This window comes from Amblyomma maculatum, chromosome 4 (assembly GCF_055883805.1).
Source record: "Amblyomma maculatum isolate TAMU_Amacu chromosome 4, ASM5588380v1, whole genome shotgun sequence".
In the NCBI taxonomy this organism is placed as follows: Eukaryota; Metazoa; Arthropoda; class Arachnida; order Ixodida; family Ixodidae; genus Amblyomma; species Amblyomma maculatum.
Genome location: NC_139347.1, coordinates 40,783,768 through 40,855,856, shown reverse-complemented (window position 1 = coordinate 40,855,856; position 72,089 = coordinate 40,783,768). Strand labels below are relative to the sequence as shown.

At 43.3% G+C, this 72,089-nt stretch overlaps 1 protein-coding gene across 1 annotated transcript; it reads right to left on the bottom strand.

Annotated features, from left to right (window-relative positions):
• Window positions 1-22,463: 22,463 nt before the first annotated feature.
• LOC146190813 (uncharacterized) lies at window positions 22,464-57,104 on the bottom strand. Its single transcript, XM_084600239.1, has 9 exons — window positions 57,030-57,104; window positions 32,462-32,525; window positions 31,964-32,049; window positions 31,342-31,434; window positions 30,011-30,070; window positions 26,562-26,645; window positions 25,781-25,928; window positions 24,132-24,313; window positions 22,464-22,667 (listed from the first exon to the last, which is right to left on the bottom strand). The coding sequence occupies exons 1-9, from the start codon at window positions 57,102-57,104 to the stop codon at window positions 22,464-22,466; spliced, it is 996 nt and encodes a 331-aa protein (XP_084456365.1).
• Window positions 57,105-72,089: the final 14,985 nt, after the last annotated feature.

The following is a 72,089-nucleotide window of genomic DNA, read 5'->3' as shown; positions in this document are numbered from 1 at the left end:
ACCTGCCATATTGCCCGCGTGGTTTGAAACTCGCCGACTTTGAAGAAGAACGCCTTCCGATGCACATCGCCGCGTTCAGTGACAGCGTTACTCGTTCAACTAGACGTCCTGAACTTACTGATCCCCAGTTCCAGTCAATGATAAGCGAATCGTTACCCCCGAAAGACCGCCGAATATTGATGGAAGTCCTTATGAAACATGTGGACGTGTTCGACTTTGCTCGAGATAAGCCACCATCGATCCCATCTTCTCGCACCCATCACATGATCGACACTGGGTCTGCACACCCTATTCGACAGACACCATACCGTATCTCACCTTCAGAACGTAAGATAATTGACGAACAGGCCCGCGATATGATGCAACGAGGAATTATTCAGGAATCATCTAGCCCGTGGGCCACCGCTGTAATTCTCGTGAAAATAAAAGATGGCACATGGCGATTTTGTGTCGACTATCGCCGCCTCAACACTGTCTCAAAGAACAATGGGTCTCGCAAGAAACCGCCCGAATTCTAAAAGCTGCAACTAAAATCGATCGTAAAATCACCCTAATTTGGGTCCCAGCACACACGTCCGTCCCCGGCAACGAGGCGGCCCATGATTTAGCCCGAGATCTCTACTTCCGGGTAAACGCGGAGCCGCCCGACTTCCAGGCGATGGACGAACGTTTGCAAACCTATAAAGAAATAATCGAAAATTATAGATTAGGAAGACTTCTGATGCCGCCACCGGATCCTAGCTTAAATAATAAAGAGGACGTAGCCTGGCGGCGATTACAAGCCGGAAATTTCCCGAACCCCGTCTGGTTGTTTCACACCCAGATAGATGAGAGAAATAATGATAAATGTAAAGCCTGCGAGGCGAGGGGGACCCTCGGCTATATACTTTGGGAATACCCTAAGTCTCCGGGCGCTAGGGACAACATTAAAAGTAGAGAAGCCTGGGTAACCCTGTTGCGAAGCGACGTCCCCGCTGACCAGCAGAAAGCCGTCCGTCTGGCGGCTGAGGCCGCGAATAACCAATGTATATTCACCAGTCCTTAGTCGCGGAGGTTCCAGCCCCCGTTCCTCAGGCCTGCGTGCCAGGAGCGGGGAGTAGGGGGACTCCTAAATCGGTGGAAATTAAAGTTTTAATCAATCAATCAAAGAAAAATGGAGGAAATGTCAGGCAGCGCCCAGGAGAGAAGAAGGAAGTGTGAAAACTAAGCTTACCAGAAGGAAGGGTGAGGAAGAAAAACACGCTCACCATCTGTTGGTTAGCGCACCAGGCTAAGGTGAAGAAGCGCTCTGTCAATAAGCCTTAACAATATATTAAATTTTCAAGGCGCCTAGCATGGATGTCATTGGCTCGGCGGGCATGCATTCGGAGCTTTTATAAACAAAAGCATTGGCTTTTCATATATCCCGCCATAATTTCTAGTCGGCTTAGAAAATTATTTCCCCGAATTTTATATTGAAGGCAATTGCAATTTTCTCTTACGGTATACACTGGTACACCAAATATGCCAGCTAGTGAAAATTTCTGTTATTTAGGAAAAGCTCAAAGGAGCACACTGGAGTGTGAAAGAGGCAAATCGCTGTCTCGTGTACTCTGCACTATTTATTCATGCTGCTGTCCAGCGCTTTGGGCATAACGGGAGTGGCGTTACATTAAAACACCGATATAACAAGCGAAGGCACTCGGAAATGGTGCATAAAAATAACTGAAAACAGGCATCATGTTCACATTATGATCGGCTACAATAGTCTCTCAACATTTCACAATGCATTCAATCGCGGGTTTTTTGGCATTATTTTGCGAACTTTAAGATGCCTTTCTGCCGCAGTCGCCGAATTTCGATTGAGGTGAAGAGCAAGGTTCTGGTGTACTGTGCGATATCAGTGCACGTTAAAGAACCCTGGGTGGTCAACTTTCACGAGCCCATCTCTACGGCGTCTCCCATAGCCTGAGTCGCCTTGGGACGTTAAACTCATAAACTAAACCATTAAGGTATATTTCAGTTTAGCTTCAAATTATAAAGTATATCAGCTGATTCTTATGTTTTATAAGAACATTTAATATCACAAATATCTGAGAATACACCTAACCTTACCATAACACGTCTCCTGTCGCTGTGAATATAACTAAAATTATTCATTATACTTAAAATAGGGCATGGAGATATATTATTTTTATTAATAAAATAAGTAATTCACAGGAAAGAAAAGGTGCAATATCTGTCACACTCGTTCCATGGACACCTGACCGCGCCCTAATGGCTGAGTGGAAGGTGGGAGTGAAAGCTGAAAGAGAGAAAAGTTGCGTAATGAGGGGCTCCGGAGTAATTTTGACCACCTGGGGATCTTTAACGTGCACTGGCATCGCACAGCACATGGACTCCTCTTAGTCGAATTTTACGACCACATTATTGATTTTTCAGGGCAAAATGGCATAGAAGGCTACGGTTTGCCCGAAAAGTAGTTGGGCCAAGGCACCTACATGACAAGCAATTCGGCTGAGAGGCGAAAAAAAAGACTTCGTCCGCTGTTATCAAAACACAGCGTAGGCTCAGCTAAAACCAAATAAACTCTCGTTACATCAGCATCAGAAACGAAGAAAGGCAAACCCGAGCCCTTTGAGCGAAGTGACCCTGAAAGGCTTGGCGGAGAAGGGCAGTACTAAGCAATGAAAGACGGATCTTTAAATAAAATACTTTGCACGCTGTAGAAGGTCTCATGATGCGCAAAAAAGGACCTTTCCAGTAAGCAATGATTGAATATATTACACAGAATCTAGTCTGTTATTTAGCAAAATGCCAGGAACAGAACATATCTGTAGACCTATAAAAACATTGACACCAAAATTATGCGGCATTGCAAGCTAGCCTGTTTTTCAACAAAATGCAAAAACCTAAAATCTCTGTTGAATCGCAGAAAAAAGCTTGACAGCAAAATCTGTGAAATCATAACAAGCCTGTTTTTTTTTTTTAACAAAAAACTAGGAAGCTTATAATTCTGTTGAATTACAGAAAACGTGCTAACAAAAGTTATTGACAAAATTACAGCGAAAATGAAAACAGAAAACAAATGAGAATAGAACAGCTATGTCATTAAATTTGCCATGGAATTTCAGTTTTTTTTTTTTTTCATACACTTTTTTTTTTACAGTGCTAGCCCTATGGCTATGTTTGGATAGTTGCTAATAAGTACGCGCTCTCTTTTTATGATAAATAGTACGTGACTGGTTAGTAATCTCAGCTTTAGTGTACGCGATAAGACGGCCTTCTGTCCCAGCAGCTTTCGTTTCTTTTTACCGGAGCTGCGAATAGCGCCGTTTCCTTTATTGAGACGGCAAAAGTGAAATGAGATGGGTGCCCTTACAGCTCAACTACGCCCTGTCCCGAGCAACGACAACGTTGATCACGAGCCAGAGTGCTCTATCTACACCTGTGTAGACTTCCAGCATTATAGACACGCCTATCGAACAGAATCCAAATTTACATTTTGTAATGTTAATTCTCTTTTTTTCTTCAAACGAGGCCACCGTCCTGAACTACAATGCAACTACATTTACAACTTAGCTAGATATTAAACAAATGCCAGGCAGAGACCGTCATCACTCCTGACTTTATTTAGAGTCCCAAAAATACTCTTGTAAGTTCCCGCAAGCATCAAGAAATTGTCTCTCTGTGTCCCGTGACTCAGCGCCACACTATGATTTCTCTGGTTACTCGTTTTAGGTCTATTTTTCAGGCCAAGATTCAATGTGGCTAACCTATAAGTGGTCCTGAGTCCCCATATGACTGCTGCAGGTATTTTATTCGTTGTATGGGCTCAGTGCTTTCAACCAGTGGATTGAGGGAAGAGGCCATCTTCATTGGCAAGTTAGTCGACTTAGATAGCCAATCCCTAGTCGACGGACGCACACCATCACGACTTGCATTGTCTGCCTAGAACATCCGTCCAGGCGTACGAGTACGCCGGCCGCACCTGAATCTTCTTAACAAGCGAGAGACTGTGTGGTGTGTCTCGAAGGCCTTGTTCTGAGAGCTAAGTATTTTCGTGCTTTTCCCCCGAGCCCTTTGTTTAGATAATGAAGGCGGCTACGAGAAAGTCTTAGTTATTCAGCTCGACCTACCGCATGGTATCGATCGCACACTTCACCTCGTCGTCCGCACAAAGCCTACCGCCTCACTGAGTTCGCCCATCTTTAAGTAAAGCCGCTTTATTAGAGCAAGGAGCAGGTATTTGCCGAACACCTCTGGCTTCTTTGCCGCAATATTTTCCTATTTTTTATAACATTTCTTAAGGCTTGATGCCCTTAATTGAGAAATGCAACGAAGCGGTACAGTTTTTTACTAGGTTTCGATAGAGCTTTAATTATATCTGCGCTCCAATTTCGCTAGTGCTGGCTTAAGTATTCCAGAAAAACTGGCTTCCGACTTTCGTGTGCTGAAAATTGCATTGATAATTTGCAGAATTTATTCGTGCCCCTGAACCACAGTTTTTCAAAAATCATTATGTTATTTTGTTATTTACCCTTCCAAAGTCCTTGTAGAAACATTCGGAAGAACTTCCAGTAACCGAACAGAAAATACATCCATTCTACACAATCATTATTACACAAACAGGCTTCAAACTCAGCTACATATTGCCACCTGGTGTTCCTGGTGTTCTCAGGTGGCGCCTGAAAGAAACGGGCGTTGAAGTGGGTTCGCGCGCTGTCGGCGGAACACTGCTTGCTCATAAAGCCTCGCCTGCCCTCATCGTGAAGTCTAGACCTCCTTTCCGTGACAATATAATCCCATTCAGTAAGCGGAGCAATGGCGGTCAACCCTGAAGATCTGGGATCAATAAACAAGACGCTCTATTTTCACTAAGCAGGAACGTTTACTAGAAAATATAAAGTTCCCAGCCATTTCTTATTCAAATAGAATGCATTCCAAAATTTTGGTCCATAAAACAGAATCTGGAGTTGCATATAGTTGTTTTGGACTCATCATCATCATCATAATCATAATCATCATCAGCCTGACTGTACCCACTGCAGGGCGAAGGCCTCTTCTATATTTCTCTCTCTGTTTTGGACTAGAAGATATTTAAATGTTTTATTGCTTGCATTTTTGTAATTATATTTAGTAATTTTTCCCTGTGACTTTTTCTACTGCAACTGCGACTTTCATTTCACATAACAAATTAAATGTCAAATTCCACAGAGGGGCGCTGGGAGTCATTCCTCTTTAGTATATTGTCGCATGCAGTGCACTCCTGCCAGGCAATAACTGGATCAATATGGGGCACGACCTGTATGTTGCACTATAAGTCACGGCTCGAAGCGGTATATGAAATAAAATTGAACAAAAGAAAAGGAAACATTTTATAATTTTCGAAAGGGCATTTCCAGCAAGCCCGTTATTCTCAATCAAGAAGTGTCAACCTGAGGCAAGTTTAGAACCCCGTCGCGGTAGCTCAGTGGGTAGGGCTTTCGTCTACCGATCTCTAGGACAGGAATGCATTCGATCCCGGCCGTGTCAGCCCCCTTTCGATGGTGGCGAAAGCAAGGTTCTCTTGCTCTGTGGGACGCTGCACGTTAACGAACAATTGGCCAAAGTTTTCGGAGGCATCCCTCATGGCGTCCCTCGTAGCCTGAGTTACTTTGGGACGTTAAACCTTGTAAACTAAATAAAAAATGAAGAACACAAATTACCTGCATGTTTGGAAAATTAAGGTTTATGTGTATTGTTACAAAGACGCAATTAATGAGGTTAAATTTATAATTAAGACGTAATCAAGTCAAATATTATGTACTGGCTTAAACAGGATGTACAGCCTTCGTCAAAAATGTAGGTCCCTGGGGTGTGCTTCTGGGCCATGTAGTGGCGCTGATTTACCATTAGTGGAAGCCCTTCCGATCGCGCAGGGTGGGATAAAAGCTCTTACCCTCAAGAGATTCGAAACACTGGAAATGCATTACAAGCCGCACAAAGTGGCTCAGAAGCAGACCGCAGCAGAAGCAGACCACACTTTTGACAAAGACTACATGTAATGGAGGGAAACTTGGGTTAGTCGGTATTGGTTCATGATGTAAAAATGAGCACAAAACCAAGACAACGGACAAGTGGAGAAACACGTACACACCACAAGCGCTAACTTCTGAAATTTGAGCACACAGCTTTATTTTCGCCAGAAGAGATAGAGACCGCTTTCGGGGTGGGAAACGTTTTTTTTTTTTTTTTTTTTTTTTTTTTTTTTTTTTTTTTTCCGTCGTGAACATGAGGAACACATGTAATGTCCCATAGCCGGGGGATTTGAGGTATGGTTGGTTTTGGTTGGTTTTGTGGGGTTTAACGTCCCAAAGCGACTCAAGCTATGAGAGACGCCGCAGTGGAGGGCTCCGGAAATTTCGACCACCTGGGGTGTTTTACCGTGCACCGACATAGATAAGGTAATTAGTAATCCACTGTACGCACAAGGAAGCTTGTGTGGTGTACGTATTTTAAATCTGAAACCAATGTTATATCATGCAAACTTCTTTCCGGAACGCTATAGACAAACGTTATGAGAAGATTAAGCCCCAACGGATATCTTTCAGCATTTGGCGTACATAATAATTACATTCATAATCATCTGCCTACCTGTGTTTACTGCATGATAGAGGATTTGTTCACTAATAAACTTCTCATCTATAGCACCACCTGCCACAACTCTGTTCCCAGAAATTTGCACTATGCAGCAACTCATAGTTTTAATAACTTATGTGCAATAAAACCCAACACATAATGAAGCAGCTGATTCAGTTAGTTGGGTAACATTGTTGATGGTAAAAGTAGTACTGCTGGCATGCAGAGGCAATCCCAACCATGCCGGTAAACAGTGCCATAGTGGGTAATAAGTATACGCGAACTTAGATCATTGCAGAGGCTACTTTTTATTACCTGAGGTCACTTTGGCACACGCTTTCTGCAGCAATTTAGTGCTATATTTCGAATCGTAAAGTATTTTACGAGCCTGCATGGGTCCTATATAAGTTTCAATTCATGTAAAAAAGACGTGCCATTTGTGTTTCGACTGTCGCGCCTGCAATTAAGCCGAGCGTACGATGACGTCTTCTTTCCCGTATTTTTTCTATATCGTTTACTTGCCTCCTTTGTCTTACTGCATTCGTCAAATGCCCTCACATTTTTTGCATGTCTTTATTCCGTCTTATTCACTGCGGCATGTGCCCATGTCTTTATTTTATAGGTTTTTCATCTGCAACTTTGTCAACATGCATTTAAATATTTTCTTGACCCTCGTATTTGGCGCACCATTTTCAGCCTGTAATAATCTCTAGCTTCCGCAAATTTTCTTTTGTTCCTGACCCAAGACGATGTTTTTCAAGTGAACAGAAAATGGGCTATTAACATTAAAACTTTAACCTATGCGACTGCGCACACAGAGTGACAAGACAAGATATGATCATAGCGAAATAAAGCGGGAAAAAAGGGTAGCGATTTTATAGCATTGTGAAAGCGGGAAGATACCCTAACGCGTAAGGGGAATGATGATTCGAACCCCGAAGTCCGCTACCTCAACTTCAGAGTCAGAAAGGTCCTATCACTCTTTTCTTCCATCGTCATACCCACGCATTTAGGTCGGGTCTCCGGCGTGGAACTGTCGCCAACAATAATACACTTACTGAGATTTACTTGTTTCGTGTAAAGAACGCTGGTGGCGCTTTTTAGTTTGTCGCAAACCTCTAATGCGACACCCTTTTTTTGCAATACGGTTTTAACATCCTGGCTTTCGTAGGTGTGCCTCGTGAATGCTGCTTTCGGTGAAGTTTCTGTCGCGAAAGGCTTCCTTTCAAATGTTTTGAATGGGGGAGCATGTTTCGGTAAGCGACAGATTTCGTAACTGTTAAATTTACGCTCGACCTTTCGCAGCTCTTATTTTGTCAGAGTTTTGTAAACGCACCCTTACGACAGAGTAAACGTTACCGCACAACTGTCATTTCCGTCGCCGTACTGGAAGCTTGTTTTAAATTTATACGGGCTGTGTGCAAGCCTGTTGACACTTTAGGCAGCTTCCCACGTAGGCAGGAAATATCGTTGTTAGAACATTTGCGAGTAGACATCGCTCCAAGCCCTATACGTAAAGCGACTGATTTCTACGTTGACGATAAAACCTCAAGCTTTTAAAAAGGGCATCCATAATTCATGAAACTTATTTAGCCATGCACGGACACAAAATACGGACACGAATAATTCTTAACCCACTAACCTTTGTTAGCTGGTTGAAAAGGAAGTGTAGTGTATTCTCATACCTATGATACCCATGTGCTAGTTAAGGTTTGAGCATATTTGCATGGCTTTAGGGAGAGCCGCTATACAGGTTATGTTTATGTTTATTTCACAGCTTAACATCACACCTTTAGTTCAAGTGCATTTTTATAAAATGCTTTCATTTCAGTGGTTTCATTTAGCTTCCTGCAGAAAAACCACCGTTTACTCCGATCTGCATCTCTTTTACAAAGTTTGCTGACGTGTTATCTTCTGGATTCACTTACGACTTGCTTGAAATGTCCGAGTGGGCGATGAAACGAGGGACCACGTAGTTGGATCGCTGTTCTTTCGACTTCTCGACTTCTCCAGTGCCATCACTAAAAATGCGAACACTACCTTTTCAGCCTCCCAATTTTTTTGTCTTCCATAACGCTTACAGGATGTTAGGCAAGCCACCAATATCCCATCGCTGAGTCTCCTATGCTCCTAAATATAAAGCAGATTCAAAGCACCCAACCTCAAGTTCAAATGGCATTTCGTTTATATCTCCTCACGCCAGCGACTTCTGCGGCAAATACTAAATTGCAGGATGCATTTCGATTTCTTCTAGGCTTTGGGTTTTGCTGGCTTGTTTTGTTTAATAGCGGTATATTATAAAACATTTTGCATGTGCTCCTTCATCCAAATATAGATAGTGCCGCAAACAAAATGAAAACAGTATAAGGGCCCTGTATAAACGGAGGAAATGGCACTGCTAAATTTGAATAAAACAGCCTCAAACAATTTTGAAGCAAAGGTTATCTACGTGTCTTAAAGGAAGCCAAAATACTCTAACTCTGAAGGTACATTCGATAAAGTTTCTTTTTCATTAAGATATATTTAATTGACGTGATCTTCGTCACTTTTCCTCTATGACGTGGCTACTTTATTCTTTTCGAATGGTTGCGTCATGCATTTCATCACTGACTTCCTTGCGCTGAGTCTCGGCCGGCAGCTGGGATGATTTGCGCGGCCTTGGGGTGCGTGGCCAAACTTTATAGCCTGCCCTTAAACTCCTTCAGGGACAGTGTGGTGCTGCCTGGATGAATCCGTCATTTCGTTTACGAGCCGTTTGGGGACGGAGCACTTAACGAAAGAGCGTGCCTCTCTTCGTTATCTTCCCTCTGTGTCATCTTTAGGCTTAGAGCAGAGGTGACGGGAAAGCTGTGCCCGTGGCTGAATCGATCAGGCTGCTTTCCCGACGTCGTTATTATTGGGACGCCCTAAAGTTCTCACGACGCTGAGGGGCCCTTATGCTGACGGCTGAAAGGACCTTAGATAGGTGCGTGCGTGCGTGCGTGCGTGTGTGTGTGTGTGTGTGTGTGTGTGTGTGTGTGTGTGTGTGTGTGTGTGTGTGTGTGTGTGTGTGTGTGTGTGTGTGTGTGTGTGTGTGTGTGTGTGTGTGTGTGTGTGTGTGTGTGTGTGTGTGTGTGTGTGTGTGTGTGTGTGTGTGTGTGTGTGTGTGTGTGTGTGTGTGTGTGTGTGTGTGTGTGTGTGTGTGTGTGTGTGTGTGTGTGTGTGTGTGTGTGTGTGTGTGTGTGTGTGTGCGCGTGCGTGCGTGCGTGCGTGCGTGCGTGCGTGCGTGCGTGCGTGCGTGCGTGCGTGCGCGCGCGTGCGCGCGCGCGCGCGCGCGGCGCGTTCGTGTGTGTATGTGACATGTGTATATATATGGCTTCGGTTCCCACCATCGGCACGTTATTTTTTTTTTCTACTTTGCGTTTAACTATCTTTCCCCTGAACTGATTACATTACTAATTTATGTGATTATCGAAGTAAAAATTACAAAAAAAAAGACAAAGTACAATCCCCAATGCTTTTCTTGGTCTCGCCGACTGTTGGCTTCTTTCCTTCATATATATATATATATATATATATATATATATATATATATATATATATATATATATATATATATATATATTGTCCTTTCGTTGTATATTTGATGTCCCTGTAAGTGGCCTGCACCAACGCTGTGCTTTATACTACCCGCAACTGCACATTCACTCGCTTCACCGTTGAAAGGGTGCTCAAACGAGAACACAGCATTTATTTTTTTTTTCCTTCGCATAAAGACTCCGATTCTCTAGAACTGGCGGCGAAAAGGAACAAAAAACCAGGGTCGCGAAAGCAGCGTCATATATTTGATGCAAAAGAATTGCGAGAGCGTAAAATAGCGAAAATCAATTTATCGGCGTTATTGACAGCAAAAGGAAGCTTGAAATGTCAGTGAAATGTCGCTAAGAACGCCACAAATTCAACAACTTATGAAGAAATTCGCTCACGAAAAAAACCTCCGCTCCTAAGACGAGGTATAGAAGCATCACTAACAAATGCACCGCCTTTCTTTCCATATTGAAATGCCTCGAGTTTGCCTCATCATATTTTGTTAAAGAGAGTCGTAACCTCAGTTACGCCAGTAAGCCGCAGAGCACACAGTAAGCCTGAAATGAGTTATATATCCTGCAGAGTTTAATTATGTTTATGGCAAGCAGTTATGTTTGGTCCACATAATTCAGCAAAGCTTCTTTGTGCCTTTTTAATGAAATCGTGAGCGTATACAATGCGTGTGTTAGGGGTGAGCCCCTTTTAGAATAATCGGCGAGACGATTACGATTCTCAACAAAGCACTCGCTTACTAGCGCAATTCACTTCACACTCGTCATTCCAGCTGCCGCTGTCGATCGTCTCAACGGCGACGGCGTGACGCTTGGCACCAGGACTATTCATAGTATGACATTATCAAGAACATAGAATAAGGATCAATTTAGTTTTCTCTCATGACACGTTTTACCGGTGTCAAATTTGTTTTGTAATTCTGTCAGCCATGAAGATGTTGCAATATTAATGCAGATAAATAAACACGTGTTCGCAAAATATGCTCGTGTCAGGCCACTGAAACTTGTAACAGCAGGGGATGGGCATAATAGAACAGCAAGATGCAACGTACAGTTTCTGGTTTTAGCCTTGCAGTGGTAGTGGGCTATTTTATTTCTTTAAAAGATGAACAGTGCTCTCAGATGATGCAGGATGGCCAATGACAAAAGCGAGGTCATAAATAAGTTAAATGCTTTCTGAATCGCAAGGGAGCAAAAAAAATTGCTGACGATTACGTTACTTCCTAATGTAAAATTTGAGCGCAGCTCATCAGCTGTTTCACCTTTTCGATTGATTGAGCGAAAGATTTCGAGCAAGACACGTATATCAATTACAGAAAACTTTTTTTTTAATTTTTCACGCGTATTCCTTCAAGGAGCACTCCACTAACAGTTCTTGGCTGTCATGAAAGAAGTTTGGGGTCGGAGAAATGAAGAGAGCAATTACGTTATAGGAAGGTTTCGGGACGCGTCTGCTAATGGTGCATCCAGTTGCATTGGTGACAGTGCGCTAGCACCCATAGTTTTGCTTCCTTTTCATTTTGTGAATATGTTTTTCTTTTTGTTGTCAAAAATATTTTTCTCGTCGCTTTTAACCGCACTTATTCGCATTTTAAGCCAGAATATTTTTGCTGTGAATTTTCATGAGGACTAATGCTTAGCAAACTAAAACTCTGAGAACACCACAAACACCTATGCATCCTTGCATGGCACCTTCTAAGGGTTTTGTAGTAAGAGAAGAATATACCAGCAGATTTATTGTTACTTCTGGTACAGTATGGGAGGACAACAAAGTATGACTAAAAAAAACTATTATAAAATATGAACTCGGGTTCCGCGCTGCGATAGCCTCCAGTGTTAAAGTAGACAAACAAGTCAAACTGAAGTATTCGGGAGCACACATTTTAGTTAAAGCGAAAATACTGCATCACGCATATGCAGGGATAACGCCTTTACCTTGAACTTACTAATTACCAGACAAACGGAAACAAAAATTACGCGACACGAGACACAAAGCGCAGAACGTGGACCAAGGAGTACTTGTTGCTGTAGCAAAATATCGCTCATTCCCTCTTCGCTAATTCCCGCCTGGGTGACGCAGTGGTAAGGACGCTCGACTACTATGCCCAAGGATACGGAATCGAAGGCCAGCCTCCGCGGCCGCGTTTCCATCGAGGTGAAAAGCAAGGCACAAGTGTGCTGTGCGATGTCAGTGCACGTTAAAAAACCCCAGGTGGTAGAAATTTCCCGAAGTCCTCCACTACGGCGTCTCTCGCAGCTTGAGTCGCTTTGGGACGTTAAACCCCACAAACCAAACAAACCAAACCTGCTCACTCGCTTTCGCTCTGGTGACACATGGTATTTCTCGCTCGAAGCTCCCAGCCGCGCTCCACGGCACGCAGCCGAGAGACGTGACAGGGCGCTCAGAATGCAGCTGTTGATTTTGACCTTGGGCAGCCAAAGACCGCAAGAAAATACAAGAAAAGGGAGTGGGGTGCTGTCAAGTGCGCAGTGACGTCACAAACGAGCTTTTCATTGAGCTCGCGAGACGAAATCAGTGGCATAATTTTCTTTTGTTGGAGCGAGAGCTGTTTTAAGCGCGGTTTCGCCAAGGTCATCGGTTGGGACAATTTAGCTCGAATCCAGGAATGTTCAGTTAGTTTAAAGTAGGCTGCTTCACACTGCGCTGACGAATCGCTACAACGACCTTGTCTTTTGACCGTGGCCTTATATTTCGAACTTGTCTTTTACTGTCGACCAATTACCTTAATGACCTTGACGTTTGACTTTTTCAAATTTGACAATTGTCTTTCACATAAAAACAACAAGCGTAACCAACCCAAACAGAGCTCTTGCTCTGTGTCTAGCTTTAAAAGAGGTATACATTCATAGTTTTTAATATTGTGATTTCACACTCATTTCACTCGTGGAATCTAGATCGTGACATCATAAAAGCGTTAATACGAAAAAAAAAAACTTAATTAAGCGGCAAATATCGGACTACTAAGTAGTCGCACAATACGTCCATAGCACTTAATTATCTTCAGTTTGTGTTGCATTCCTGTCAAATTGTGGTTTTAGCCCAACGCTTTTATAAGTCATATAAAGAACTGTTACACGGCAGTAACTTATGCCTTAGAAATGAAGCATGCGGTTGCATTTCATATCCGTATAATTATTGTTGCTGACATCTCAATGCACTAATGTTCTTACGGCTTGCTCCAGTAAAGTGGGCGAAAACATTTGCTCCAGGAAGGTGTCTGCTTACCCTAAAATATGAAAAAATATAGAATAAAATTTTCAAATGCCGGTCGCGCGAACCTTGAATTTTGTCTCAAGATGCATATAAAAAAAAAAATAAGGTTGGGGGCGGGAAGTAGCCTAAATACGTGGCGGACAAAAGCTTTATGTAGCTGCAGTATGTGTAAAGTATAACATGCTGAGCACGGAGAATTTTTAAAGCACCTTGTCCTCGTATGCTTGTTTAGCTAGGTCATTTAGCTACCGCTTGCCTCTAATAGGCAAACAATTATTCACTCTAATCCTTGCGAGCACAGCCACGTGGCTGCAGAAAAAATGTACATCTTTCATGCAGATTTCGCAGTAGAAAAAAATTCAACCTCACCCTGAAATTGAACCCCGAACCATTGCTTGTTCGGCGTAGTCGCTGTGTCAAATGAGGGCAAATCAGTTTTTTAATATATTTTTACTTGGCGTTGGTGTAGCAGAACATCTTACAAACTATGCCTATTATGGCTGATTTTGACGTCGAAAATATGCGTTGTGAAAAGAAAAATACTTTATATTTTATGTCATCTAAAATTCAGGACAGCTAGAAAATACAGCGTGAATGCGCAATGAACAAGTATGAAAGCTCGAAGTGTGAACGGTGTTACTACCGTTTTTTGTTTTTGATTTTTTTTTCATGTACAAAGTTGCAATGCGAGCTGTGCGGCTTTCCTCTGAAAGCGGCGTATATCAGCGCCTGAGGGACTGTCAATAATTCGTTTATTACGATTCTCCACGTCTTTGTGCTCGCTTAACCACTAATCTATCTTTACACACCTGTTTCACCTGCCTTGGTGGCTCAGTCACTTTGGCCTTCCGCCGCTATTTCTAAGGTTGCAGGTTTTATCGTGGCCGCGGGAGCCGCTTTTAGGTTATTGAGAATTCAAGGTGTTCAGTGCAACATAAAGGACCTCACGTATTTTATAAATCAATGTGGAGCTGCCACTTTTTATCATCTATAACTAATGTCTCTTTGGAGCACTAAACACTTTTGCCACAACTTCATTTCTCTTTTCTTTTCACTTACCTTCGTTGTCACTCACTCTACCTTAGCATGCATCCAGTTCGCAGTGGTTGTTTCCCCCGGGTAAGAATAGCACATATTTGTGCACGTTTGAGAGGCGTATTTTGTGGTTGCAGGGAACCAGCTTTGGGCTTCTGCTTTCTGTGCAGTGCACACTTAGAACCCTGTGGTTCACGTGCTGTTTCTGCGCTGACTGAATATGCTGATGAGGTCAGTGCCAAAGAGTTCCACCGTTTAGTTCCTTGCAGAAGATCGCATATGAAAAGAAGACAAAATACTTAGCACCACAATAATACATTTAGCTGGGAGAAAGATCATTCACTAGCCCAAGCTATGAACTAAACAATTTTGAGCTCTAAAGCTATAGGCTTCTAGCGATAGGCTGCCTTCATGCATTAATGCAAACTACGTGCCTCGAGCATGTTCGAGTGTTCTAACCAGTCGGTGTCTAGACGCTCCACTCTAAATGGTAGAGTAGTGACACTTTGAGAAAAGAAACTGCATTTTTCAAGGTGTCCAAAGAAATAGGCGCCTTTCTTAAAACACGTCTGACACGTTGTTCCATTTCTCTTAAAATAGAAGATTATTGAACTTAAAACACACGCCACCCAGACGACAACGTAAAACAAGTACAAATTTATTTGCTGCACGAGGCTGAAGCGTTCCTAGCTATAAAGCTAACTCACGATTAAAATGGCGGTGCAGTGATTTTAGCGAAGCGCCCACACTGCGTGTCTCACCTGAATAGAAATCCAGAACCGAGCTCATTTCAGTGACAATATACACCGCCAAGGTATTTTTTAAACGTTGCCATTGGCATGGTCACGTATTCCACAAAGAGCAGTCCAAGCACTAGAATGAGGTCAAAGATACGTTATCCTTTGGCAATGAATGAAATGCGTAGCTGCAGCATTTGAACGCCTTGTACTAAGTGTGCATCTGCAATTATCAACAGCAGCACCTCATGTGCTGTGTAGAGTTCCGGTCGAATCCAATCGGCACACATACTTCCTTTACATTCGCCTTGCATTCTGTACAGCTTACGAGATAACAGTTGGCCGAAACGCGCCCTACTGCATACAGATGACTGCATTGTGATGTCTCATAATTATTTTAGGATTCTGATCACTGCATTATATTTCAATTTGTTCCGTTCTGCAGTGATGTACATTTTATTGTATTGTATTGTATTGTATTGTATTGTATTGTATTGTATTGTATTGTATTGTATTGTATTGTATTATATTGTATTGTATTGCATTGTATTTTATGTATCGTATTGTATTTCATTACGCATTAGTTTAGCGCCCAAAAATGGCATGGGTTATGAGCGACACTGTAGCGGAAGGCTCTAAATTAGGTTCAACCAGCTGGGATTCTTAACATAATCGGAAAGCGCGCGGATGCTTTTGCGTTTAGTCTCCACCGAAACGCGGCGAGATGGTCTTATTTATTATATTTCGAAACACACTAAATTCTGTCGAGCAGTTTTGTATCCGCCATGCATGAATAGCACAGTTCTCTCGACGTTATTCATATATTTGCTGGCAGAACGCTTCATTTTTATCACAGAGTTATTTCCGAGCGGGAAGTAGCTGAAAAAGAGCATGACTGTCCTGTCGTGGTCACGTTGCGCACTGGTTAAGCAGTTAGTTTAACATCAACATTACATCGATGCGTACGTAAAGAAATAAATGTTACTATATTTTGAAACCAAACATAACTAAAACACTCTTTAAAGCCCTTTCTAGATAACAAAAATAATAAATCTCGCTCCCAAACAAACGCGCCTGGACAATGCAGTCGGGTCCGGGTAACATTAAAGGTTTAGGTACCAGTCTATTTTGGTTGGTTTTTGAATAGGCTTATATCTACGACCCTTTCTTTCCTTTTTTATTCTTTATTTTTTGTTTCGTTTTAGTGCTGCAAAGAATACACGACTCTATTTTGTTGCCACCCCAAGGGAAGTTGAAGCCAAGGGCATTGGGTTTGCGTTCTTCCAACGGAGGTCGGCAAATCGATTTTGTCGGCTCGGGAAATAGAAACGTTCAGATCTCTGAGTGCCTCCGTTTCGTTTTTATTTCTCGCGAAGTCTTGAGACTCGCACAAGAGGCTCTGCCCACAGAGGAGTCGGATATGCACTTCAAACAATGCATCGGAGGAGATGCGTTGCCAGATGCAGGCGCGTAACAGTGAGCTGCAGCAAGATGTTCCATTTATTCCGCAGCCTGTCCCTCTTGCTCTCCTTTTCCTCCATCTTCCCTTCTCTTTGCCAACCACTTTTCCCACCGTGGGAGACTTTCAGTTATAACGGGAGACGCAAATATTGATTTCAAAGCTAGACGGCCCGACAAACCTCCGCCCATGTTAATGGTACCACTGGACATATATCCTTATCTGCGCTTCTCTTGAGGACCATATTTTTCAAATACGATGCAGGCTTTAATATTTCTTGTACCCTAGTGTGGAAGATTAAGGCAGTGCTCAGATTAAAAATATTCCATCGATTCGTGAAAAGAGCGTTGGCAATGTGAAAGCTTTATGTGAGAATAGAAATCACATCCGTAATTTTCGCGATTTAATTCCTATTTCTATTTTGCTGCTGCACTTTGAATTTTCCTTACTAAAAAATTACAGGAGAGGTTGTTTCATTTGACAATAAAGCAAAAGAGCACCGAAAAAAACACATTGCCGGCAACTTATATTTGAAATCGCACGTTGCAAATATTCGAGCCTATCTCCGGGTGCATATTTTTTCGTCGAAAAACCTCAAGAGCTTTTAAGTCTCACATGTAATTTCCTAGGACGGTCATCTCACTAATTTAATTTGAACAGCGGCCCCTGTGCCACAGTGGACGACAGCCCGCAATACCAAGAATCAGTTGTTTAGTGAGGGAAACAATAAATCTGAAACGAACAAACGAGGAAACTGAGTAAATATTTGTTTTTCGCAGAATTCATGTCTTCACGATGCGCGTTCAGACCACAGGACAAGGGCAAGCCGTGTGGTATTAAACGTTGTTTTTCTAATACCGTACCATTTGTCACTTGTCTTGCGGTCGAAATGCACTAAATGATCGCATTTGATATTAGCGGAAAGTTCACACATACAGACCGTATTCACCAGCTGTACACCCTTCCGGTCGCGGCGGTAGAGTGGTACGGAATGCTGATGCCAGTGGCACTGTTCAGAAACATCGGCAAGCCCGGTCCACCCCTGCCCGTGTTCAGTATCATCGGCAGGGGTGGCCCAGGCTTGAATGCCTGGTCCGGGCTTGCGGCCCGCACTAATGGGCAATCGTCTCTCTCTCTCTCTCTCTCTCTCTCTCTCTCTCTCTCTCTCTCTCTCTCTCTCTCTCTCTCTCTCTCTCTGCAGGGGCGTGAGGTGTACTGTTGTTATGCTGCTAAACTCATATTAGCACCGTGCCTAAACTTTCAATAAAGAATGTCTTTAAGCTTAGTGTTTTAGAACAGTCTAATTCGGAGATCAACTAGAAAAGGCTAAGGATGTGTGTAAATTGGTTCGGTATGCATCACGCACCATCCCTCTTTTGTTCACAATGCATACAGGCAAGGTAAGTGCTAGAGGGCAATTAATTGTAAAGGGGTGTGGGTGTCGGAGTTAATGGTGTAGAGTGGAGCCGCGTTTATAGCTTTTATGACATGGTCGCTTAGGGCAACAAACTGGATTCCAAAGGAAGAAAAGCGTAGCAGGGAGCGGCAGAAAGTTAGGAGGACGGATGAGGTTAAAAAGTTCGCAGGGGTCAAGTGGATGCAGCTAGCACAGAACCAGGTTTATTGGAGAAATATGGGAGAGCCCTTCGCCCTGCAGTGGGTATAGTCAGGAAGCTTCTGCGATCGAGATCGCGGAGGTCACTAGGCTTTGCATTTTAGTCAGCTGGCTGTACACCTAGGTTGTACGATGTAAACGAGTAGGGTGTAGGAGTGGGGCGACATACAACGACACGGCATCCATCGATCTTTTGCTGTAAAACCTTTTTTATTGCTCCTCATATGAGGACCTCGAGCTCGGCTGAGCACCACAGGAAGCTATATCTGGGAACAAACATTAAATTTTGCTGTATTTCGTTTTTTGTAATAACTCTTCTTCGTTCCACGCAATGGAGTTAAAGCCGAAGGCAGACGATCACGAAAAGAAAAAAAATACACAGCATATATTTTCTTCGCATTCATCCCGCTCTTCCAACGTGGATCACTGTACACTTATCCAGACTTGTGGTGAGTTCTCCAGGGGCTAAAAGCTATGGCTGTAAAAGAAAGAATGAAAACAGGAAGTAACAACAAATGAGAGCATAGAACAAAGTATTTTAACAAAGTGATTCAGCTTCTGGGCCCGTTTGTGGAAAGGAAAGCAAGCGAGTGTTACTGAACAAGCTGAGGCATGCTTGAATAGCGTGTCGAGAAATATTTCGGATGCAGTTCCTACAATAAATTGCTCCGGCCTGCTATTCGACCTATTTGCGATGTCAGACCGCGAATCTCACCCACGTGTCCGTAAACTGCAACATGCATGCCTGGTTCTGCAAAGTGTGTCGCATTACGAAGTGCGAGAGCCTCAAGCATTACGGCCCTTTTCTGCTCTTCGACTGTTTTCCCCTTCTTATGGCCATGCAAGGACACTTATTGAAGAGTGCAGAGAGAAGGTGATGTATACTCTCCTCTGCTAAACTGCAGTGTCCCAGCTAAGTATAACCAGGTTCCTGGAATTGTTGAATTTCTCTAGCCCAGTGAAACCAGGAGATGGTTGTTAAGAATCGACTGCCTAGTGTGAATATCTTTTTTGTTCTCAAAAATTTTTATTGTACCAAATATTATTCAGCTAACTTTATATTAATGCCTTGATGAACAAGGCTTCGATACAGAAGTTATAAATTGTCTCGAAAAACAGCTGGCTGTCGAGCTTGCATTAGGCTACCATTTACTCAAATTTATTTACTGCACTCAAAAAGAAGCTGTGAATGGCTGGCGGGTATCTCTCGCCTAGTGAACATGCAAAGCACCATCGGGGAAACAAGTCTAGAAAAATGTTGGTCTTGTTCTATGGAGACGTACGTGTCTTGAGATGCTCAAGTAAACGTACTGTCACGAGCAAGCTTTTTTATTGTGCGGATTATCTTCAATATCTAGTAAAAAACAAAAACTCTAGATGTAAATGGAGGCTTGGCGAAAACATTTCAGCCAGCTATATTTTTGAGACGATCCATAACTTCTCACTTGACACATTAATACTCAAACCAATGATCACCAGGTTAGATAATGAGTCTTTGCTAGTAGTTACTTTTTTAGAACGAAAACAAACACTGCAGACTAGGCCACATTACCCCGAGGAGTCCTAGTTTGAGTTTCACTCGGTACTTCGTCATTTCTCGAACCTTGATTAAATTTAGCTGATGCACCCTATATACAAGTATTGCGCAAAGGGAGCACAAACTCTATTACTCCCTCCATGACTGCATTTTAGTCCCAAAATAGTTGCATCTTTAAGGAACTGTTCAGGACTTCTTCCACGACACGTTAACTCGTGTGATAGAAAAGCTCGGGCCCTTTCTGATTAAGTAAACTAACACTTTGGACAAGGAAGACGGTGTAGGAAAAATGATGCTGAAGTGTTCGTTATTTTTTGGATAATTTTATGTCATAGTAAAGAAAGTTGCATACTTGACTGCTGCATTATTTCAGGCTGCTCATGCAACATATGACTAGCTTCTTGTTAGGAATACCAAGAGTATTATAAGAAAACAGTGCGGGTTTAGTGATTTGTTATCAGAGCGACTGAACCGTGTGACAGCCTGCTTAAGCAACAAATAAAACTATACACGCCTTATTTGACCAACTAACACTCAAATAACAGAAAAGTAAAATTTAATTTGGTATTTTCGAAGTATTACCAATCACACAGTTCATTCATATCCTCCTGTAAAAAACTTTTCTACTGAAGGCAACGTTTAATCAATCTGTCTTCAAATGTCGGCTACAAGGTATACGTGCTTCTTTATATGACATATGTAAAGTCAAAACAATACGGTGAAATACAGAGGCCTCAGTTATTCGGGCGCTGTTCAAACAGCGACGCCAAATGTGTTGAAAAACAGTCATGCGTTGCTACATGGATGTTTTTATGAAACTTTTCTCCAACAGAGTGACACGCACTTTTATTTTGGTATCAGCATAAAACTGTGGAGTAAAAAAATAACTTCTAAGGCGACCTTTCCGGTTATTCTTTTTCTACCATTCCTGAACGATCTTAGCTTACTACAAAAATGAGAAAGGTGTTAAAATCATTCTTCGTACCATGGCAAAGTCCAGAGAAGTTCTTTTTGGATGCGAGGTGATCCCTGTGATGTAGCACGATTTCAGTCGCGGCTAATTTCAATGCGTTGTCTCCGCCCAAGGTAAGACACGGTGAAAACCAACTGGTGGGACAATATGAAATTCCTAGGAGGTACGAACGGCAGTATCCAGGGCAAGAAAAGAATGGGCTTCGCCCTTCTCAGCTTTTGTTTGGCCCCGATGGAGGAGAATGTGGTGTTCGTCTACACGTGGAGGTGACTGCAGAGACAAGGAAACATACGTAAACCACTCAATGGTTAATATATAAATGATGGCGCCACAAAACAAAGGATGGATTGACTGGGTAATTAATAATACATTGATTGATTGATTGACTGGGTAATTAATTGATTGATTGATTGATTGATTGATTGATTGATTGATTGATTGATTGATTGATTGATTGATTGATTGATTGATTGATTGATTGATTGATTGATTTGATAAAACAGAAAATGCTGTGTTATGTCCTAGGCAGCGGCTAGAATTGCATATTTTTTTCTTAAAGGTTCTTAAAACTCGATTTTTGAAGGCTGCCCTTTCTTTTTCCCTCTTTGTCTATCGCACTATTTAGGCTGACTTTAGTTTTGAACACCAGCAGCGTGCTGAAACGTTTTAGCCCCTCAACATATCTATTCCCTAGGTGATAAAGAGCTAGTGTAATATTTTCTATGCTCTCTTTAACAATGTGCCCACAAAGCTGCCCCTCTCATGGTGAAGGGATCCGGCAGAAGCCGAGAGGAATTCGGCATCCACAGATACCGGAGCTATGATAAACGACATGACGAGCTACATTTTACTCAGCATATAAAGGAGTCGGAAAGAACATCTCAACAGAGCCAATAAAGCGGTTTCATGTGTTCTCAAAACAAGTGTAGCTTAGGTAAGTTGACGACAGCGCGACTCCAGTCGGCTTCTAGCCGTTGGTAGGGAAAAAAAAACGTTTCTATAGAATCAGAGACCAGTGGAAAAAAATAACAACAAAAAGAGTGGCAGAAGAACAGTGCTTCCAAGAAAAAAACTGCCACAGTGTTACTGCCGCAATAACAGCCCCGGAAACCCGAGATACCAGCTCACCGCATTTATTCCTTTCACTCGGATGACTGGATAGGGACATTGACACCACCTTTATTTTGTGCTTATGCGTATAGCTTCCACGTCTACTCGGAGCTGATGCATTTGCAAACTGAAACGGAGACACGACCAGGACAGCTTTCCGATTGTCTCCTTGCAACCGCAGACGGCGCCGTCACACCGAAATCCTTCCTCCGATACCTCAAGTTTCCCAGCCGGTGCAACGTTCTAGCAGCGAGATACATTTGCTCACTCGTGAAAGGGCGCCTCGTTTTCTGTCTCGCTTTCTCTCTCTTCGTTTCTGCTCTTCGCTAGCTGCCTCATACGGTGTAGGGTAGCACTTCAAATGCTCTCTCAGGTCTGTGCCACTGCTGTGTACAGTTATGTATTTTCATGGGGTCTTTTCGCCAGTAGTATGGTCCACCCATATAACGCTCGCCTCCTCCACCAAAATGCGCAGGCAGACTTCAGCGAAGAGTTGAGATTAACAGCAGGGAACGAAAAAAAACAACGCCACTTCTCAGCAAAAATGTTGATATAAAGAATAACGAAACGGGGAACAGGGATGCTCACTTGTCTTGACCATCGTCACTAACTTCGGTGTTAGCCGAGCTGGCCACTTCCAGAAGTGGGCGCGTCTCAAGGACGGGGCTGACGAGGGCCGAGCTGTCGTGGTTCTGCTTTTGGCTTGTCTTGGCACCGCACACATTTCTAGCGTCCGAAAGGAACAACCTGTTGTTATCCACAGGATCCTCATCTTCCTTGCTTGAATCCTTGAGAAGAGAAGGCACCGTGAGGCCAGACTGTTCCAGACAACACTGTGCATGACTGATAGCAGAACGAAACGACTAGCCTGAGTGGACGAACGTAAACAACAGGATACAGCTGAGTGCTCACATTTTCGCTTCTTCTCTTTTTGCACTTTCGTCAGTCATAGATAATGTATTTCAACAAGCGTAGTCACGTATAAGCAGCTCCAGTAGAAAAAAGAAACTGAATATCCGCGTTCAACCAGGGATTACTTCACAACTGTGAGCATCATCCGTAATATAAATTAAGTGCTCACATTTTTGCTTCTTCTCTTTTTGCACTTTCGTCAGTCATAGATAATGTATTTGAACAAAACCAGTCACGTACAAATAGCTCCAGTATAAAAAAGAAACTCATTATCCGCGTTCAATTAGGTATTGCTTCACAACTGTGAGCATCACCCGTAATAAAATTAAGGATTCGGTGAAATACACAAATAACAAATCCAACAGTCACAGAAAACACAAGAACGTAAAGGAGTGTTTCTTTTTTATTTTTTTTTTAATTGTTTAGTTGCGGTGTTATTCAATAATAAATTATCAGCACAATCATTTTTGACCGAAAGGTAGCTGAATAAAGAGTATAGGTAAAAGCACCCACATGCCGCCGATAGGATCCGCAGACGCAACCTTAGAAATGCCTTTCTTATTTGACCTAAACCGTTTTGCTTTCGAATAGATTGCATTTTAACTCAAAAGCCGAAGTAACAATACAGTTCGCTTTTGTGTGCAAATCGAACATTCCCTTTCATATAAATAATGCCTGCATCATGTTCAGGCTGTCTTTCGTAAGACTACGTTGGGCGTGATAGATATCCTAAATATATTTAAAAGGGCCGCAAAAGGGTAGCAACTTCTTTATTCTTCCTCTCTCACCACATTTCTTGCTACACATAAGTCTGTTCTAAAATACCTTGGGGTATTTGCGTTCATGTGAGTATCTGTTAGATAAAAATGGATAAGATTTATAGGATCCTTGGGGTATATTTCTTGTCTGTATAACCCCCCCCCCCCCTCATTACTTGTCCTTGTGCTGCACGTGGCACTGTGGGTAATCAAATAAAAAAAAAACAAATAAGTAAAACGAGTCTTTCTCTCCTTCCTAGCAGTATTGTGCACTCCACAGCTCAGACATACCCGTCATCTGAAATTAGACAACTGAGAAAAAACGTACAAATAGGAAATACTTGTGTACAAGTAAACACAAAGCTACTTTTTTATTCCCTTGCAATCAAGGAAAAGAACATCCGCTACATTGAACTTTATGGCTGATTTTACGCTTTTTATTTTTTTGCCCTACTCTGAGGACTATTTCTTTTTCCTTTTTTTTTTCTTTTTGATAAGCACACACACTTTTGTTTAGAGTATAGCCTGGGCCATCACAAGTTCTTCACTATGGGCCTCGAAACGTAGAAAGTGTGACCTTACCAAAATGCAGGAGTTTCCTTGCAGATCAGTATCGTCGCCGGACGGCTGCAGGGATGTTTCGGCCGTGGAGATGTGCATTCCGCTCGAGAGCTCCTCAGGACCGCAGGCGAAAGCACTCGTCACTTCCGGGATTACCGGGATCACTTGCGGAGTCAGCCTGCTTGCTACTCCGGCTACCTTGTCTGAAAGACGAGAGTAGTCTCATTATTGAAATAATAGCTTCGAAAATCATGCTTGATTAACCCTATTTTATTAGTGAAATTTAATATTCTTATTTGACGGTTAGGCAGCGCAAAACACTACATGAAAATAATCTTCTGTACCTATAAAACATCACCGACTTTGAAAAACTTCATTATTTGCCATAGTTACTGACAGTTATCTGAAATCTATTGAGGGGAAACCGGAAGACACCATGTCAATAAGCAAACTCAAAGTGTGTTTGCGTAAATTAGTTTTCTCTTTATATCACAGGACATTCTAAAGAGACAAAGGTGTTTTCTTTTTCATGCTGGATAGGCCTAAATATATATCTTAAAACTACCTAGCTATAGGCGTCATACATTTGCTTAGTATTGTCATTGAGACTTTTCGGTGAAAGGTGCTTTTTCTACGAAACAAACCAACAACGCCGCATACTAGGGCTTACAATAAGAATGCTGACAAAAAGACCAGTAGTATTATAACGTATATGACGCTCGAAGAAAAAAAAGAGACACCGACGCAGCCATTTGTATTTGCTTTCTTATTAATGCGTAACCAATCTATGGCTATGGTGGGTTTCGCATGGGTGTGACCTTGTCGGAGCTGTAAAAAAGGAACTAGTAGTAATAATAATAATAATAATAATAATAATAATAATAATAATAATAATAATAATAATAATAATAATAATAATAATAATAATAATAATAATAATAATAATAATAATAATTGGTTCACAGGGAGGGTAAGGGGCAGCATCTGTCACACTTGTTTCTGTGCAAACCTGTACCGCGCAGTAAGGGGAGCGAGGAAGGTGGGAGTGAAGGTGGATAGACAGAAAGAGGTGCCGTAGTGGAGGGCTCCGAAAACCGCACTGCAAGCGTAGCAGATCCCCGGATTGTCGAAATTATTCTAGTTGGTATATCGGGAAACGAATGATACCATCGGATAGTATGTCAAGGAAGGTGTACAAGTGACAAAATGATTAATGGGGTTTAATTAGGCAATTAATTAGAGCCAATTAGGTCAGTCAGACGTCGAAATAGCCTAGAGGGGTGATGGCGACATCGAAATGGGGTCAAGTTGTTTCCGACTTCTAGTTACGTAGGCATAACTTCCGGTGGCGGAAAATTTGAAATATTTGAACTTTATCGAGCCTGAAAAGGGCGCGATTTACGTGCAGAAATGGGTGGGAATGGTTAGAAAGTGTGTAAAGAGAGGTAATCAACCAACTGCAGTCTGAAAAATTCCGGGAGCACTGCAGAATCTGCAGTGCCTCTTCTCCTCTTCTCGCCACCTTTTCCTTCTCGCCTTTTTGCAACGGACGAGGAAAGACGCTGCTCAACTAAGATTAAGTGCCAACAACTTCGTCGCGAAGCTGTGGGATTTAAAGTTGTGTATGTGTGCTTTTTGCAGCATGAGTTCCACTTCCTGCTTCAACTTACCCCCAGGAGCTGCTATGGGTGGAGGAGCTGAGTGGTTCGCAGCTTGGCCAGCCTGCTTAGACTGAGACTGCATGCGACTCGGCCACGTGGCTACGCTGCTCAGCTTGGAGCGCTCGCCGCGACTGCTGTAGCCCGAGAGCACAGGGAGCTGCAGAGACAACAGTGTAACTACTCCCGTATAGCGCCTACAAGCCGACATAGAACTGGTGATAAAAATGCGGTGCGCTCGTCGTATTAACGGATATTAGATCACTTCGGGATCCCCTAGCACTCTGCGTTTAAATTTACTGATGTTTTTAAAAAAGCATTGCCTCACACCCTTCTTTCTTTTTTCTTTTGTCAACCCCACCCTTTCCCTTATTCACCATCCCACCCAACCCCCATTTCAGGTAGAAAACTGGGAATGAAGAAAGTTCTTGAGTTACTTTCATTGTTCGGTATTTGCCGCACACATATGACTCGAATCACTTTCGGTACATACGAGAAACACTTCGATCAGATTTTGAGAAAACAGCACGTCTACAGAAGCAGCAAATGGTTGCTTTGTTAATTTTGGAGCAATTATTTTATTGTTCATTCCCCGATGAGCGATAAACAATAGTTGCAAGATCATCCCTTTGCTCACTCTGATGGGCATGTTTTCATGTGGGACAGTAAAAAGAAGGCGGCATGTAACCAACTCTTGCGTTGAATTTCGACTCCATGCAAGCCTACAGCGCTCCTTCGGCAGAGTGCGGAAGCATAAATTCTTGCATTTGAAACTTCACGCATGCGCACTTACCGCAGCGCGGCTTTTCTGCCCCATAGCCCGTCTTCCGACAGCGTATTCCTGATACTGAGAAAGAACGCATAGAATGGCGTATATCTGGGAAGGAGAAAAAGAGAAAGTATGGAAACGTAAGAGCTCGGGCTTTTAGCTTACGCGAGAGAAAATGCCTCACGAAAATGCTGTCTTGAGGTACCTCGTTTGGGTACCTCGTTCTGGATCGCAAAATGTATACGACTGAAGCCACACACTCCTTTACAGCTCACCGGCAAATCATGTCAAAGTATGTCTTTTGTGCATGTAACTTAAAATTCCAGAGAGCACGTCTTGCTAGAAAGACGAACTATGCTATGAAGTATTTTTTTTTTTTCGTAAAGCATTCCAAAGGAGCCAATTTCAGTCATGTGAGGAAATGAAAGAAAGTGGCCTCCCTCAGCGTGTGGGAAAAAAAGAGCATATAGAAGACTAATGTATGATCCCTTTCAGGAAAACCATCATCCCTTTTCGTCTACCTAACCAAAGGCTTCTAGAGTTTAGTTTCGTGTCGTTTGTTAGAAGCATGTGTGCCGCTCCAGTACTTTGTCTCGGCTTGCGTTAGCATGTTCGTCAACTGGCTTAGGCACAAGGTGTCCCGTGCCCATGTAGATCAGTCCAGCCTTCTTTTTTTTTTTTTTTTTTCAACTAGCCTTGAAACGAATATCCGTTCTGACTATCCCCTTCAAACGCCACAATTTAAGAGCTATATTCGCTTTGGTAACTTTGTTTTCCTTGGGGCTTAAACTGCGACTGCTTTCGTTACTCAAAACATCAGTTTGAAATTTCAAGTTCATCTTCTTTAAGCAGAAAAAAATTCTGAGAGCTCTTTGCGCGCCAAAACGTTGTAAGTCGCTTCACAGGTCTCTCTCTCTCTCTCTTGAGCGTGAAAAATATAGACAGAGGGAACTTCCCATACAGGACTGCAACTTTAAATCCCTTTAGGCACCAAATAAGTGGAAGTAATTTTAATAATTCGCGATTTGAAATGAGGTAAATACCTAAATCTACGTTCAGCCTCTATTGTATTTTTCCGTTCCATAGACTGCATCGTATTAAGTTAAAAAGTAAAACTGTGTGTAAAGTTTGAAAGCCTTCACGCCAAGTAACCTTTCTTTTTTGAGATATAGCGGGAGGCTTGTGAATACAGACCAACTCAGCCAGAAGGCGAAAACAGAAAATTCAGCTTAAAGTACTGTGTTATTGACGACGTCAACAGAATGTAATTTGTAGTGTTTTTCAGAAGAGCAGCAACCTCATTCGAAATAATCAAACGAGAAACACATGGCGCCTTAAAAACAGCATGAATAAAAAAAGAAAACAGTATAAAAAATATTCTTCATTGCAGGAAACGCTGCCCAACCAAAAACGCACTGCTGTTTCAAGCATTGAGAGTACCGGAAGTTAAGTGAAAGGGTGAGACTTTTTGAAAAGGCGCAATTGCTATTTACTTCGTCCGGAGGTGGCGTTTTTGTTACACAGTGCCAACAATTTAAACAGAATGGCAGACGACAAGCGTCGACATCATCTCTACAAGAAGTGCTAAAAGCTTTCTAGCCCATCAACTTCCAGGCAGAACTCTAAAGCTGGCTTTCCCTAACTTACTAAGGTTCTGGGGAGAAGTCAACGTCCCAAGGAAGTTCGAGAGACCTGGCGCTAGATGGCTTCGTTGGGAACGCGCTTATGAGCCACAAATATAAACGGGCTCTTACTAACTAAACAATATAAATCTCAAATTGATGGTTGAGGTGGGTGGCGCCGAATAAAAAAAAAGTACGGCCACGTAAATAGGGACAGAGTGCTTGTTCGACGGCTCAAACGCAGCCACGAGGGTAAGTAACCATATGCAAATGGTTGCGATTCCCGGAAATGTTATGGGTGAAATATCCCTACTCAAGAAGCGTGTTTCCATACAGGTGGTTCATTAATAACAAGTGTTCAATAGCTTGCGCACTTATGTAGCTGCGAATGACGTGTTTTTCTTGGCCACTTCGACGTCCAGCCTGATATCTGAAGGCGGGCTTCATTGCACTATGCAATAGTGCAACAGGGCACCTCAACTATGCGGCGATTATCTAGCTCTTGCTTCTTTTCTCTCGACCATTAGTATCGGAATATCCTCTCTTCATACGGCTTATTTATACAAGGTTTCCCTTACACTTTTGCTGCGTGTATCAAGCACGTCAAGATAACCAGATAAAGAAGGCGCTTAACGAGCGTGGGCAATAATTACTAACTGAATCTGTAAAATAACTCACTAACTATGCGCTATAATTTTTTCATAAAGGAGGGGAGGGGGTCACCGTCCCCAAAAAAACTCAGGCTGGCACAGCACAATGCACGAATGGCATGCGTTTCCCATCCATCTAAAAGCAGCCACTGCGGCTGGCATCAAACCCGGTCCCCACGAAGCAGTAGTTGAGCGCCCTAATAATGTAACCAACGTGGCGGATCCACTACAATCTTAGTGAAACCGATTATCCCAGCGTGTGCAATGTTAGAGCACATTGTAAAGATTACACTGCAGTTTTTATTTCTGCGTTTATGACACCATTTAACAGCACGCTGACTGCTTTTGTTTTGTTCATTCATTAAATACAGTTCTGCGAAAACTTTTACATTGCAGCAAATTATTTCTTCCAAAGTTGAGCGTGTCTTCGTATAATCTCGCTTACTGCGTCCACGATACCGTAAGTGCAAATGCACAGATCATTTTTTGAATACAGTCATGAAATTCAATGGAAATAAAACAGTTTTAAAGCTATTTTTGTTCTTTCTGAAATTTAAATGACATTCGGATGCAACATTTTTATAGCTGTTTTCCTTTTTTGTAAATTTCTTTTCCCACATAAACCTAGAAATGGGTCGTATATGTTCACTAGGTGCATTCCCTTCAGGCGAATTTGTTCTCTTAAATAATTTAATTAGTTATAAATGATTAGATACGCGGGTAAACTAGCGGCTGTTCTCATGAACAATTTATGATTGCCAATGCCAAAATAACTATAACGAAAGTAGTTGTACATCATGATACTCAAGAGAAATTATATTTTGCGTTCTTTCTAAACTTTTCCAATGCAGCGTTCGAATAAAAATAAAAAGACATATCTGATTGCGTTCTTGAAAGCGCTAAGCCAAAATAAGGCATACGGTAAACGCAGCGTAGCATCCAAGCATTGAAGTGCAGGATCTCAAACATTAGAAATGGCAGTATATCCTGGGTACGCGCTAAGCGTAAACGAATTTGATTTATTTGTCATCCTGCCTTCCTTTCATCTCTTTATTTTTCAGGCACTGACTCTTCGTGGAACGCAGTACCGATCAACGCAATACCTCTACGAAGCATTTCCGGCGCGAAGCACCGGAATAGAGTTGTGTGGTCAGACTTCAAACCTGGCGCAAGAAAAGAGAGAAGATGTAGAAAATCTTACGTTGACGGAGCACAGTGTGTAATCAACGACGTACATGGCAATTACAAAGGGGTTGATGCTCTGAAAGAGAAACAAAATAAAAATAACATGGTGTCAGTAATAACTAGCCTGAAATTATTATATTGAGTATCACATTGCTTCTTTCTTCAAGGTCACCAATCTTTGTCGGTTTATCTAAGTTCAGAGCTATAAAGATGACAGCTTTGTTTCGTCGAATTAGAAACTCAAGATCTGAATAGGTCTCCCACACAGAGCACGTATATTTGGAGAAGGAAATGGTGCACTGATTTTTCGAACTATCAGCAACCCTTTAGAATGGTAAACGGAAATTAAACACAGAATGCAAAATAAAAATACTCCAGGGTTCTAAAAAGCAGTCGCTGTGTTTTTGAAGCCGGAATCTTGGAAACTGCACAGGAGCGAAAGAAAAAATTATGAACCTTTAGGAAGTTATGTACGCTCGAAAAATGACGGATAGTATTCCGTCTATTAACCTGAAGAAATACATCCATATATTCCAAATAAAGTAAAAATTCAGTCTAATTTTAATTAAGTAAGCAATCGGGTTCAATAATATTTTTTTTTATTCAAAACGTTTACACACTCTTCACTTACCAGAAACATATGATGCTATGATAAATGCGGTAAATAACAGCCAGAATCATCTATACCATCAGGAATCAGTGTACAGTTTAACACCTAGTCTTCAGCACAGTTCCCTATACAAATTCGGTCTAAAACTTTACTCAGTTAGCACCATTATTGATGTCTATGTGGGGTATGCCAACCTTTACTTCAATAGTCGGCCGAGTGTTCGAACCAGTTTGAAAGATATAATGCGTTATCACTGAAAAACAATGACATTGCACAGTCTTGTTTTTCTTTTCGACTACACAAACACTGGTTTCGCGTGTGCACGTGCGCTCTTGAACATGTGCGTATGCTTGCATGTGCGTGTGTGTTGCTCATTTATTATTGTTCTATCACACATCACACCACAGTCTTATTAAGGTCATTTAATGTCCCATATCAGATGAATGTCATAATTTTCAGTTCCTTTCTCATCACAACTGTTTTATGAACGCCCATTTGATCGAGATTGTATAAATAAAAATAAAAATCGATACAAAGATACTCTAATATTCATATAAGCTTCGCTGGATCACAACACCTACAATTATTAGTATCAGTTCTGGACCAATGATGAATTTCAGAAAGCGCCATATGTTAAGCTACATGAACAATGTCATCGATAAATTCGTCTCGTCTACAGGAGTAATAGCCTCTCGCACAATGGAATCGCTAACAGGTAGCTCATCCGTGCGCCTTACCAGGTCTGTGACAAAGTACAAGGAAAGGGCGACATCCAAGAGCGTCGTCATTGACACGACGGTCAGCCACGGAATAAGCAGCAGCCGGTTGTCCTGCGAAAATGTTAAGCAAAGTCAAGTGCAACCAACAAAGCACTATGCTAATTGCGCTAAGGGTAGATCTTGAGCTGGGCATATTGACTGTCTCGTCAGTGGTAGCACCTATTCACACCGGATTAATATAAACTCTTCATAATGGGCATTTCGTGCCCTAAGGTGCCATCAGCTCTAAATGCATGCTGATCTCTGATCTTATAACCCTCATTAAAAATATATAGGCTTAGTAAATAAAAAATGCTACACTGTTAGAGGAGGGAGGGGTCCTCTTTCTTCGTTATAAACGTCTCCTCAAACGCGGTGGATCATTTAATGTATTAAACCAACTGACACAATGGTTTGAGTGTTGTGCATTTCAACAACTTATACCAATACTGTTTCCAGGTCTTCGTTTCACACAACACAGAGAAAAATTGCCAATTCTGCATTTCTTGGGGCCAATACGTACAGGTTTTTTCTTCACATTGCTTCTCACGTTTTGTTATTGTAGTTTACGACACGTACATACGCACGCTTTCAAACTCACCAGAAACAGTCCGAGAAGAAGGACCACAGAGAAGATGACGCACAGTCCAGAAAAGATCAGCAGAAGAAGAACCAACGTGAATCCCACTGAAAGAACACAAAATAGAAATACTCTTATAGCGCACCCAAATTCAGGCGACTGGGCTATTTATTATACGAGTTATATTAACATTTTTGGCCATACGTAAATACGTTTCTTACGCTTACGCGTATTTACAGAAAATTTCAGAAATGTTCACAGATAAGCCCGTAATGCTTTTAAGCTACAAATGGTAATCCTTCCGAGCTACTTACACGCAGTGTCATTTCTGTTAAGAATAACTTTACGACAGGCTTGAGCAAGTTTTGTAAGCATTCAACAAGCGGCCTTATTCCATGATCCATCATAGCCATAATGTGACATCGCGTCGCGATTCAGTGTATGATTACAAGTGCAGAGTGTTCACCATAATCGTGCAAATACATTTGTTTATTTTACAATACAATATATATTACTCACCAGGTGTGTGGAGCACGGAGTTTGCGTGAATAATTCCGGTGATTACTAGCATCGTGTAGAAAATCTGCAAAACACACGTACACACAAAGATTATGCAGACAAATCTCTGAAATTTTTTGCGCGACACGCGGTTTTCCACGCGCCGACACGGTGTGCGTGAGCATGCGAGCACGCTTGCTTACATTTTATAGCTTGATTTAAAATGGAGCCAGGAGGCAAACCAATGAAACGTATCCTGATGCGTTTTCGTTTAAACGTTGTTAAGATAAATACACGGTTCTAATCAAAACCAGAGATTTTGTAATATAGGAAAACACTAGAATTAAAAAGACATGTGCCGCAATTTGTGGTCTACATCGTAAAGTGAGCTCGTCGACACTACATTTTAATCTAGGCAACATCGCCACTCACTTCAAAAATACTGCAGCCATTTTTGGTAAATACGTAATCAGATAGAATACATCTGTTGATAAGGGTTTTAATGCGAATGTGTTTCTTGACTAATGAATGGTGTGGACAGGATGTGTAAACAGAGCGTGTCCTCGTGAACTGGCAGTAAAGAAAAAACATTGCTGCTGCTGTATTTCGAGCCCACGCCAAAACGAACAGATGAGTTTCACTGTCCCAGGCTCGAGACCCTATACTATCACCGCGCTTCTTATTGCACTCAGAATATACAATACCGCAGTCAAACACACCTCGTGTAAAACTGCCACACACTTCCTCACTTAGCAATAAGCATTGTCGTCGAACACACCTCGTGTGAAGCTGCAACACACTTTCTCGCTTAACAATAAGCATCGTCGTCTTCATCAAGTTCCCACTGCAACACCCTGTGTCGCTATGCGGTGAACATCGTAGTTCAAGCTGCGCCGCTCGTTCATTTAATCTAAGTAAGCAAGGCATGCTCATACGTCATCTGGACGAGTGTGGCGGAGGTTCGCTAGCGCACTGTAGGTCGAATCCTCCAGGTGGCGTGACAGGACTCGCAATGATTTCTCATTACTACGCCTAAGCAGACTTGAGTGCACACCTGGAATTTTTAGCTCAGCCCAGTTTTTTATACGTAAGTGTTCTTACATTTTAGAAATCAAATGCTAATTACCCCTCACATTAACAAACTACCCGGCAAGAAAGAAAACCTATATCTTCTCACAAGCTTCGCTGCTGGATAGAAGTTCGACATGATGCGGCGATCGAACCCGGAAATATCGCATGTACGATATAGTTGCTTTACGAACTAACCTAACCATTACTGCCAGCAAATAGTCGGAAGTGTGAGACCAAATTGATGAAAAACTAGCATCTTGGAGGTATTAGTTCTGCTTTGTTGTTGTTGTTGTTGTTTTAGGAGAAACCTCAAGGTGGACTAAAAATAGCCCAGAGAGCCAGAATAAGCCATATAACTGAGACCAGTGTGTATAAGGAGTTCTCTTCAATGACCCTTTAAAGGCTGAAGTTCCACATTTCCGTGCTTTGTAGGAAAAAAAATAACCAAATATTGCGGAGCAATAAAGCTGCTATCGTTCTTTCGGCAGTCTGGGCAGGAAAGAACTCTGGCACCTTTAAGACAACTTTCCCTGAGAAATTCGACTGCGAGTAAGTATTTTAATGACTGGTTCTGAAATGCTCTTCCTGCTTGCGGCCTTTATGTGGTCGTATGTATCCACTGCGCTCGCTTCAGGGCCTAAGTGCATGTTGTTCTGGCCGTCTCGCCTTCCTCAAGACGCCACAAACGAATTCCGCCAGCACCTCCAAGAGTGCAGCAGCGTAAGCTGTCGTTACTCGCTCTGGTATGTTCGCTACGAACGTCGGTGACCGCGAAAACATTAAACAAACAAGAGGCCGGTGAATTCCACGCAGAAAAAAGAGGATCGCTTCTTCCGAAGATCTCATCAATGCAAGAGCTTTCTCGATTACGGCGGCGGAAATACGAAGAGCGGTGGAGCGACTCTGCTGTGAGAACGGAGAAAAGGCGATTGGAGTCTGTCTTCTCAGTTCCGGCACTATTTACCCATTCGTTCAAGCAAAAGCCCTCGATTAAGGGAGCTCCCCACTTCCTGCCCTATATCCGCAGACGTGGCATTTGCAAGAAATTCTGCCACCAGCGCAATTCGGTCTTCAGGCTTTCTAGCATTATGCGCGTTTGCCACCCTTGCTCACGAAGGGATTCGTCTGTATTCCATTCCTCAACCGCGTTCTCAAATTGAGCTCAAGAAAAGGCCAACCATTAAACAGGAAGTGCAATACTATTCGAGAAGAAAACAAAATCGAGGAATATACCTTAATTATTCTATTAGACGCCAAGACAAAATTGAAAAAAAAAAGTGAAAGGCATAAGTAAAACACATTTTTGATAAGTTTATACGATGAGGATTAGAAAGCGGAGGCACATACTATTTCATGCCCCTGCCTCGTCACTGAGATGAGTTCCTGCCGTGCAGTCGTGTGCGTTACGAAATTGAAACTACGCTCGCTAAATACCCGGGTTACGTAGCTAAGCGGTGAGTAGCTTCTCTTGCACATGCCACAGCTGGACTCAGCTGGGACTTCCATCCCCAGGAAAAGACCTTATCTATACGTAATTCTGACCACAGTACGGGGGAGTACAACCTGCTGCGCACCCGGCCGCAGGTGACATACGGCGCACCCCAGAAAATTGCCTCCATGTCTAAGGAGTGCAGAGTACAATAAAAACTAGCCTGGGCTAACTGCGATCTTTTCAATGCTGAATGTATTTCGCCCGACTGAGTTCACAGTCTGACGTCGGCGTCCCCTTCTCTCGTGAAAGCCTCTTCTATTGATAAAGATTGCGCGTGGTGACTAATTAAAAAATTCTTGCAACATTTCTATTTCGACTTACTCTCTAAGCTATCAATGGTCCAGACACAACAACGCGACTTCACCACACGCGAACGAATAACTTAATTACTCTCATTGTTGCTATTGTTTTTATGATTATTTATGTGTCTGCAAAAAGGATAAAGACATATTATACAGCAGGCACTGTCCCTAACCGCCGCTATAAAAGAGAAGTTAATTGTCCCACGAAGGGCGAAAAGAATAAAAACAAGTCTGAATAGGAAACTCTGTAGCAGTAAGGATAGCTGTGCCGCGCAGATGTGATCAAGCATGCCGAGATAAACTTGTAGCAGCAAAAGAATACTGCCAGAGTATCAAGATAACGAAGCAAGGAAAGCGCATAATTGGAGGCAAGTTCCAAGCGAGCTTTTGACCTCGGCTACCATCGCGTGAGGCTCAGATTCTTGGCCTTTTAGGGGCATTATAGAGCATCCTCTGCGCTGGCGGGTTTCGCGTGATTATCGCCTCGAACTTTCTTTTTCAGATGTTCGTGGCTCTTCTCTGTAAATGTCATTGACGCGGAAAGTTATCCGACAATGGAGACTTCTACGCTACCCACGCGTCACGCCAGCAGCATTTGTCTTCTCTAACGAAAAGAGGAGACGGCGCCTCGCACCGCCTTGGCTCCTCACGTCTTTCGCAACATTTTCGTCGCTAATGAGGGTCACATTTTCGCAGCACCCCACCGCTTGCAAACAAAATTGCAGATAGAAGGCATTCTTGCGGTATGACGGGGATTAAGCTTTCAAACTTCCAAACGCATGACTCTTCGGCGATTCTCGTCTTATTATTCATTTTAATGTAGAAGTTAATATGTTTAGACGATGCGCTTTTTAATAAACTACAGCTTCCTAAAATGAACACACTTGCTCCAGTACACTTGTTTCGTCAAATAAAAATAATACAATAAGTGGCATACATACCATTCTTATTCCTTAATTTTCTTTACCTTTGCCTTCTGCATTTTAATCCCGCAGATCACAGAATATGTGCTATATCAATATTAAAAGGCTGCAATTACAGTTTTTTACACAGAAAGCAGTTTAATGTACGTTTTAATTTTTATTTATAGCTTTAAAACAGCTCTTCTCCCCCTTTTCATTATTCATGCATTATTCATTCCTTTCACTACTCTCTTGTTGAAAAAAAAAAATAAAAAGAAGCGAGAGTTTTACTGATCATCGACCTTCATCGAGACAGGAATGTTCTAACCTAAGAATAATTTTTTTTGTTGTTGTTGTTGGTATTGCTCGTTGGACTGGGTTCGAGATCTGGTTGCGCTGCCTATAAGCACTCACAAAAGACCCTTGATTTTTTTTATCTTTTTTTTTTTTCACAGTGTCGGCTAACAACTCAGAGTCCCATAGCGACGCTTAGAAAACCCATAAAACAATAAAGTAAGGTAGCGATACCTAGTCAGTACCATGATCTTCTAATTAACACCTCGTCCTCATCATTGTGTTGCGACGGGCTGCACTATTTAATAATAAATCTGTTGTTTGTGCGTTTTTCTTTTTCCATTTTCTGAATTTGCACTGCCAGCTCTCAGACGTGCTGACAGCTACGTTTAGTGACGGAAAAATCTAACGTTAATTTTGATCAAATCTCAGTGACAAACGCACATAATTCTTCTTGCCACGTTCACTAAAAACAACTAAAATAGAATAACCCAGGTTTCACCTCATCTCAGGGACGCTATAGTCTGACATCATCATCATCATCATCATCAGCTTGAATATGCCCACTGAAGGGCGAAGGATTTTCTCATATTCCTGCAATTAGCCCGGTCATGTGACCCCCCCACTACGATTGCCTTCCCTTCGACTTCAGTTTGTACCCTTAGCGTTCATCAGTTATCCTCTCTTCGCACATGTCCTGCCCGTGCCCATTTCTTCTTCTGGAATTCGATTGGAATGTGCAAACCTTAGTTTGTTCCTTGCCGACATTGCATGCTTCCTGTCTCCTTTTGTTACATCTACTATATTCAATTCCACAGCTCTCTGCGTAGTCCTCAACTTACGTTGAGCCCTTTTCGTTAGCCTCCACATTTCTGTGCTTTAAGTGGGAATCGGCGAGATACAACTGTTATATGCCTTAGTCTTTATGGATGCTTGTAAGCTGTCATTCATCATCTTAAAGTACCTTCTCTCAAGTGCGATCCATCACAATCTTATTCTCCTGTAAACATTTTACTTTCCTGGACCGGATTTACGTTTACTTTCTGTCCTAAGCCGATGTTTTCCCGTACCGCTTCCGGCGCTTCGCTGCCTACTGTAAACTTCTGTTTCCTTCCAAGGCTGATGAACACTGTTTTATTCATCTGCATAAAAATGGCCAAGCCTACAGATCTGCTTTGCATATTTATGTCACCATCACTCGTTTGCATTTCATCGCCTGAGTTACCAGTTACTTGGCAAGACAAAGTCGCCAGCGTTTCGCATCTTCCTGAAATGTATATTTTCCATTAACCCTTACCTCCAACTGTTCCCAGTAATTAAGAAGGTGGCAAGAACCACTGGAGAGATTAGATCTTTCTATACAACACCTCTTATTCTATAGCATAGCTATGAAATGCTATGAAAATTAAGACTAAGTATAAGGGTAGCTCTATACGAGCCTTAGTCTATCACCTGGTTGATAATGTGGATATGATCTATTGTCAAGTAGCCTTTTGTGAAAGCCAGCCTGGTCATTTGGTTTATTGAATTCGAAGGTTTTCCTGACCCTATTATTAGAGATTACCTCACTAAATACCTTATAGTAAACTGTTCAATATGTATGTTTTCATTTCTTGACGTCCCCTTTCCTTACGCATTAAGATAATGTGATCTTTTATCCAAGTCTCCGATACGCTCGAGGTCACAAGGTACTGCATGAAGAAAGCGGCCAGTTTTTCTAGCACGAGTCTTTCGACAAATCTGCAGTTACCTAATCCTTCCCTGCGTTTATGAACTATTCTTCACTTTTTTCTTTATAATTGGCGAAACGTCTGATTTCTCTGCATTACTGCCATTCAGATTAACGCCACTGTCTTGTTTATGCAAACAATTAAGCCGTATTTGCTAGGCTTGTTCATTTGGACAGTAATATACCTTCCGGACATTTTTTTATTTAAGCATGTGCACTGCTTGCAAGTTGTCTCGAATACTTCTTTAAATATATCCTTTTTCAGCACCCTATACTACAACTGACGAAAAGTTTCAGTCGCATTCTCGTCAATTAATCATCATCTCCTGGTGCTTGCAGTTTATAAAAACGCAATGTAAACTAACAATGAAAAGTACTCTTACACCATCACTGCTGGGACAAGTAATTTATGCTAATATCCCAAGAAAAAAAAAATCACATACAAATTTCTGACCTCCTTCAATCTTCAGAAACACGGTTTATTAGTTAATGTGATTGTTCTGTACACATTTAGTTTTCAGTCCATTATGGGTAACCCTACTGTAACCTATGTAGACAGCAGTTTATGCAACATGAAATGTTTTCCTTCTTTCCTCTCTTTTCTTTTTCTCTAAATCCTGCAGACCGTCCTCTCAGCACGAACATGCCGTCGACCGCAACATAATTTCTCCCGTACTATGTGCACGTGCGACTTGGCAGCGTGCGATGGAAAGGACTTCCTCCACTGGCACACTCTGCCACCGGCAGGAAGGAAATTCAGGACACGCGGCCTCGGCTTTACTCTGCGAGCATTTTTTATACGCATCTCTCTGAGCAGCTTGTGCGGTTGCCACGGCAACGACGAGGCCAGTGGCCCGTCGGTCAAATCAGCCGCTCATTTCCCCAGTCTTTGGGGACGAGGCACGCAAACAACCTCGCGACATTAGCGGCAAGCTCGTGGGGCCCGCATGTTGGTTGCCAAAGCCCATCCAACGTCTGCCACAGCAAACGTTGGGCAACCGAATGTCCGTACTGCGAGAGCTTTATGAACCGCCTTCGATCTCGAAGCGTCACTTTGACAAGCGCTCCCCGAGGGCCGAACACGCGCGCGCGATTAACTAGAAGAGGGAAGCTTTCCGTTTATACTCAGAACCTGCATTCAACGTCGCCGCTTTTATCAGAGCTCGTCAACATATGCAAGCAGGCCCCGATCAACCGGAGGGAGACCATATTTTGTGCTCCACATGAAAAGCACCCGGCTGAATAAAAAGGGAAATTGCAAAGCACGTGTCAGTGACGATGAATTAAGATGCGATGAATCCTGTTCACGTATCGTTCACGTATTAATATTAATATCAATTAATATATAATATTAAGATTTCATTAATATTAAGATATTACAAAAAATTGAATGCTCATGACATCTAAAAATTTTTCTTAACGTTACATATCGCCAGTACACTGCTTAGTACATCTCCTTTTAATTTCCTCAAATATATTTGGCGGCTGAGCAAGTTGGGAGAGAGAGAGAGAAAGTGTGCGTGCGTGAGAGTATGTGTGTGTGTGCGTGCGTGCGTGAGTGTGTGTGCGCGTGTGCGTGTGCGTGTGCGTGCGCGTGTGTGTGTGTGTGTGTGTGTGTGTGTGTGTGTGTGTGTGTGTGTGTGTGTGTGTGTGTGTGTGTGTGTGTGTGTGTGTGTGTGTGTGTGTGTGTGTGTGTGTGTGTGTGTGTGTGTGTGTGTGTGTGTGTGTGTGTGTGTGTGTGTGTGTGTGTGTGTGTGTGTGTGTGTGTGTGTGTGTGTGTGTGTGTGTGTGTGTGTGTGTGTGTGTGTGTGTGTGTGTGTGTGTGTGTGTGTGTGTGTGTGTGTGTGTGTGTGTGTGTGTGTGTGTGTGTGTAATTTTATCGGCGATTCCTAGCGCCCATTCATTCTATTCCAATCTTTTTTTAAACATCGGGACGTTAGTGATTTCTTCCCTGTTCTAATCGTTACCCCGACAAATATGCAGGGTGGCAACGGCTGTTCTACATTACACTGCCCCTTTGATTATCGAGAACAGTAATGTAGCCGTACATGCTCCATAAAGCATTTAGATTAGATTACGAAGGTTGAATAAACTTATTAGGGCCTTGAACCCAAGATCCTGCAAACCACCACGTAGGTCTGCGTTCTTAATACATGGTTCCACGAAACCTACTCGCAATGGGCGTTCAGAGGCTCAACTCAAAGTACTCGATAGCGATCAACGAATGGTATCACAAAAACAGAGATTCCCTGTGCCCCTTTTGCGTAAACACAGCCTAAGCGTTAGTTTTGCTCAACTGAATTCAGTATGCGGTTCCACGTGTTAATTGTTATATGCTTCAAACTAGCAATAAAAAGATTATTTCTTCGGATTTTCCTTGCGAATCCAAATAAACGTCTACTTCCAGGCCTTCATTTTCAAAACAATTCATTGATTTCAATCTCCGCGATAAAAAAAAATGCGACTACCAACAAAATTTTCATCACAGAAAAATCGAAGTCGCCCACATGTTGTTTGGAACACTGCCGAAACTACTAACTTGTAAAATCTTCCGCTCTAAATGTCATGTTAAGGGGCGTGGGCGAGAGCGACCGTGAGCATACTCTCATTGTGAAGGATGTGATCAGATTCTAGTGCTTTGATCCGCTAATCTCGCTTTTGTTGCTTCTAGTGTACCTTTCCATTTCGATTCTTGAGTCTCTTTCAGGAAATCGAGTATTACCCAGACACTTTTTTGCCTTGTGCTTGTAAAGTTTGCTTTCTTGCAATAACTTTCTTATTGCAGAGAAGTAAGCTTTACAGGCAAACAAGGTCAGTAAGGGAAACACCGGGAAAGTTTTCATTAAATTAAAACAGAATTCTTCCCGGTCGTACGATACTGCTGACGCGCAGTTGCTTGCAGTGGAAGAAAATAGCACAAATAAAAGCCACGGTGACTACAACACATAAAATAACAGAGTTGGCTGGATGCATCTCGCGTCTTGCGCGTGCCAACAAAAAATAAGAAATACATTTGGGAGGAAAATGAGCCAACCCTAACAAGAGAAAATAACGATATCAGAACACGACCACTCTTAATTACCATCCTAAATTGCCAAGAGTGAGCAGTAAACAGCTCCGGAACCACCACCTTATCGCGGGCAGACGCTGCAGGCAGTGGTAAGAAAGAGTGCTTAGATCCGTAGAGAGCCATTTGAACAGTAGCAAGTGTTCTTTTTCACCTGATTTTTTTTTTTCTTGTAAGCACTGGCCGTTAGCAAACGCCAACAGTTCTACGTTTCCTTCATTTTTGTATATTTTTTGCGTCAATATGTTTTTGCTGCAGCCTCTGATTCTTTTTCGTCGTCTCTAACCACAAGGCCCTCTTTCCTGTTTGGAGAATGGACACTCCACATGTACGGGCCAAATCAGTGGGGGAAAGTGAGCCGGTCATTTTTTTTTTTTTCGCATTAGTTTGATGTCATTTTGTATCGCCAATTGTTTTATTATGAGCACCGAGGCTTGACTACACTGGTCATAACGTCTGAATCAGAAGTTTTCCTTTTATCTCTGCTTGAACTTTTGCAAAAACTAATTTCTCCTGTTGCATTCAATAAGCCTGGCCATACAATTAATCTCTTCTTATTTCTGCGCAATTATTTCTCGACCCGAAAACGTTGGGAAAAAAAATGTCCTAAATATTATATGCATCATAACCTGCTGCAAAAGCGCCCATGCAAGAATGTCGCATTTCACCACTTCAACATTGCCTTTGTTTTCTGGAGACCTAAAGAAAGCGAGCTCGATCTTTTCCTTTTTTTACTTTGTTGCCGAGGTTGCCTCGCCCTTTTATCCTGTATGAGTCTCACTTGCGAAAAGGTGTTGCAAGGATCACAAATAGCCTTAGCTTTCTACAAAAATATTTACACAAGCAAGTACCATTGTCACTTAGATTATACCTCAGCTGAATGCCAGGGGCTCGTGGCATTTATTCAATCTTCTCAACAAAGGGCGGCTTACAGCGACAAAAGGAATCTGATTCGTGGTTCCCAATGTGGCGAGCGTTATTCACGGCAGCCCCGCATTCGATTCATTGTGCCCAATTGTTCGGCGAGGACCTGCAGTGTCTTTGTTGTTAGGAGAATGAATGTAGGTGTCACAGATCAGTTTTCCTTACTTTCTAGAATTTAACCTTGTATATATTGTAAGGTGAGTTACAAAATTTTGTTATTTTTATGTAAAAAACACCTATCTAACATTGATCAGTGTTCCCAAAATAGCTGGCTTACCATTCGTGGGTCCAGAAGGTGTACTTAATTTAACGAAGCCTTTTTTTACAGAACGGTCTCTAACTATCACCGCACAGGCAAGCCTTTGTAATCTTTATAAACGGTCGAAGCTCATATGAAATGCGAAATCTATTCGTATTTGCATGCATTATTCCAAAACAGTTTCTTGTGTCTTTTTTTTTTTTTTCGCCCTTATTACACTACCGATGCAAATATTCGTGCCCGTATATTTTAACTACTGTCCACAGCGGAAAAGCAACCACATAGGTCACGAAAGGCCACCCGAATTGTGCTGTCTCCCCCCTCCCCTCTCCCGCTATTGCGAGCTATTAGTCACACCAGGCTATACTAGCTGCCGAAGTATTTCCCAAAGTCGCTATAGCGTTCAGCACAAGAGGTATTTAACGGTCACGTTGTAGAAACGCCGACTTGTGATCGAATCAATTTTCCTCGCTGAGTTATTTTCACACACGTGCTTGATGGAGTGAATATACCCCAGTAAGGTCTTAACTCTGAGACCTCGGCAGTGGCGCCTTTCGTGCATATTTTGACAGATACTAAATGCATTTGAAAGCTGCCTTAAATACCGTTTTGTAAGTTGCGGCTGCAATATTTTAAATATATAAGCAATGCTGCACACTTGCGAACCTTGAACTTGCGACTATTATCCAAAGCGCATTAAGCGAGAGGAATGTATTCCAAATGGCATCACTCCTCACTTTTATAAAAATGAGAGCCCCGAGACGTTAAATACGTTAACAGATCGTCGTCCGAGGAGAGGTTATGTAAACACGGCTAGACTAAAAAAAAAACATTCCTGGAGAACCAGATATAATGCGTTAATACTCGCAAGCGAAGTTTTCCTTGGAAGTAAGCAAGAAACATTACGTAATATTGACTCGCGTGGCCAGAGGTCACCCGTTGAAAACGACGCAGCATTTTCGGAGACCCCGAAGGTGCCTAAATTATCTCCAAAAAAAACCCAACAAAGTGGCATGTCGATACCCGAGAGAACATAATGAGAGATACCGGCAGCAGCTCTGTCTCCGGCCATCACTTCAAATATCAGGAACTTTTCGTTAGTGTGTTCATTAATATCAGGTTTTTAATTGCATTTTATGCAATTCTAAAAGAAGATCGTAAAATAGTATTACTTGTTGCTCGTAGATTCGCACCTAGAGTCTCAAAAAAGCTAGAGTGAAACAATATCTTCGCATACAGGGTATATGCAGGCTCAGCAGCTTAGAAGGTGTTGGTATCTTTACACCTGACATCTTTGAAAGCACTGGAGTGCTCAGAACGTTTTATTTGTTATGTATCGAAACCTCCATTTAAGGTTTGTGTGTGTCTAGGAGGTTTATGACTGACCCTACGTATTATCAAAGAACAGGACAACCACATCTTAATGTGGTTAACCAGAAAAACTTTGAAGCTACATCCAAGGAACAAAAATGGTCTCGGAAAAGAAAGGTGAGCCTTCAGTAGGCTTATTTCCGCCATCATATTGATAAAACAAGCTGCCCGATTGCAAAGCGACGAGCATACTTTTTTAATATATCAAAGTAGGCTAACTTCTTATATTTATAGTTGACTCCCAATGGTCTATTTTACTAGCCTTCTTCAGACACTTTCCGAAGGATTTTTCCTTATCGGATAAACTGGGACGCGAATGCCATTAAGGTCGAGAGGACTACAACTCCAGAAAAGCCGCTCCAGACGTCTAAGAAGTGGTCTTTGTGCTACGAGTCGAGAAAAGTCATTGCTATCTGATCGACGCCAATGCGTCGGAAAAGTAGCTCAATCGAGTATGGAACGATGCTTTCTTCTTCATCGCTAGCCTCGAACACGCTTTCAGTTTCCTAAAGGCAGACCATTTCTCTGTGTCGCATTTTTGTGCGCCCTCATTTGACAGTGCTCTTAAGCTTGTCGCGAGAAGTGCAAACGCATGTAGCCATTTCTATCCATCAAGCTGGGTTCAACTCCCTACTAAAGTGTTTGTGATAGTTCTTACGGTAAAGCAAAGAGGACAGGCTTGAATAAAGGAACCAAAGCGGTTATAGTTTATAACGACCAATTCCTTTGCGCTCTTACGCACAACGTTTGTCAGAAAGATGTTCAGTTCTACTGCATGTCTGAGTACTCCATACCACATTCCTGTCACGTTACTATCATGCTATAGTGCTCAATCAATTGGAAGGGACTAGTCTGCGTAAAATGTCTCGTCAATAAAAATGTTGCATCGCTTTATTTATAGGTGCCACTACATGCGCAAACCTTCCCATGCAAATTTCGGGCAATTTCTAGCTAACACAATGGGACTGACGTCAGAAATATTTTTGCGCAATATGTTTAAATAAAAAGTTTCCTATGCGTCAATAGTCCGGCGTCCGGTATCTCCGGAACTAAAATCGCAAACATCCCCCTGGCGTGTGGTAGTCGGCAGGTGACATTGCAGGGGCCTGACTGGTCATCGGGTTGCCTGACGTCACGGCACAACGCCACATGTCATGGATGAATTTGCTCAAGCTGCCAACTAGGGAGCAACTTTGACGTGGCAATCGGATCCATCGGGATCCTATGCTTCTGAATCTGACACACTACTCCTATGCCACGCAGGTACATTTCTGCGGCTTTGTTGAGGCGGAGCATTATATCTACATCTCTTCTGCCATCTTGGCCAGCATGTATCATGGTCTTTATCACAAGCGTGTCTTTGGCAGGCCGGTTGGTAGGTGGCAAGGCCGGGCCGAGTTTCCTCTATGCCTGCAATTCATGTGGCGGCCAGAGACATGTTCTTGAACACCGAACACGCAGACAACGGTTTTTAGACGGAGTGGAGATCTTAGTGCTAGAGCATAAAATCCGGAGTCACAAAACTACCCTATAAAAACCACCTGCCACAGTCAGTTAACAAATTAATGTCAAAACATTGGAAGCCTCAAAAGGGGCAGCTTCTAATGGCACGAATTCTGCGGCGTCCTTGGAATGAACTTCGGATGGCATCAACGCGCCGGTATACGGTACCAAAAGGTATGTATGCGTGCATGTACAATCATGAATAAATGATGCGTAACGTACTATATACTCATGACTCATCACTCATAAACACTGTACAAAGTAGTATTACTCGGCACTTTCCAAGGAAAGTACTGGGAGGGGCACAGTGACCAACATATACGCATGACCCATAGCCATTACAATGATTTCGCATGCTTACATGTAAACAGTCTTAAGTGCTTCTGCCGAATATTTATCATTTTAAAAATAATGTTCGACACAGTATCTGCTTAGCTGCCTTTAAAAACTACAATTTGATCAGTCTTAACTAAATGTATTTTCGTTACTCTAGAAATATATCAGACATTAATAGCTTGACATCTATTTTCTACGGGTCAAGACTGAATACTTCATTAAGCATTTTATTCATGCGTCATTCCTCACTTCACTTTCTTAAATAACGCTCGCTTTAGGAATTTAGGCACTTATAGCTTGCGACACAGTGATCATAGCAACTGCACCAAGTCTTCAAACGGTACTCCTGATAATGATTCACAAATTTCAACACTTGATTATGGTAAATTAAGACGTCGGGATGTTAAACCTAATGTTTTTATTCAGTAAACAAATTTTCATACCGGTTGCACTACTGTCTTGGGCTTTGTGGCTAGAAACAAAAATTACAGTACATGTATGTACGTTTTATCATCTCTATGATATATACAGTGTACTGAACTAACAGCATATATTTATTCGTGACTGCTGTGTGCGCTGAATTTCTGCAGGAAGTTCTATTTCCATCTACTAACCAGTTACCATTCTTTTGTTGCAACCACGCGCCACCTCGTTACTGGGATTCAATAAACCAGCCCCGGGCCGAAAACCGTGCTAGTTAAGCGAAGCACGCAGACCAACTGGTCGTCGTGGTTATAACTAAATGGTATCTGTCTTCCGTTGGTTTCCTTGCCATCCGTAGCCCATTCTTGGCACGCGCTTAACGTGATCAGAAAAGAGCTAGCATTTCAAACCTTGGTACCGCAGTTCCCTTACTTCCCACCTAGTTTTGTGAATGCATTACACCGGCTGCAGAATCGAGAAGAACTCGGTCAAACGCCGAGCTTAGTGCGAAGAAGCTCCCCCTGCTTATAGTCAGCACCTTTCTATGTTTTTCCTTTTTCTTTTGGTTTATCGACAGCTAGTCATGGGCGCCGCACAGATGCTTCAGCCCTTTCACGCTTTCAGCGTGCAAGCACACACACAGACATACACGCAGAAACACGCGCAGACAAGTACTACGGAAAGCAACACACACGCCCTCACAGAGGCGCCAACACGTACGTCAGCATGTACACGAACTTAAACTCTCTGCACTAAGCAGCCTGGTCTTCAGCGCAGCAAAAGAAAAACTGAACTGAGTGCTTTAAAGCGCTTCCAACTGTCACATAAAAAATTCTTAAAATGCTCTCAGAACTAATACCTCGGTGAGGGTGCTTTTAGTTTGCACTAGCATAAGAAAAACGATTAGAACCTTGAAGCAAGCTTTTGTGGTCTGAGCAAAACGCGTTTGTAAATAATGCACTACGTGAGTCAGAGGAAATTGCAAACAAGCAGTTGAATGACTTGCTACGTTAAAATTAAAACCAAAATGACTCTTATGGAAAAAAGATGTTTAAACTAAAAATACAAAAAAAAAAAGAAAAACAAGAATGTTAGGAAAGCTATGTCGTTGTAATAGTGGATACTACAACTTGAGCGGGAATTTTGCCCTTGGGGCGGGAGCGGGAGGTGGTGAAGGGTGGCATATCCTGGCCCTACGGGGCTGGGACGGTAGGTCAACGCCGCTTGCGGTGGGGGATAGCCAGCCACCGAATTTCATCTATTGTAGGCCGTTATTGCCCCCGCCACTGCTTCGGTGGTGGACGACGGCTGTTGTTGCGGCACACGTCTTTCTCTCCCTCTTCTTTTTCCTTTCTTCTCCATTTTCTCTTCTGTCCGCATGAGGCAGCGGAGGTGGCTCAGCTACAGAGCCAGTAGCAAGCCGGTGCATTTTCTTTTCCTTCTTCCTACAGCCACCACCAACAACAATTTTTCCCTTTTTAAACCCTGTTACGAACCGTAAAAACTTTATTGTGTGTGCGTTTGTATATCTTTTTCGCTTTCATTCCACTAATCGCGAGGTTGTTGCTGGGCAACCTGTAATTGTCCACATTGCCGAATAGCGCTAAAAAAAGAAGGACAAGGCAAACAAAATTCAAGTTATAAATAAAAGCTATCTTTAGCACAGAAAATACACATATATATGCCAGGACTTTTTTGCGGGTCTGTGTGTTTCATTCTTTTATTTCTTACTCAATTCTCCTTTGCGTTTTTTTACCTTTCATATATAATAAATAAATAATTGGTTCGCAGGAAGGGAAAGGCGCAGTATCTGTCACACTTATTTCTGTGGACACCTGAACCGCGCCGTAAGGGAAGGGATTTGATTTGATTTATAGGAAGGGAAAGGCGCAGTAACTGTCTCACTTGTTTCTGTGGACACCTCGACCGCGCCGTAAGGGAAGAGAAGAAGGTGGGAGTGAAAGTGGAAAGAGAGAAAGAGCAGCCGTAGTGGAGGGCTTCGGAATAATTTCGACCACCTGGGGATCTTTAACGTGCGCTGACATCGCACAGCAAAGGGAAGGGATAAGGTGAGAGTGAAAGGGGATAGAGAGAAAGAGGAGCCGTAGTGGAGGGCTACGGAGTAATTTCGACCAACTGGGGATCTTCAACGTGCGCTGACATCCCACAGCACACGGACGCCTCTTTGTTTCGCCTCCATCGAAACGCAGCCGCCGCGGTCGAGATCGAACCCGGGTATTCCGGCACAGTAGTCGGGCGTCTTACCACTGCACCGCCCTGGCTTCTTAAAAATTTGGAATTACCACTTTCTTTAACATTTTTGTCCCACTAAGGTATGCGTCAGAAGACACGACAAAAAAAAAGATAAATATCTGCTAGTATGCTTTGATTTGCATATGACAAATCATAGCTCAAAGTTGAGCTTGTCCGTCGTCTGTCCTCTGCTCTGTTCTATGCGGTATTAGTTGATGCCTGGTTCTGCATTACAAAGGACGCTACCTAAGAGACTACCTTGGAGATAAATAATGCTCCCGTCTATATCATATATTTTTACCAAGAAAATTAAAGGAAGCTTTGGCGACTAAAGTAAAGAAAGGCGAAAGCCTGAGTGTTGCATTCTTCTACTCGACTGTTGCGCATGTAGCGATGAATGCTGCTACGAATAAAGCGAGCGACTACTCTCACATTCTGCGAGTGCATTTATTCAGTGAATTCTGCATGGCAGCGACGAGATCGCGCTCCTTGTATATTCGCAGTTGTTCTACGTTTACTGTTGTGTGGTTGATTTTATCGGGTACGCGGCATTAATTAGTAATTAAATAGTTAATCAAATGCCACTTATAGTAATTCCTAATTATTCGGTATTATTAGTAATATGTAATTGATAAATAGTCAGTAATTAGTAATTGATCATTGATTGGCATATGATCATATAAGACACGCACTCACGCATACTGTGGTGGTGCTCTGTGATTAGTCGAGACCTACATGACGTCATCCCGTTTCGACCAATCAAAGCCGCCGCAAAAGCGTGACACTTTTGCTGACAACAACGATGAGGTAATAAAGGCTTTCGCCTAAACATTTAGAAACCCTTAAGCTCCGCCTCTTAAGGTGTGACGCGACCACATTAATGACTCTCGTCTGCTAGCTCTCATTGCTGGCACTCGATCACGTACTTTGCTACTCACCTAATCTCTGACACTTTAACTGGTGCCTTTGTTATCTCACACATACTCATTATCATACAGTTGGGAGCTACAACACTATGTGAAAGATCAGCCGATATTAATACCCGCTTTAATCTTTTGGACAAGTGGGTGGGTGTCAACATCCTTTCTGGGGGCTGGAAAAACAGCTTCAGCCTTAAAAATAGGTGAATATTATTTTTTTAAGGCTTAAGGTGAGGTTGGATGGCGCATAGGGGGTGCCGATGGGTATGTGCACATCCCCGTACAGAAAGGACCGGTGTAGGGAAGTGGCTAGCGGTTCGGAAAGCCGCAGCCTTGACTCTACCTGGCTACAGACAGACAACGGCATTTTCGCATTTTGAGGCTGGAGCTTCTTCTGCAGTGAAACGTTTAGAGTGTCCCACGAAGGCGAAAGAGGATGCAACGCAACGAGGTGACGTGCATTGGACCACCGTCGTTTGCTCTATAGAGGAGACGTGTTTTTCAGTCCTAGCGAACACGCCCGAAGCCTGTCAACTCGATTTGTTTTTGAGAAAACAATACTAAGGAATAGCAACAGTTGCCAGCGCCAACTGCCAAAGCGTAGCCAACCGTGCTACTACCAGAGCTCGACACACATCTCGGGCGGCAGTCCGCTCGCCCCGTAGCCCGCGGCAAGTTTTGTTTCTTCTCCATTTACCGGCAAGCAGTCAGTACTATTTTTTACATTTTGTTTTTGTCTATGAGGTGAAAGGAAAGCTTTCTCTTGGGCGATGTGGTAACAAGACCGACAGACGTGTGGAAGTGAATGCAGATGACGGATTCATAGGGAGGTGTGCTTTCGTTCGGTGTGGGCGTCCGGCTTGATAAACAACACTCCCATAAATTGCCGCCTGCATCTGCTTGTAAGTTGGCGAACTATGCAAATGACAATGAGCGCCGCGAGTGATTCTGCAGCCCAAAATTTGCTGCATGACGGAGGCGCTCGTCGCTTGCTGTCGTCCTTCGGGACTTCGCACGAGTTCCCACGTACTGTTCCAATGAAAATAAATTCGGACAGTTGAGCGCGTGGTTTCCCGCACATTCAACGCAGTATTACGTTGGCCGCGGGTCCCAGGATCAATGTAGAACTCGGATATATATTGGATGTCGCTAGGCGAATCGGCCTTTTGTTAGTTCCCGCCGTGGCGCTGGCATCTTCTAATGGGTTTAGTTCCGGCTGGCACTATCGCACCTCGTCCAAGGTAGGTGTAAACTGGTAGCGATATCTCCACAGACATCCATACTTTCAAAGCATCGCACCTCATCAGCACCTCAGCGTCCCTCTGTGTTGGAGGAGCGGGGAAAAGAAATGGGGGGGGGGGGGGGGGGGGGGGGGGGCAGGTTTTTTCTGGACCAACCCCGCCGTATTTAGAAGGCATCCCTTTCGAGACGGGACTTTCACCGCTCGCAAACCTCTGTCATTCAAACAAGCTCGAACCCTGTTCTCTGCGTACAGGAATGTAGCTGGCAAAGAATACAGCATAGGAAGGAAGCACACCAGCAACCCCTGCAAGATGCAGCGTAATTCTTATCACAAATACTTTGCGCACATATTTTGCGGCTTGATACAGCAAAGTATAAACTACAAAGCGCTGGCGTAACCCTATAATGCGCAATAGAGTGCCCAACAGGTACGGTTTATATATATATATATATATATATATATATATATATATATATATATATATATATATATATATATATATATATCTGTTCTTTGTTATATCAACCACACAAACATAATAATAAAGCATACCAACAAAATGCATGACACTGCTAGCAATATACATCAGCATATCAGCGACCAATGCGGTTACGTAAAGCAGACTCTACATGCAGACAAGAGCTCGCTTGTGAAAACCCAGCGGGAAGGGAAACCATGTAGTACGACACCTACAGTAAAGTCCTCGTTGTCACGATATGCAAAGGTGTATCGGTTCTACACATGCCGCGAGCTCATTTTCACAAGCTGCGCGCTTTGCAAGAAACGAGAAGTGTGGCACAAGGCACAACAGAACGAGAAAACGACGTAAACTAGGGATCATCCTAACAAATAGCAATGTCTAAGAAGCAACTTCTTCCATGCAAGACGAAAATGTCGCAACCGCCACATTTTGAGATTATCGAGCAAGCTTTGTACCGCTGCCGGGAGCCCCAGCGCAGACAGCCAGGCGTTAGCGATAGGCAACAGCTTCATTGCCTACTTCACAAGCGCAGCAACAAGGTCTTCCAATGCGAAATAGTCATGAGCAGGGCGTACAACAAGAGTGCTCAAATCAAAATTACTAATTCTGATGTAAACTTTTAACGAAATAACTGGCATCATCGCTCTCTGAAAAAAAAAACGCAAAAATTATTCTTTTTATATTGGCACATAGCATCGAACTATTAATTTTATCTTTTCAGCATGTTAGTAATCTGTCCCCAGACTGTAGATATGCTTCAGCAGAGCTAAACACTTTTTGGCCTAGCATTCACTTTACGCCCGCCTTCTCCACTGAGGGTCCAGAGCGTCTTTTGGCAGGCGCGTCGAGTCCATTAGAAACCACGCCGTGAGTTGCTTGTGCAAGTTAAGGAACGAAAGCGTTAAGTGCGTCCCGGACTTCGCAAGTTTTTAAAGTCAACGCAAAAACAGATAAAAATAGAGGTGATTGGAAGATGGCGTTCTGCATCTGTTCGTCCACGGTGCAACCGATAAACTTCCGGCTTTAGTCGTTGATCCGCAGAGAAAATCATCCTGCGTCAGGACACTTGTCAAGTGCTGCTAAGTTCTCGCACTACGAATACGCACGCATCCCGATATCGCTAGCCAGACTAAGATGGCGGCGCTGCGACAGCTCCAATCGTAAACACCAGTTCGCTTAGCGTCAGCCAAAGCATTACAGACTTGGACACGCACCATCAATCCAGCTACCCGTCGCTAGGTTGCACTGATTATGCAGAATTCCAGGCGTTCCGTTCGCATTCCTTTTCATCGCGGTTGTATATGAACTACAGCATTAAACTGTTTTTGAGTGGCAATCAGAGTGAGGCGGTGGTAATAGCTGCTGACCTTTTTCCCTAATCTCTGTCATTTCCAACTTGACTTAAAAAAAAAAAAAAAAAAAAAAAAAACAGGGATTAGTGTCTTCCGTCGCCAAGTGAAAATCTACTCTGGCGTCAGAGTTTTCTGAAATGCATCAACTTCAAAGCTTTTGCTCTCAAAACGGTCAAAACTGAAGAGAAAAGGCTATTAAATGTGCCTGGTGACCTTGACAGCCATGGCGCCTTTCATTACCAGTGACATGAAGCATCGAGTTAAAAAGAAACAAATTTAATACAGCTTTTTAAGCGGGTATGCATCGATGCAAGTTCTTACTTACTTTTTTTTCTTTCTCCTAATGTAGAGCACCCCAGCTTAATTGCGAACTTGAGGAGGAGCTCTGGATCGTATCTAAACCTGGATACTAACCAGATTTGTTGCTATTGTGCAATGTCGGCTGATTCAAGGCCAACGCCAAAAGTCTTCGGCAGCAATCCATTGTTTTGCATGTTGGTCTAGTTTCATTTGCTTAATGTACTGAATAATGAACACGAGGCGAATGAGCAAATGCCAGATAACGGAAATCAATGAGAATTTAATAGAAGCACATTATTCTGCGAACATTTCTAACTAAGCTGGTTGGAAGCTTATTGCTGCTTCATCCTTACATTTATTCCTTCATGGTGCTACGATCGACGTTCTGCAAGCAATCTGGAATCTGATTTCTTTCATCGCAGCTGTGCTAATACAAGTACTCCGTAATGATGGCCGGAGAAATATCTTTCCATTTTTTTTTTTTTTCGAAACGCTCCTTAATGGTGTCTTCTAGACTTTTGCTGTCTTGATGAACACATTCAAAAATGGTTCGCGATTCAAGATACTACCGACTGGGGTGTGCACTTCGGCAAAGTATTTGCGTAATTTCACACTTATCTTTTTTTTTTTCTCTTCAGCAAGCGATAAGTCAAAAATATTTAATTGGGGCCGGAACAGAATTGTAATCATTTTTCACAAAATAATATTTCTACATTTTCTGGACAGTATTTTGCGCTCTTCATAAAGTTTAATATTCAACAACATAGAGCAACCCCGCCGGGGTGGCGCAGTGGTTACGGCGCTCGACTACTGTTCCCAAGGACGCGGGATCGAATCCCAGCCTCGGCGGCAGCTTTTCGGTGGAGGCGAAAAGCAAGGCGCCCGTGTGCTGTGCGATGTCAGTGCACGTTAAAGAACCCCCGGTGGTCGAAATTTCCGGTGCCCTCCATTACGGCGTCTCTCATAGCCTAAGTCGCTTTGAGACGTTAAATCCCACAAACCAACCAACCAACGGCAATTCATTATTCTAAATGCGCCATGTAGCATTTGTTTTGGTGACGACCACACTCTCCCGACGCAAAGAAAATGCATTTTCATCGTTTTCTACTACAAAAACGTAAACGCACAACGCATTTCAGTGGTTAATAAGAGCGTACGAAGTTTTTCGAGAATCTTGCAGGCATATTATATCAATCAGCGGTTCTTCAAACCCACGACATGCGCTCGGCTTCCGTACTTGATGAGACCAGCACTTTATAACAACCTGGAGTCGTACGCTATTTTTTATCGGAGCCTTTTACATGTGATTTTACGGCGGTACAGATTGAGCCAGCTTCTCACTTTGCCTTAATTGAAGTAAATGCGAAGGAGTCAATAGTGAAGAGTGGCCGTTAGAAGCTTGAGCATTGTATGCAGTCTCATAAAAAATACGAAATATACTATCTATGAAAATCAGAACTCGCCTTTATTCATCGCATGTGGAGAAATAATTAGGTTCTCAGAATTTGTTTCAGCGTCTAACTCAAACACTCTTCTTCTTTTTACTAGGTATAGAACTGCTCCTAGAGCGAGGGATAGCTCAAACGTTTGAAAAAACACACCAACGATTACCTAGTTAAATTTCACACACATTTACAGCTTCGTAATTAAGCCACAGAATGGCGCAAAATCTCTGCAAAAACATTAAAATGTCTTCAGGAGGCACGGGCTTTGTGTTTTACTATTCAGAGTTTTCAAATACATTAAAGGTCAAACCTAATCTCGTACAAGCATCGGGGAGATTTCAGACAACTTTAAATATACTACTGCTACCTGCTTTTGACGTTATATAGAAACATAAGTAGTTAGAATAACCAAGAAAAATGTTCTCATCTGCGCATTAGAAAAAAAAAACATTTTGACGTAAAAGGGCCTTTTAAATCAACCAGCCAAACATTATCACCTTTCTTCTCTGTCCACCTCAAAATTTATGACTGTCCGTTTCGAGGATAGAGGTGCAGAACCGGCTCCACCACTTCCTTATACGGTTGTAGCCATACACGAGTTATAGATCAAAACCACGAAACATAGTCATCTACATGCATTCCACAGCATCAGAAAAACAAAATGCGGCAACTACAAATGCCCCAGCTCCGGCACCCTGTATTGTAAATGCGAAATTTCTACATTGTAAAGGATGCGCTTACAACCTTTTTAACACTGTTCTAGAACACCACGACTCTAGAACCCTGTTTGAACTCGAATTTGTGAAGCGGCTTGTCTGTGTCATCAGATAGCGAGGCTAACCAGATCACTCGGGTAACTTAAAAGTATACGTAACTTTATTTTTCGCGACATTGTCAAATACAAAATGAGTGATCAGTCTACCATAATACGTTGAGGCAGCCTAAAATGACATTTTAGGACGCACCTTTAATCCTGCACAAGAAAAGCAGTTTTAAGCCCCCGGTCATGCAGTTAGTAATATTACACAAAAGCATGGCGACAATAAGCCAAAATAAAGTCGAGCCTTTTTTTGCGTGATAAAAGTGTGCCAATAAGGTATTGTGTAATTTATACTCTAAATATGATGAGGATTTCGATATTGTTTTGCTCACTTTCCCTTTCTCAATGACAGCTGAAATCGGACTGAATAAAATTGAATCCGCAAAAACACGAAATGATCGTTCCTTAATACCGCTAAACTAGTGCGCTCACTTGGAACACTAATGTTATCTGCTCGTCTGGAAGTGCTCTGCGGTCACTTTGTCCAGCGCATCAAACGCATGGCATATCACCAAGCCAACTAACACCCTAGCACATATCACAACACTAGTTGTTGTTTTTTTTTGCAGGTATAGCATGACAGAGATCAGATATGTGTTTATATTCGACGTTTGCACTCAGCGCAGTCCTAGCACTGTGGTTTCTTTTATAATTTGCAGCATCTATTTACCAGTGGATAATAGAGACATTACAGAAATATGTGTGTCCGATTTCACTACAAATATTTACTGCGATTCGATTGAAGACGTCTTACTCGAAATAAATTGCCTATAACAGTACAAACGTGATGTTGCTCATACGCAAGAGTTTGACGCGAATAAGGCGATGGCAGCATTAAACAGTCAGACGAGACAACGCTCTGAAGCAGATCAAAAATGTCCCAGTGTGATCAGATTGCGTGTCTTTCGGCCGTGACGAGGAAGATCCTTACTTAAACAAAACAGCATTCGAAGAGTGCAGAGAACCTGCAGTGTTTTAATAAAAGCAATGTTTTTTTATTCCGTGCTAGTAGTCTTCTGTCATAATTTATAATTTAGACAACTAGCCATACTAACGCCAAAGATTTCATTGTAAACACTTGCATTTCACAAAATATCGACCTAATTCCTTCGTCTTGCTGCAAAGGAATATGCAAGACCGCAATCCGAGCATGTAATTTATGCAGCGAACTAAGCCTTGCAACTTCAAGGCGTTTTGCGGCGCCTTCTGTGTAGCGTCGATGATCCGCACGAGCGCTCAACTCCAAGTGACCCGCGGAACAAACTCGTTTTTTTTTTTTTTAAACGTCGCGCTCTCGTTGTAGCTGAAACCATATATAGAGGCACTCAAAGAATTACAGAATCTGACACAATTTAAACAACTGTGAACAGAAATACTATGACGATTTGGAGGCGTCGGCTGTCGTAGTTGGCGGCGAAATCCGGAGAGATGACGTGCGAAAACAATTTCCAGTTCATGTGATGGCTTCAGCTAAGCTAGTGTGCAGTATACATGGTTTCTAGGCCGTTTTCGGTTCTCAGATTTCTACTTTCCGAATTTATTGAAAAAGGTATTCTCTCTGCCTCGACAAGTTCTGTATCTACTGTTTAAGCTGCGACATGTTCATGTAAGGCAAAACTAATGGCTCAATCTAAAAATGCTTTACCACTAACAACTCAGGATCATAAGCGTTACCTTCCCCTCAGAACCTTTAAATCTATAAGAAACATCGGTGGCTTGCGGTACTCTTAAATTCGGGATGCATACCCGAATTTTTACCCTTACGCTTTTATACAGAAACTTAGTAGTGTACTGCCTTAAAGAACAAGTTTACGAGTCATATACGTCTCAGAATATTTTCCTAAAGTAGATTGTGTTCCGTTTTTTTGCTGTTAAACTCCTGCTCCAATAGTTTTCATCCTTATTCCGTCCTGACTCCTGAAACGACATCTAAAGCGTTATTTGCTACTTATTCGGAACTACGTGTAAATATGCCAGCCATTGTGTGGCAGAAAGAAGCTCTGAGCTAGATTCCTACCACGTACTCCCTGCAGCATTTTCTCCCAACGATGCCACTTAAACGCCCTACGCACGTGCGAGGTATATTTCTTGCTTGGACTCACCAGCGTATAGACTCCACACACGAAGCTCCCTTTTCGCACCGACAGCCAACAGCAGCATGAGCGGAGGATAGCCATGTCGAGATAGGTTGGGAAAGCGGCGACCCTTCTTTAGAGAGCGCCACTGACGGCAGCAGCAGCAACACGTAACTCGGTGGTCAAGGCGAGATATGTGTTCGAAGAGCAGTCCCGATGTTACCGCTTCTCCGTCTCACGAGCGACTCACCGGAACCAACAGTGCGCTCCGCGCTCATATCGGCCGCCGGCGCGCGAATGCCGAGTTCGCACACCCGACGTCGCCACGGTCGCCACCCCCTTTCCCATCTGCGCTTTCCTCCTTCCGCTCCCTCTTCCTCCCTAAACTTGTGGCGGGCTCCTTTCTCTCCCCAGCTTCGCTTTGAAGGGAAGCAGAGCGCGGGCTATCCGCTTATCACGCAGCTGCCTCTACTCGCATTGTCAACAAATGCTGTCGTGCTCTTCTCTTACTTTTTTTTCTGTTGTCCTGTAGAATTATCGGACTCGCGGTTCAGCCTTCTGCGAGGTTTTGGCTCGTACACGGCGTTCCTGTATCGTCTTTCCCCTTTGGGGAAGCCTTCTATCAAGGGCACTTGAGTCGAAGTAAATAGAACAGCTTTCCGTGCTCCCGACGCAATCACCTTGGTTGTTTCCGAGGAGTGCCTCGTAGTATAGAAGACCCGTCCATCTTTCCATTCTGCCCGTTATTTGAGGCGGGAGAAGCTGCCGGAATAGAAATTCGAAGTTGCGTCCATAGCGTCTTGTTCTGTTCGACGAGAGCCGGAAATTAAAAATCGGTCAAACCCCAAGGGACAAAAAAGGAAACCAAAATCTGCTCTCCATCGCTGAGTTTCACCAGTGTCCTTTGACTGATATTTAAACTTATTTCGTTTCCCTCACCGACACAAATGCCTGCTCTTCTCATCTCAAACCCGGAGACGTAAACCTCTATCTGTGTAGCATTTTGTGCATGTGTGTTAAATCTTGAAACAGCCACTCCACGAAAGCGAAAGTTCGGAGCACGCGATTTCGCTTAATGGCACGTACGACGCGCACACACACAAAGAAAACAACACGCGAAAGCAGCACAGTGGAAACAACTTGCACTGTTTCTGTCACAAAACAGTCTTCCTTTCATTTTTCTTGACATGAATTCAGAACAAAAAGGAAAGGAGTTTGTATTCATTGCCATGCATGTTCTCTTTTTCAGCAACAAAGGCAAAATAATTCAAGAAATGAGAGTTTCTTTGGTATGGCAATCCTTCTTTTATATTTTCATGTAATCTATAAATGTTGGGATTTGCAAACCCAAGGGAAGGCAATGGCATAGAGTTACTGGAACTTATGAAGAAAGACAGAAACATGCAATTGATTTTAGCAAGACTAGTCATTTCTGTGAAGCTTTATACACACGCCCAACACTTCTCATCGTCCCAACCACAATATAGACAATCATGTAGCATGTATTAACTCTCTTGCCATTTTTTTTTTCATTTCCAAGGAGCGATTAAACCGTGAAATCATTTCCTACATGTAAAAATTAGTGATTACTTGGCCAAACACTTAATGCCATTTTATTTTACCTGTTTTTCATATGTTAACGCAATCACGTTTATCACTCAACTGAAATGATATACTGAGTGTTATTTGTTTGTTTGTTTTTTAGCTTGTACAGATCGTTCAAAATTCATTGAAAGATAAGACTATGTGGTACGTGCAAGTAGAATGCACGGCATGGCGAACATTACGTCTGTAATCACAGATAGTGAAAACTCAACCTTTAAGTTTTCTATTTTGGGGTGGGGGCCCAATATTATGGATTTCAAGGCATCCTTGTTGTAAAACAACACGATTTCTACATTTTATAAATCGGCACTACGGTTCGAGATATCAAAGTAGAATTGTGCCCAAGGCTACCAGACGCGCAAAATGTGCCAGAAATGGTGAAACCCCATTTGAAGCTAGCTGACCCTCGGTTATGAGAAAACCTCTCTGGCATCTTGAATTTTCATTGATGGGCACCTGACCAGTAGCGTTTGTCGTTCTGCTTCCCGGCCGATCACATTTAGATTCATGACACATCGGTCTTCGACTGCTGTATTAAAGCGGTGAAGGATGCGAAATGCCAGCCAAACAGGACAATGTCATATTGGTTTACGGTTGAACCAATCCAAATATTTATTCACGAATTTTACCCATCTAACTAACTGCTTCTTTTGTTATTTTACCTCAACACCATCTCCTGGGCGGTTCCCAAATTCCAAGTACCTTTCAAGGTGCCGTGTGATGTACTACTGTTTTCCCGAAACGCTACATCAGTTTTGCCGACAAGCAGCAATGTCAGCTAAGTCGTTGCAGCAATGTCATTATGGCCTGGTAGCCATTGAAAGAGGATTTCGTGATCCTTTTCTACTGTCTGGAAGTGCATATCTACCGATGTCACCACCTACTTAAGGCAGATTGAAGATGTTGCGGGGCAGCTTTGGAGCCACAGAACACAGCCATTTTTTAGGTGTTTGCTGAGAAATGTATTTTACAACCTAAAGATGTGTAGCTGGTTCTCTCCCAACACAGGTAGTCCTATGTGAAATTAGTTGCTTAATTTTGAGTTGTTTCACAGCAGCGACCACGGCGCCCGCAAAACTAGTACAGGTTACCGAAGCATCCGTATAGACGGGAGTACGATCCCAATAGTCAAAGTGTAGCATGAACATCGGCAGTTGCTTAAGGGCTGGCATTGAAATATTCAATTCCTTCGCTAACCAACGAATAGCAAGGCATTCACATGAAAGCCGCAGACACCACAATGAAGAGGCAGGTCGTGCTGCCAGGGTGAAGTGTTTTAAGTGCTGATGACTGTTGCGTTGCTATGAGCTTTTCAAATGCACAACGCTGTCTCTGCAGAGGCACAGGTACAAGGTGATGTTGTGGAATGCTTGAAATACGACGTATGTGCATTCGCAAGGAGTCTAGGGCAAAATGTATATGACTGTGCTTCAGACTGCTTATGAGCGGTACCTAAATGCGAAAGCCACATTAAAGGACTGTTTTCACTATCTCGATCATCATATCCATCGTTACTGTCATCATCACGCTATACAAGTAGAGCTACGATCGGTTTCTCATGAGCCCGGTGTGATGCTGAACCACCCCGATCGACGAAGTCCTTATTCTGAGAACAGTGGGTTTTGGTGGGGGAGTGTATGCTGCGCTGGAAGAGCCACCAAGTTGACAACCGCAGGTTTGATGCTTGTGTGCCTCCCTGAATTTTTACATTTTTTATGGCGGAAAATTAGAGGGTTCTAGCGGGCTTGCATTATGCCGCCCATTAATTTGAGGCATGAGCTGGTTTAGTTACTGCTCCCCGGAAGTTTTACCATGCAATAAAGAGAAAAAAAATAAAGCCCGACATGGAATAGTGGTTAGCACGCTCGGCTGGGAATCGGAGGGATATCTGTTCGATCCTGGTGAAACAGATTTTTTTACTTCTTCTCAAGCGACAGGCATTCCCCTTTGACGAACAATAACGTCGCCTTAAGCCTGAAAAGCTTTCGCTCTAGTCAGAAGCGGGTGGTCTTTGGCTAGTGCAATGTTTCCAAACGTTGGCTCGCTCCGAGGGAGACCAGGGCATGTGTTACGACCGTGCATCATCCGCACTTGCGCGCTCTATTGTTCGCCTGTGGGCATGGATAAGTGCTGTGGATATGTGCTGTTGGTACAAGGGCGGTAAGCGAGCCTGTTTCCAGGAATCCTTTTGTGTAAGCCTGTTTTGCTTTGTGGACACCCTGCAAATACCAAATTGACCCTGTCAAGAGAACGTCTAGAAAAACACAAAGAAACGTCCCCCTGCGGGAAATAGCCGGAAGTGCTTTCGTTCAATTGTTCACCCTTCCCGTCGAGAAGTGCTATCGTCCAGTGAGGAATGCCTACTGTCCAAAGGAGACGACAGAGTGACACGTCCGCTGACGTACAGGACAAGAAAGGAGCAAGGTGATTACGGCCATTAGAGGATTTCCTGGGAATGCAGGAAAGATTTGCAATTGTTGGAAAGGGACAATGCTGGGAGCCGTATGCGGCGCGCACGTGCACTTGGGTTTCTGAGAAGTAAATCCACTTGCCGGAACCAGCCTATCGATTCTTGGCTGAAGAATAGAAATGTACCTCCTCGCCGTTCCCAAGCTTTTCCCGCCAACAAGTGACCAGGCCCAACGAAACAATGCCGGGCCAGTCAGTGCTTCAGACCATCAGTGCAGGGATGTGTTCGATTGGATGCCGATATCTGAGGGGCGTGCCCTGGATTTGGTTGGTCAGCATCTTCAGAGAGGGGCTGGACATAGGGGGTTTTAAGGACGCTGCAGAGCACGAAATGTCGCTCTGAGCCCTGGGTAAACGGCTCATCCAGATGCTTCTCGCTATGAACTTTTAACGCTTGCCATTTTGCTGTTATACCCTTCTTCTTCATGTAAATATTCATGTAAATAAGATTTCTCAAAGTGCCATTAAACCTGCTTGTATATATTTTACCAACTTCGAAGATTCAATCCTTCATGAACCCGGAGTCTCTGCACGCTACCAAGTGAAGGCCGGGTCGACTTAGCCCCAGCGTCACGACAGCATGTGAGAAGGGACGCTGGACTGTCTATAGGGCGCATGAATTAATCATGCGCGTTGATTTTGAAAGTATGGGTACACTTTACCGTGAGGATTCCGAAATTGGTGCTCTGTACAACTCCACCACTGACTGAACAGACGAACCCCACGATGTTCCGCCAAGAAATCGGTGTAAATGAGCGATACATGTTAGCTCTCTTTAATAGAGCGCAACGCGGACTCCATGATAGATTGAGGTATGTTATAATACCTTAAAAACGATTATATTTGCAGTAAGAAATAATATGACCGCTAAAGAATACCGGAATGGAATCATACATTTGCGTGAAAATACTATTACTGCGCACTCTTCTGATGAAACGCCGAGACCTTGGTTCTGGGGATAAGAAGTAATCGTTTCTGCCTACGGAAGTCTTGCACGCACCTGGAGAAGCGTCACAGAACAGGCTCAAATGCAGTTGTGGTCGGCGTACAGATATCTGGACAGTGTTAGAGAGGTTTTCTTGAAGCGAGGCTGCATATAAATTCCGCAAGCTGTTTTACACATGATGGTATCTTAAACTCATTTGCAAAGAGTGTGTGTGAGATCATGCAACCAAAATTCGGGAATTAATGAATAAGAGAGTAGGAAAAAGATACGCGGGAAAGAGGAGCCGCAAGGGGAGGTGCAGACGGGAGTTAGGGCTGTCGCGTCGTATCCCTAAACGCGAAGCTCAAGTGTCCCTCCAATTTTTCGGATCTAGTGGCAGGCGCCTCTCGACAGCTCATGTCCGAGATCATTTTTCGCCGGAGCTCCGTCTCACCACACTCTTGGGGGACTTAGACGACGCTCAACTTTCGCATGCTTCCGGGATGCAAAATAAACACTCCGTTCGTCCCTTTGCTGACATTCGGAAGATTGTAATCATTCGCATAACATGGTTATTTTTCCTCACCTTTTTCTTCATCAGTAAAACGAAGAGTAGCCTCGCGTTTACTACTACGCAATAATGTTTGGTTATCTTTAGCCACCTGACCGTACGTGCGAATGATCAGTGCTTCAACATCGTCCTTCATAACGCTGAAATTTAAAAAGTTGAAGTAGTGCTCGCGGTAAAAAGTGGTGCAGCTTCCGGATGTTCTCTCAGTAGTCTTAAACAGAGTTCTTTGAATCTACTCACCTGCTGAGAGAAACTGAGCGCAGAGACAGAATGCCTCGCTCCGTTATTTTCGCTCAAGCCCCGGTGTCTCGCCATCTCCATGTTAGCTCGCTCACACAGAATAACACGTAAGCTTGAACATATTATTTCTCGTTATTCGTTGTTAAAGTATATTTCTCCTGTACCAGCTGTCAGTGCAAAGCTGGAGACGTGACGTCCCTTGTGAAACTATGATATCTGGGGCCTTGTGCCGTCCGTATTGTAGTGTCAATCATCTACCATGCACCTCGCCTATTTCGAGAAGACAGACTCTACAGTATTGTCTTGAAACAGATCCGGCAACAGGTCGTATGTATGGTGGCGAGCTTGTATTCTGGAAGCTCAAAATCTCCCTCTCCGTGACCACCCACATTTGGTCGGCTCGTACCAGGAGCGAGATAAGGCTGACGCATCCCCTCAAAACACACATAGTTTTGTTCCCAATCTCTCTCTCTTCTGACCGCGGTCCTTTCAACGTAAATCAGTCGCGTTGCAATCGATTCTTTGAGCAGGCCCCTCAGCAACACTGAGCAGCTGCCAGTCTCGTTAACTAACCTAACTACTAAATCAGTACGAAGCGATACCGTCGAACATTTCTCGATTTTGTATTTGCAAACATGCACAGTGAAAAGTCAGCTTCTCCCATTAGTGGAAACTTCACCTTGTGGTAAACATCCCGTCAAAAAAAGTTTCGCTGACACCCGCCGTCGGTGATAACCGAATAAGAGTCCTCTTCTGCGGTGAGGCGCCCTAGGCACGTAAGACCTAGAGGACAATATCTATACGTAGCCGATATGTGCTTCGTTTGGTCGAGCGAAAACAACGTTCTGCATGGCGCAACATATCGTTCTTTCAAGACGGTATAAAACTTGAAGGACACGCTTTTGCAATATGTGATCGAAAGCTATACAGGAGCAGAAAGATTGCCCGATCGCACTCCTTGTGTGCTGTAGAAAATCGATATTGTTGGACACCTGCCATGTCGCGCATTTTGAATCGAAGTTCAATAAGCTTCAACCGATCGAAAACGCGTTCTTACTTCTCGATGGTGAAATAACTTGAAGCACTTTTCTGCGCGTTGTCAACTTCGGTTGAAATTAAAGCCGTAAAGTTAGCCCCGCGCTTATTGGCACAAGGGGCGGCTTCACTAAATGACGGCTTCATACCCCAATGAACGTTCCAGCAGCGAAATTGGCTAACAGCGTCGATCAAGCGGCTTAGTCTAACAAGATGATACGTGGCATCGAAGCTTATGAGGTTGTTGACACACATGTGAGGCTTTGGCTGTGCGCTTGCACCGACTACTTCAGGTGTCGGAGGCCTCTCACATTAGAAGATGATCGATATTTACTTAACTTCGCAGGTTAAGCAGTTCTTGTAAAATTCATGGCGTGTCTTCGAAGCGTGCTACCAGGCACTTAAGGAGGCAGTGAAATTTTCGTCCATGTCAGCATTGAGTTACGGTAAATCGCACACTCGAATTGTTGAACTAGTTACTGCTACAGACATTGATCTCAACCATGGAAAGCTTAAGACCGGACAAGCCTAACGCAGTCACAGCATGCCTCGCAGCATCTGTGTTTGGATCTTACCTTCTAAGGTTCACCGTCCATTTTCTCAGGGTCGACACGGCTTTAAGCGTTTAGTCTTCATACGTGATGATAAGAGTTAACTTGGCTTCAGTGTTTTCAACAGAAATCAAGAGCTCCAATTCTTCATCAGTGCTACTCTCTTCATTCAGTGATGACCCGCGATACATTAGTGGTGCGGGCGGAGTCTGACTTTGGACTCCATCTTACATTCTGTCGATCGACCAATGGCTGTAGGCACACAGCAAGCGGTATCTGTGCTTGCGGAAGAAAAAAAACGCATTGTTCATCGACTTCATGTGTTCGGACTGCCCACTATCCGTAGTCTATTACCGAAGTATTGCGACAAAAAAAATAGGCAATGAGGTTTTGTCCAGAATATGATGTACCATGCTGTGGCGAATAGCATTTTTTAATGTAACGTCATGGCGAAGTCCGAGACCAGGTTCAGACCCGAGATGTTGCATCGAAATTGTAAAATAGCCAGTCAGTAACAGTCTGATGAGGCCTATGATAAGAACGGCAGGTATTTTTAAGGCGAACGCCTTTTGTCGCTCATGAGACGAATTCTTGTCTCAGAACCTGCCAAGAAATAGTCCTAGTGAAGTGGTACCGGAAGTTGTGTGAAGTAATGGTGTCAGATTTTTGAGAGGGAGAAAGACAAAGATGAGTTAAAGAGTACGAATTCCTCGCTCGCGTCACATTTGTCATAGCAACTGTGAAGCTGGCGAGCGCGACAACGGCATGCCCAACAGATACAGCTGTGTCAGGGCTCTTCCCCATTTATTGCCTCTGGCGCGCCATTACCCTTAAATGGCCCCTGAAATGCTACTTGCTGTCGGGTATCAATCTCATCTTGTGGAAGGAGCCAAATCAGTGGCACTCAGCGCTAAAGCCCTGCACATATCGCCCCTTCAATCTTTGGCAACTTCTTAATGCGAAAGCAATACATGTCTGAACGCCAAATATGTGGTCGCGGCAGTGGTTTATATAAAAAAAAAAGTGACACAGGAAATCTCAGAGTGGTCAAGCAGGACTGTGACGCTACTACCCCGTGGGCAAATAGGAACCGGCGCTAAGTTCGAAAGCACCCGTCGGTGCATCCGAAAATGCTTGGTATCCTATCGTACCAGTCAGTAGTGTAACCCAGATTGAAGGGGTGGGCCCATCCAGATAACTACGAAATCGAACTTAGACCACCATCAAAATTTTTTTATCTACTCTGAAATTTCGGAGTGACCTGCAGCGTTCCCTGAAAAAAACAAATTTCGAGTTCACTTGAAAAGCTAAATGTCAGCTCTGGCTCACCCTGAAATTGTGGATTGGACCGAAAAAAATTTATTGCGACTGCATCAAAACTCTCAATCTCGATTTCCGTCGATGTTTGCTTGTCCAGACCTTCCGACAAGCGTGGTAATTGCGATGTGTCCCGGAATGAGCTCATTGGTCAGCGGTCTGTGTAACGTCCCGAGACCAAGCAACAATGCTGAATTATCTGGAGCGACTAGTTAGGATAGTACCTTTGAGATAACTTTCGAGCCCATCATGGCGCTTGAATCCATACTACGACACGGTACTCAATCCGTACCACGCGATACCCACGAATCTTGGCCAATTTTTTACTTTCGAACTTGCTCGGCGAAAAGTCCATTTCTCCCATGACTGGCAATTTCCCATTGTGGCAAACATCCTGTAGAAGAAGGTTTCGCTGACTCCCGCCGTCAGTGACCTCTATAACGAGAGTTGTCACCGGCGCTTAGTAAGATATTTGCAGGGAACATGAGTTAGAGGCTTGAAAGGCATTGCCTTTTCTTTTACAAACGTTAGCAGGAAATGCTCCTGTTTGTGTTCCGCTCGGCGTAGCTGGTGTTTGATTGTTTGCCGAGCAAACAGATGTCGCGTGTATGCCTGCTTCTGCATCTAGCGCAATGGGCACACCTTCTGTGTGTAGCCCACAAGCACCTCAGCTCGGTCGAGCGAAAACAACATGGTACATAGTGCAACACATCATTCTTTTGAGCTAGAGACAAGCTTGAAGGACACCATTCCGCAATATGCGATCGAACTCTTCTCAGAAGCAGCAAAACTGCCTTACCGCTGTCCTTGAGTGCTTTCGAAAATCGATATTGCTGGACACCTCACATGCCGCGTATTATCACTCGCAATTCAATACGCCTCCCCGGATCTAAAGCCTGTTCTATCTTCACGACGGTGCAATGATGTGATGCACACATTGTGTGTGTGTGTGTGTGTGTGTGTGTGTGTGCGTGTGTGTGTGTGTGTGTGTGTGTGTGTGTGTGTGTGTGTGTGTGTGTGTGTGTGTGTGTGTGTGTGTGTGTGTGTGTGTGTGTGTGTGTGTGTGTGTGTGTGTGTGTGTGTGTGTGTGTGTGTGTGTGTGTGTGTGTGTGTGTGTGTGTGTGTGTGTGTGTGTGTGTGTGTGTGTGTGTGTGTGTGTGTGTGTGTGTGTGTGTGTGTGTGTGTGTGTGTGTGTGTGTGTGTGTGTGTGTGTGTGTGTGTGTGTGTGTGTGTGTGTGTGTGTGTGTGTGTGTGTGTGTGTGTGTGTGTGTGTGTGTGTGTGTGTGTGTGTGTGTGTGTGTGTGTGTGTGTGTGTGTGTGTGTGTGTGTGTGTGTGTGTGTGTGTGTGTGTGTGTGTGTGTGTGTGTGTGTGTGTGTGTGTGTGTGTGTGTGTGTGTGTGTGTGTGTGTGTGTGTGTGTGTGTGTGTGTGTGTGTGTGTGTGTGTGTGTGTGTGTGTGTGTGTGTGTGTGTGTGTGTGTGTGTGTGTGTGTGTGTGTGTGTGTGTGTGTGTGTGTGTGTGTGTGTGTGTGTGTGTGTGTGTGTGTGTGTGTGTGTGTGTGTGTGTGTGTGTGTGTGTGTGTGTGTGTGTGTGTGTGTGTGTGTGTGTGTGTGTGTGTGTGTGTGTGTGTGTGTGTGTGTGTGTGTGTGTGTGTGTGTGTGTGTGTGTGTGTGTGTGTGTGTGTGTGTGTGTGTGTGTGTGTGTGTGTGTGTGTGTGTGTGTGTGTGTGTGTGTGTGTGTGTGTGTGTGTGTGTGTGTGTGTGTGTGTGTGTGTGTGTGTGTGTGTGTGTGTGTGTGTGTGTGTGTGTGTGTGTGTGTGTGTGTGTGTGTGTGTGTGTGTGTGTGTGTGTGTGTGTGTGTGTGTGTGTGTGTGTGTGTGTGTGTGTGTGTGTGTGTGTGTGTGTGTGTGTGTGTGTGTGTGTGTGTGTGTGTGTGTGTGTGTGTGTGTGTGTGTGTGTGTGTGTGTGTGTGTGTGTGTGTGTGTGTGTGTGTGTGTGTGTGTGTGTGTGTGTGTGTGTGTGTGTGTGTGTGTGTGTGTGTGTGTGTGTGTGTGTGTGTGTGTGTGTGTGTGTGTGTGTGTGTGTGTGTGTGTGTGTGTGTGTGTGTGTGTGTGTGTGTGTGTGTGTGTGTGTGTGTGTGTGTGTGTGTGTGTGTGTGTGTGTGTGTGTGTGTGTGTGTGTGTGTCGAGCACGTCATATCCTATTGCATGCTTCGGCGGCGATGCTGACTAGCAGTGTGGGTGCAGCAAACAAAATGCCATGCAGCATCAAAGCGTGATGAGCTGCTGACACACAGAGCCGAATTTTGGTAGCAACCGAACCCACCACGACCCTTAGATCCCAACTCAGGCACGCTACTATTGGGTCATGCAGGCAACTTCGTGCGGACTGGTTAAAATCAGAGCCTTATATATATAGCGGGTGGTGCTTCGCATAATGTGGTAGCTTACTGCTGTATATGCTAGTGAGTATGTGCGACGCAAAACCGAGGTGAACGCCGAAGTTCCAGCGCGCCTGATTTGCATGTGGCCTAACCACAACAAATCTGGCGTAATTTGTTCCTGCGCATAAATGTTCGCACTCCCCCCACCCATGGCCATTTCTCCTGTTCAGATCTTTTGAAGGATAAATCTGTACACATTTAAAAATTCATACCTCCACTCGTTATTAAATGCTTAATTAAGGCATTAAATACGTTGCAAGAAAGGCGCGGCGTATTCTAGGAGGGTTCGGAAGAGCGAGACGGTTGCTCCTCTCTTTTCCTTCTATGGCAATTTTTGCTCGTACGGTGTGATGAACGAGCGTGTGGTGTCATTGCTTTGTCTTGGGTTTCACTGCGTACAAAATTGTCCCAGTTTTTAACAGCGCTTTTTGTTGTTTCTGCAATACTAATTGAACGCAATCTATTGCATAAAGCAAATGCCCTTTGATTTGGCACTGAAATGATGACCTTTAGGTACAGCATGCGCCACGCATTCGGGAAGTTCTAGAATCAATCCTCAGTACCTCCGGGTAATTACTGGCTTTTGATGGGGACAAGATTTCTTCCGGACCACTCTCCGGTTGCTCTGGGGTCTTTAAAATGGTCGGTATACTGTCCCTTTGAAAAGGTATCCATAGCTTTTGATTAAGTTTGGCTACATGTCCTTCGGTTTCGTTCTATTTCTTCTTCAGGTTTACGAAATGCTCGCCGAGAATGTCAGATAAAAAGATTTCATGTTTCAAAATACCCGGCCTAGCGATAATTTTCCTTCCTTGCTCTTTTTCGTTGCAGTGATTATTGATATGCATATTCTATTTTTCTTCTTCACAGCACAGTGTGCATTATAGTATAAATAGATAAACAAACTCCCCAGCATTTTCGTTTTTTTTTTCCTATATTTAATTTCACGAATAAAGGAGGAAGGCGAGTTACGGGTGAGAGATTCGGCCACCCTGGCAATGTTGAACGTCTGCTTCCTTACGCCCTCTTGACAGGTACGGCTTTTCAATCGCCCCAGGTTGTCAAATAAGGTACATAAAGAAAGAGAAGAATGGTTCTGTGATGCTCTCCGTTTTTGTTGAACCTGGCGCTTCTCTCTACTGCCTTGCAGCGACAACAAGCGGATCTGGTGCTCGCGAAGTCCTTTACACACAGCGAGATGAAGACCCACGTAATCCAATCACGGCGCTGTCAGTCACGGTGGCCCTGAGTATTGGGAGCTAGTGGATGAGAGCGGCGATTCTGAAGCCGGTCCAAGTGTTACGGCGCCTCAGCTATACGAGTGTTGTGAAAAGATATTTTGTATATCGTACTCGACGGAATCAACGGATGCCAGGAGAGCTAGTACGATAACCGCCTTGATGAGAAAAATACATTTGGTGAGCGCACAAAAAGAACACAGAAGAGCCGCGTAGAGGTCAAGACGCTAGCGGATTGGCACATTATTTATAATGTGCCAAAAAAAAAAAGACTTTTTTTTTCCACACAGAAATGGTCACTGCATTGGGCGAAGCATAATGACAAAGTTCTGATGAATATTTATTAACACGTCCGCTGCAAGGTTCAAAATTTTCTGGCATATGCACCCTGCCCCGAAGCGGGAAGAACAAAATTATCAAAGAACACGGAGACAGCAACGGTCGCCTCGCTAGGCTTGTCCTCGGCTGTAGTGGTGAGTGCAGCTAAGGTCGCTAAGCCTTCGGCCAGTGAAGGCCTGATTATGCAAATTGAAGGCCGGTGCTTAAATCCTGCTACCAGCGGGCTTCGTGCAGAAGCACAGCATAATATCGAAGCGAATGCTGGTGCTTTTATCTAGCACGACATTCTCATTCTTGTCCCAAGCTTTGGAAATTAGCACACGCTCTGAAAACGAAATGTTATCTGCGGTAGCTTAACTGGAAACAAAATACATTAATTGAAAAATTATACGCTAAAGATCAATTTATGCAAGTTTTTAAACTTGCATAAATTGCATAAACTTGCATAAAAATGCTAACATAGCTTCTTTGTAACCTTTGAAAATTTGCACAAGTGCATGAGTTTTAAGCAGCTACTTCTGTAGTCATTTAAGCCTTGCTAATTTAAGGCTTACATGTAAGCGTCTTCATCCTAGCTAAGCCGTTTATGAGGCAAGTGAAAGCCCCTCATGAATGGTTGGACCTCCTTGTTTTAGAGTCCGTGATGTTGCAATTTATTCAACGCTCGCGCAATTCAAGCAGAACCCTGGAAAATGTTCGCGCCAAATAATTCAGAAACAGCGCAAATTTTTTCGGTCTCAATTCTTTTTCAAAGTCAGAAAGCCATCAACCAAAACTCAGGATAAAAGGCGTGTGTGTTAGTTTCAAGTCACTCTGAAAAAAAATGGCATGCTGTTTTTCAGAGTAACCACACGTCTCCTATTGCGACGTAGAAATCCAAAGCTAACAATATACTCTCTTTAGACGTTACGCCAAGTTAAACCAAGCCTATTAATGCATAATCATAATTTGTGAAATGTCACAGCTAGCACAGAAAATAAAGAAGAAAAAAAAAGGGGGGGGGGGGGGGGAGAGCGGAAGCCGTGCTTTTACTAGCAACATAAACGTCTGGTCATCGAACCTGCGGTAGCTTCTGAGAAATCTTTTCTAAACTCTCAATTTTTATGCTACTATGTCTTGGTGACACAGGCGCGAATATATCTCATTGTAAGCTACTGGCGGTGAGGCAGCTCCTAGGTCCGCCATTATTCAGTTTAGAACGTGAATGGCGCGTGCTTATTCTGTTTCGCTGTATTTCCGGAGCAACAAAACGCAAAATGTATAAAACAATTGTTCGCACACTTTCAATTTCGCCAATACCTGCTCTTTTTCGGTAGCCAAAGGCAAAAATTGCGTTTGTCGCAGAATGTCTAACAACACCTGTAGGCTAACTAGATTTCACCGGCAAAATACGGCTATTGCTGGCATTTTTTGTTTTCGTTGGAGAAAGCGGCAAGCATCACAGAGAGAGTGAGTAATCTTTATTAAATGGAGCTGGCACGATGCCAATTCCCGGCTGAGGGGAAGCAAGGGTAGAGATATCACATTTGAAGGTCAATACCTGCCTCACGTGCAAACTCCCGGAGGGATAGCAGCGCTTGGTCAGGCCCAGGCGTCGTTGTTCGGTGCAGTTTAAGCACTGAATACGGTGACATGGGGGCCTGGAAGACATTTTCTTCTGATGTCGTCGTAGACAGGGCAGTCCCAAAATTTTCTGGGCAAAAATACATCATCATCATCATCATCATCAGCCTGATTATACCCACTGCAGGGCGAAGGCCTCTCCCATATTTCTCCACTTAACCCGGTTCTGTGCTAGCTGCATCCACTTGACCCCTGCGAACTTCTTAATCTCATCCGCCCACCTAACTTTCTGCCTCCCCCTGCTACGCTTTCCTTCCCTTGGAATCCAGTTTGTTACCCTCAGCGACCATCGGTTATCCTCTCTTCGCACTACATGTCCTGCCCATGTCCATTTCTTCTTCTTAATTTCCACTAGAATGTCATTAACTTGAGTTATTTCTCTGACCCACTCTGCACGCTTTCTATCTCTTAATGTTACCCCTACCATTTTTCGTTCCATAGCCCTCTGGGTTGTCCTCAACTTAAGTAGAACTCTCTTGGTTAGCCTCCACGTTTCAGCCCCATAGGTGAGTACAGGCAAGATGCAACTGTTGTACACTTTCCTCTTGAGCGATACCGGTAAGCTGCTAGTCATAATCTGCGAGTGCTTGCCAAATGCGCTCCATCCCAATCTTATTCTTCTTGATATTTCCTTTTCATGGTCTGGATCTGCGGTTACTACCTGTCCTAAGTAGACATATTCGCCTACTATTTCCAGTATTTCGCTACCTAATGTAAACTGCTGTTCCTTCCC

Excerpts from the sequence above, each read along its gene's own strand:
- LOC146190813 (XM_084600239.1), bottom strand. The coding sequence starts at position 57,104 with ATGGCTATCCTCCGCTCATGCTGCTGTTGGCTGTCGGTGCGAAAAGGG. Across the intron at positions 31,435-31,963 it reads TTCTTCTCGGACTGTTTCTG|GACAACCGGCTGCTGCTTAT; the intron begins GTGAGTTTGAAA and ends ACATTTTCGCAG. Across the intron at positions 25,929-26,561 it reads GGCAGAAAAGCCGCGCTGCG|CTCCCTGTGCTCTCGGGCTA; the intron begins GTAAGTGCGCAT and ends TTGTCTCTGCAG.